The 60,948-nt window shown below is 43.6% G+C and overlaps 3 protein-coding genes and 1 non-coding gene across 8 annotated transcripts; 2 read left to right on the top strand and 2 right to left on the bottom strand.

The window, feature by feature from the left end:
- Positions 1-2,768: 2,768 nt before the first annotated feature.
- rprma (reprimo, TP53 dependent G2 arrest mediator candidate a) lies at positions 2,769-3,634 on the bottom strand. Its single transcript, XM_003961942.3, has one exon. The coding sequence runs from the start codon at positions 3,146-3,148 to the stop codon at positions 2,840-2,842; it is 309 nt and encodes a 102-aa protein (XP_003961991.1). The 5' UTR covers positions 3,149-3,634; the 3' UTR covers positions 2,769-2,839.
- Positions 3,635-4,875: 1,241 nt separating this feature from the next.
- On the top strand, positions 4,876-26,381 carry galnt13 (polypeptide N-acetylgalactosaminyltransferase 13). 5 transcript variants are annotated; one of them, XM_029846359.1, is made up of 15 exons: positions 4,983-5,050; positions 5,234-5,312; positions 8,148-8,272; positions 8,362-8,417; positions 12,218-12,386; positions 13,565-13,731; positions 14,033-14,240; positions 14,423-14,593; positions 14,988-15,105; positions 15,878-16,058; positions 17,327-17,466; positions 18,274-18,372; positions 18,468-18,602; positions 20,330-20,540; positions 23,236-23,366. In XM_029846359.1, exons 5-14 carry the CDS (start codon positions 12,253-12,255, stop codon positions 20,513-20,515), a joined length of 1,539 nt encoding a protein of 512 aa, XP_029702219.1. In that variant the 5' UTR covers positions 4,983-5,050; positions 5,234-5,312; positions 8,148-8,272; positions 8,362-8,417; positions 12,218-12,252; the 3' UTR covers positions 20,516-20,540; positions 23,236-23,366. The 5 variants fall into 5 exon arrangements, with proteins under 5 accessions (XP_029702210.1, XP_029702202.1, XP_029702215.1 ...); XM_029846365.1 differs by lacking the exon at positions 4,983-5,050 and adding an exon at positions 5,144-5,162; XM_029846350.1 differs by having other exon boundaries at positions 4,876-5,050; positions 8,148-8,417.
- A 5,085-nt stretch (positions 26,382-31,466) lies between these two features.
- On the top strand, positions 31,467-47,352 carry kcnj3a (potassium inwardly rectifying channel subfamily J member 3a). Its single transcript, XM_003961941.2, has 3 exons — positions 31,467-32,974; positions 33,794-34,010; positions 46,371-47,352. The coding sequence occupies exons 1-3, from the start codon at positions 32,297-32,299 to the stop codon at positions 46,961-46,963; spliced, it is 1,488 nt and encodes a 495-aa protein (XP_003961990.1). The 5' UTR covers positions 31,467-32,296; the 3' UTR covers positions 46,964-47,352.
- A 7,386-nt stretch (positions 47,353-54,738) lies between these two features.
- trnae-uuc (transfer RNA glutamic acid (anticodon UUC)) lies at positions 54,739-54,810 on the bottom strand. Its single transcript has one exon. It is a non-coding gene; the product is annotated as a tRNA-Glu (tRNA).
- Between the last annotated feature and the right edge of the window lie 6,138 nt (positions 54,811-60,948).

The raw sequence follows: 60,948 nt of genomic DNA, 5'->3' as shown, positions 1-60,948 counted from the left end.
ACATTGCAATGGTCTAAATCCGACTTTGTAATTTGCTTTATTTAACATGTAACAAATGTCTATATAAATACGCACAAAAGGAAAAATATGTTAGGCACACTGAATAACGTAGTGATGTTTATCTATTGTTTCAATTGTATAACTTGAATAGACAAGAATTCTTTCTCTTTTTGTCATATTAAAGAAATCTGATGAGAAGAAATGGGTTTTTAAAGTTCAGTGAAACCTGAATTAGTGCTAAATTGAGTGTATTAGAGCTTCGGTTGAAAGCAACACTTTTCCTGTAGACATTAGAGCAAAAAAAGCTACATATTCCCGAAGATTTGATGCTGTATTTTTTCTTAGAAGTAGCGTCCTTGATGTTACTTCGCACACAAGCTCACACACACACACACACACACGCTCACACACACACACACACACACACACGCTCATACATTTAAGCACAGAAAATGGATTACAGTGGAGTGCTAATGGCCGGACTCTTCAGATGTTAAGCCCCTGTGGTGTCTGAGTGTGAAACAGTCAAAACGACAGCTGAGTGATGACTCATCACACAACTGGAATCTTGGATTTCAATCACTGGATTATGTTCTTCAGGACCAGTCTGGATGGCTTGGCCACAGCTTGACTCCCGTGGCGACGGATTCTGTACAATCCCAGTGACGTCAGCTCAGCTCAGACTGGTTTCCTGACGTTGAAATATGACATCTGTCCTGTATTCCGCCTAGAGACGATCAATAACGGGGCTATTGACCACAGAACCATGCTGAAAAGGTTTAGAGACATGTGCAGTATCAACCCCACAGAGTTCTGGAGAACAGAAGGCAACGGGAGAGCCGAGAACGTGGATGCTAAGATGTTATTTAAAGCTATGCGATGCTGTTCAGTTCATCAACTGGACCACAAGTCACGGAGAGCAGACGGGGGTCAGGAGCCTCTTTGGCTCTGTAATCAACACCCCGCAGATGCTGCTGCCAGCGGCTCGTGAACAATATGGACAAGCACTCCGATGCTGATTAGACTTGTGCAATACACCAGTTACATAAACTAGGAATCTTTTTTAGGAGGGGGGAGGAATTTTTTTAAATTTGCAAGTTAACGTTGCAGGAGGCCGCGTCACAAGCAGGCCGAGTCTCCGCAGCAACTTTAGCCGCCAACTTTGTCGCCGACATTCTATCTGTGCAAAAATGGATAAGAATCTATATCAAGTCATCTGGATAGCTGTGGCACACCGACACTGGTTCAGCTGCAGACAGAAGATTGGTCTCTGCTGGATATTAAACACATCCCTGGAAGCTATTCCAGACCCTCCGTAATGAAAGCAATCACCTGAAGCCAAGCAAAGCGCACGGGCTGACGTGTACAGTGGAATGCAATTTGCATTGTCTTAAAATTGTTGGTCTTTCTGCGCCCCCGTCAGACCAACGCTCGTCCATTTCTAACCGGGGATCAAACAGCATCACAGGCCCTGTAAACCACAAAATGTGGCTGCGCAGCTCCCAAAGTCCTGCTTGTTGCCATTTAAAAAAAAAACAACAACCTAATCTGGAGTCTGGATCATTCTAATGGCTTGAGAAACAACAAAGGTCTCCAATGTCCAATTGTCAACATGTCACATTTAAAGAGTTGGTAAAAACATAAATTCACCTTCATTTGAAATTTTTGCTCTGCACTTTAAGTTTTACTGATTATGTGGCTGTGCCTGCTCAAAACTACATTCCAGTCTGTTACTGGCTCCTTACAGTGTCTTCAAATGGATATAAAACGCATTTATCTGATGGAAAGGAAGCATGTTCTGCAGCTGCACGTGAGCGTCAGAGAAACCAGGGCTTTAGCAGACGGAGCGCTGGGGTGAAGGGCGTCTTTTAAAAGGCAGGAGTGTTTAAGTCTGTGACACGGCCGGTCAGACAGCAAGAGATTGCCCGCGTGACTCCATCCTCCCCGGCCTGATGTGATATGTCATTTCTGATGCTGCTGCTTCTGCCCCAGGGAGGCGGCGTCCAGGTGAGCCGGGAGGAGAGCACAACAGATGCTTCGACAGGGGTGGGGGGAGGGGTAGGAAGGACGTCAGCCCGCTGCACAGAACAGAATTTGACCCAGACACAACAGGCAGATTTTGTCTTTTCCTCTGTCCCTGCTGCAGGACCACACACACACACACTTGTGCAGGGTGTTTTTTTTTCAGCTGAGTCAAGTCGATTAATGGTTAGGTTTGCAAGAATATTTCCATCTGGCCTCCACACTTTTTCGCCCGAGAAAACTCACCTCTTTGTGTCAGTTCAACCTGAATGTGCGAGTGAACCGGCTTTTTGTAGCCCTTGAACACCTCAGATCTGGGAAGATCTGACTGGGATAGTCATTGTAGAGAAATCGACCTTAATTAAGAGGAAAGCTTTAATTACAGAATCCATTTATTCCACTTAACAAGATACAGGATGTGTGTGAGGTGCGGTGCACCTCTCATCACCCACACCCGGAGGAATACACTCATTACTGTGCTGCAAATTGTATGCAAAAAACACATACAACATACGTTACACGTCACATTGTCCATCACACCAGCGACATGAGAGGGTGTTTTCAGGGAGCATCCGGGAAGATTTTCATGTTCGAGGACGCTGCTACGGAAACGTGCACCAACTACTGAGATTACGACAGAGAATAGTTTAGAAAGACAGGCTCTAAAAAGCTCTGTACCTGAATGTGTCTTTGATGGCATCGAGCCTCATCCGCCAGCAGGCACCGATCACCAAGGTGAACAAATCTTTTTTTTTTTTTTTTTAATTTCAGGATTTCGAATGCCAACGCGGAAAACAAAGGCAGTTTGATCAGTGCATCAGTAGGCTCCAACAATCACAGCCTCCGTCTCTTTGGACGGCCTCCGGTCCGTCACCAAAAAGTTGATCATCCCCTCGGACTTTATGAGCAGGTTGCAGCCCAGGAAGAATATACCAAAGACCACGGTGAGGGACAGGACGCACATGACGGCTATCTGGACCACCCTCATGATGAAAAGGCTCCGCTCGTCCGGAGCCGCGGCCACGAAGCCGTTATCGGTCACCACCGAGGAGAAGTTGCAGCAGAAGAACTCCGCGGTCTTGTTGAGCAGCCCGCCGTCCGTCTGGTTGAAGCCCGTGTTGTTCATTTCCACTTCCCCCCCCTAAACTTTCAGTCGCGAAAGGAAGAGAGGAGGCTGGAAGGAGCCCCGGAGAGAGGAGGACGAGGGCGGGAGGTGGAGATGATGAAGAGGCGCAGTGAGCAAGTTCCGTCAGATCTCTTCTGGAGTTTATCAAGCTGCTTTTGGTGTCGCATCACTGGAGGTGTCGTGTGTTTCTCAGCCGCTTCCAGAGACGAATGACTCCACCAAATCGCGGTTGGGCAGACTGATTGCACCTGCCTCCTCTCAACCGCTGGAGGAGCAAAATTACGGAGGGGCGCCACCACGCGGCAGGGTTTATACATGCATGTGTCTTGCTTCGTGGCTCTGGCCCTTTGGAAAACACGTTCGGTGGTTTTGTTTTCTCAGGGGGGTTGATTCAAAACTGCCCTCTGGGCTTCTGCAAATATACATTTTCTGTAGAAAAAAGTCCAAATTTATCAATGTGTTTTGGTTTGTGGAATTTAAATTTACCTGGCCTATGTGGTCTCAAAAAGAGTCGAAATAGATTTTTTTAAAAAAAGAAATTCCATGTGCTTGACTGCGTGGCCACTACATGTCATTATCATCAATTTGATATGATTAAATTCTACAAATGACGAAAATAGAGGAATTAACTTAAGGTTTGTTTAAAATAGACTAAAAAACAAGAAATACATGAAATGTAGAAAAAATCAAGGTAAAATGTTTTTTTTTTAAAAGCAACTACATATAATCTATCTATTTGTCTGTCTGTCTGTCTGCCTGCCTGTCTGTCTGTCGAGTTTAAGCTATGCAGAGACTACCATCCAAACATAACCTTGAAATTATGACAATATCTCAAATTAGATTGTCTTCAATTATTTAATCTCAGTCTATTTGATTTAAAAATAACCTTTCTGATAAATTGATCGATCGGGTTCTGTATTACATTTAACAAGTTGGAGTACAAATAGAAGCCTGTTGCATTCTGCAAAACAAAAGGGACAGACACTGACATCTGCTGGACAGATGGAATATGGCAGCGAGGCGCCATTTATCTGCAGTTGCACTTAAGGATTATTTTGCCTGCATTTCTTCTACATTACGCAGATGGCAACACTGGGAGCTTCTCATCTTCAGCAGGCAGCAGCAGCGTTGTTCAGCATGTCTGACTCAAGATTTTAACAATATCAGTTATATACTGTCACTTAATATGCATCAACGGGGACCTAGTGAAAGCACGCAAACAGAAGTTCCTGATTTTGTTTCACATTCATTCAGCAACAAACTCATTCATTCAGTCCAAATTACCGTAGGTTAAGTAAAAACTAAGTAGGCGTGAAATCCCAACATTAGCTCCCTTTTAGCACAAAATAAAAACAAGTAAGGCTTTAGATAGATAGATAGATAGATAGATAGATAGATAGATAGATAGATAGATAGATAGATAGATAGATAGATAGATAGATAGATAGATAGATAGATAGATAGATAGATAGATAGATAGATAGATAGATAGATAGATTAAATATTTGCGGAAATTGAGACTTTGTCCACCACAAATTTGAGAACAGCTTTTCCTTCTATTTGGCCTGCGCGCTCTGCACGCGGCTCGCTACCGGACTCTCGCGACCATGCTCGCGTCGCAACTCTGTCAGAGGGGTTCCTGAATGACGTCGCTTTCAGCCAATCAGAGAAGAGAGTCGGCCCGGCCACGCCCACAGGTCGGTCTGAGCGGAGGTTAGATTGCACCGTCCGTCCCCGCCGTCTCCTCATACCGCTGTAATATAGGAGAACAGGTGCGTGTGGAGCGTCGTTGTGACCCGATCAACATGTAAACGGACTGAGAAAATTCACGGATGCCGACGTCCATGTTCGCAGGTTTGACGAACATCAGCTGGCCACGAACCATATCAGGATTCTGCACAGGTACCATGACAGGGACATTACTGGAAGGAATCTGTCACACTGGATCGAGGACTTGTGTTCATTAAAATGGACCGAATAACTTAATCATCGTCCTAAAGGCGCGTCTGCACTTGTACGGAAAACCACAATTAGACACGACAGCAGCCCCCGACTGCTTTTATTTCTGGTTGTGATTTGAATCAGGTCATGTTTGGATGCGTTCAACACGTTGTCGGAGAGCGAGACTGCAAAGGGTCACTGGCTGAGCCCGTCCACAGTTCAGGTACGTTTCACGAAGCATTTGCACCTCGATTAGATCCATGTAAATAATGCTGAATATCAGAACGACCTTGCCTGTACATTCAGAGTTGTAGTTAATGAAGGTTTCCATATTTATTGACATTAGTTGCCCCAGTTTCCATCTCTTCAGTTCAGAGAAAAGCAGGAATTAGAATGTAATAAATGAAAGATGGTCAGTGTGCGTGTGTGCCACACCTTTAAACTCACCACAATAATAAGTGTGATTCTGTCTTCTTTGGGTTATAAAATAAGCCGTTGTCATTGGCCTAATGGGTTTATTGGGATCAGCTCTATAATCACCTTCTGCTCCTGATATGGCCTGCTAGAGTTTATTCTTTTTCAGCTTCATTGATACCAATGCTTAATCCATCTTATTTTCATGCACAAATATTCAACATTCAAGCCCCTTGAAACAAGTCAGAGACATTTATCAACCACACATTCTATTTCTTGTCTGTGATTTTAAAAAATAACTACCTAGCTGCATGACTGGGAAATTGCTGGCTTTAAAACCTGCCCTGGACGGGTTTGATCCCTCTGATCTGCCGCTTTAGTGCCTCTGAGTAGATCACCTCAGCCTCAAGGAAATCTTTTTCTCTTGTCCCCACCAGAAACCTGCCCACATGTCAGTAGCCTTAGAACTGAAAAGCATTTTTATTTCCTTCATCTGCCAGTTGCACGCAGTGGAAGTGCTCCCTTTAAATGGATGAAGAACACACGCTTGTAAGTGTGTCACCAGCCATCACTGCGGCGCTTAATAATTGCTAGTTGGTTTACTCTCGTCTTCATGGGGTGGAGCGTCTTATGAACACGGTGGGACCCGTTTTTAGAAAATATGCGTGCAGATGGTGATTGACTCAGGCTTCACCGGTTGTGTTTGTAGTGCTGGTGGTATGAAACCCACGGTGGTATGAAACACGCCTTTGCCTGTGACACACCAAAACAAATGGTCAGGGGTGCAAATAGGCAGGATCACCGTTCATTAGTCTGACGTGTGTGGAGGTGATAGCTGACGCAGACGCTTGGATGTGTGCAGAATGTGACTGAAACCATGTTGTTGACACCACAGTCATCATCTGGGTGTCAGCGTGCTCTGCTGAGTTGTAAAAAGTGCTTAATCAGGACTGAGGCTCATGATCTAGCCGGAAGGATGCTGTCATGGGTGTAAATGAGATAAAAAGTAGCTCAGTGAGGCAGTATCAGACCTTCAGATGGTCTACATAGTTTTCCCTGTTTTTGTGTGTTTGTTTGTGTGTTTTAGGGTTAAAATTTGCTTGGTAAGAGTAGAGTAGGGTAGGGTTACTGTTAGGGGATGTGGAATGCATTATATCAATAAAATTCCTCACAGAGATAGAAGCACATGTGTTTGTGTGTGTGTGTGAGAAATTATGACAGATGAAATGAAAGATAAGAGCGTATTCCACCTGTTGTTAAAATAAAGTCTCGGTGAGGTTATCATACAAATGGAATACGTGTTTGCAATTAGATGCACAATCATGTGCACACCTTCAATTATGTTTATGCAGTCAGGATAATTAGTACATTTGCATATGTGATGATTTAACCTTGAATGAATGAATGAATGAATGAAGGCCTACGTCTGAGTCTAGGAGAGAAAATGTTTAACTAGTTTGAGACACATGAACATCAAACATCCACAGATTGCCTGCGGTATAAAAGCTTCCCAGATGGCCCTTACAGCATGTAGGAAGAGGGGGATGTTTGAAGAGAAAATTAAGCACCCATTCATTCTTTCAGATGGAGAAATATGGAGGGACTGGGGTCACTCCTGTGTGGGAGTAACGAAATCGGAAATCTATTCAGAAAAAGGCTTAAAATGGAGCAAATGACTGACACCTGTGCAAAAAAACTGAAGGTAACACTTAGATTGCTTGTTCCAAATCCCAAATGGTAATCGATTAAATGTTCCAGTTGAAAATCTTCAAGTGCGATTTGAACTGGTGTTCAATCGCTGGAAACCCAAATAATTAACCCACAGAGGACTGGATTTAGAATCAAGCTCCAAATCAAAGGAGAAGATTACAGATCATGCGGCAGCACGTTCTCCCCTGCATCTCCAGATTCTCTCACATCTGTCAGGAATGGTTAGTAAGAACCTGCTCCTATCTGTAAAGAGAACAGGGTGCCTCTGGCAAATCTGCCAGTTCTGGTGTTCTCTGGCACAGACCAGTCGAGCTGGTCTTGGTCAGGAACTGTACTCACAGAGTCAGATAGTGGCCAGTTTCCACCTCTCCTCTGTACTGGCCTGTCTCCTGCTGTCCCTTCACCTCTCCTGACGGCTCGGAGCTACAATCAACGTTCTGATTGTGGCTCACGTGGATGTGCTGTTCTTCTGTGGCTGTAACCACCACCTTGTTCCACTTGATTAAAATAGTGTTGAGGAGAGGAAAATTCTCTGAAATAAAACCGTTCCTTCATGAGGTTGTCTTTCTAATTTCCCCTTCGTTCCTCGCGCTGCCTGTCCCATTTGCACAGCAGCAGGTGAAGTGTGTTCGTGTGCACGTGTCTCTTGTAGAAGTGACTCATTTGCAGATTTTTGCAACCATACACTTCAACTGAGGAGTCAGTTGTTATTGTTTACATCCAACTGTTGGACAGATGCACGCTTCGGCATGATATTAAAGAAAATGGCCCTGTGTCACAATCAGGAACACTTGTTTCATTTGTTGTTGGGTTGAGCTCCACTGGCTGTACAGGCAAACTGGTTATCGCTCTGTCATCTGTTGAGCTGTTGTAGCTCAAGCTCCATTTTGAGGAGCTGGAAGGAATTTTCACTGTGTTTTGGTCTTTTCCGTAGGATGATGCCTCCTTGTCAGACCCGAGCAGTCTCCCCCCACTTTCTGCACCTCGTCTCCAGGCTCCAGACGCTTCAGCGACAGACCGCGCGCTCCCCAGTCACAGTTTGACCGACTTCGTGGAGAGGTGATGCGACGGTTTGTCTACTGCAAGGTGGTGCTGACCACCTCTCTAGTGTGGGTGCTGGTCGATGTGTTCTTGCTTCTCTACTTCAGTGAGTGCAACAAATGTGATGACAAGAAGGACGGCTCTCTGCTCCCTGCCCTCCGAGGTGAGTCCACACCGCCGCCGCCGCCGTTGCACTTTCCATAGTACTGAAGTGAGTCTGCCAACTGCTGTATTTCACTTCACCTGATATTACCGGAAAATTCTAATAAAACAATGTATGGCCTGTTTTGTTATTGGTGCGCACTTTTATTGAAGTATGAACGTGACATAAAGGAGACATTCATTACATCACGTGCACATTACTGAGTACCGGTATTTGTCTAAACAGCCTGCTAAGCTGCTTTTGAGGTTAGAATAAAGCAGAGCTGCTGGGAGTATTTACCACACACACGAGTTACATCGCAGCTCTTTTGCTTCCGATTGGCTTGGAAAGTATGATCGGCTACACATCTGAACCAAGTGTTAACTGCTCCTTATTGGCTTCCTGAGGTCCTTCATGCCTTTATTGTCATGCTTACAGGCACGTAAGTAATGTTGGAGGTCGTGCTGGGAATATATGTGAAGAAAATGTTGTTGCTGTTGCTGTTTGGGAATAGGAGACAGATAATCATAGTATCTGTCCCTAGTGACTACTTGGCGATGTGATGGCTTTCAGAGCAGGGAGGTTTATGTATCGCACTTCATCACGGTTAGATATAACCTACGACACCCCTATTTTTATCTTTCCCTTAAGAGTAACAGAAGTGGAGGGTTATGTTGCATACAGGTCTAAATAACTGGTTTGTTCAGAACCGCGTCAACGTGTCACTGCAAATATATCTGACCAGACGTGTGCTGCCTTGTGTTTGACCAAAGTCTGTCAGGAAGAAAACATTTCCATGTTCCTCTCTTCAAACAGAGCTGTCTGTGCAGTTTCTAAAAATATGAGTCTCAAATATAGAGCGGGTAAAGCTAGATTTGGCACATCAAGGATGCAAAAGCCAATTGCTTGACTCTCATTTGCGAGTACTATGCAGCAGATGAGGCATCCGTCATCAGCTACCAACTTGTAAACACGTTCTAATAGCAGAGCACACAGGAATATACGTATCGAGTCCGATAACAGTAAGTCTTATCTATATGGCAACATTGCTATTTCCCCAGCTATTCTCAGTAAACAGTCGCGATCAGGAGCTTCCACCCGTTCACGCTGAACACCCACAAATATCACATCAAATACTGATACTTGCAAGCCGTGCCAGTGAGACTACCATCACTGGCTGGAGTGCAGACAACAATCAGCCTGCTGCTGCACATCAACACAAGCACAGAGCTGATTATTTGACTTCAAAATGAAGGATTTTAGATGCCGACCGCTGTCAAGTTTTGGGCTAATACTGCAAACTTAAAATTCCAAATACCACAAGGGCCAGTCAAAGGGATCCTTCCTGAAAAACATCCCAAAGGATCTAAAACATTCTGTTCTTGGCCAGATAAAATACCACTTCAAATATGTATACTTTCCTATTAATGTCATCAAATGTTACACTTAAGATTAGCGACCAGATATTCACCATCAACAACCATGCAAAAAAGATCACAAGAGCTTTGTTACAAGTGTAACACGCGTTACCATCAAAGCACAATGAGATCATAATTCACGTACAACAAATACCTTATGTCCAGCCAATCAGCAGTAATTAGGAGGCTGTGGCTGGTGAACTCTTCTGATCAAACGTTTTGTAAATCGTCACTTGGCTGGCTTTTTATTCAGAGAAAGCGGTGACAGTGGATGAGGACAGGGTAACATTCTGCAGGCGTGGTTCCTCAGAGGTGGTTCCTCTGATACACTATAGGATGCAGCAGCAGCAGCCGGGCCAGAGTCACAGGCTGGAGGCAGTGCAGCACATGGAAGAGGTGGAGGTAAACTGTAGAGGAAAGAAAACCTATCAAGGTTGTGATAAAGCCTCCATCTGTGCCGCTGCTACAGCACAGTACAGATGCAAATGAAAAGGGCTGGGGGACAATCTGCATGCAGATTAATGTGTACCTCGACTGTCTTCTCAAGAGGGTTCAATGGGTCCAGCTCTATGTTTTTACAATGAAACTGTTTAAACACATGGATTACATAAGAGAAATGGAAGACTAGTTTAGCTTGGTACCAGTAAAGTGTTGCCCGATGGTGTCTTAGAAGACTTGTGAGACTTGGATTGTGAAGGAACCATGGTGACTGTTGAAACCCCGAGTCAGATTGTCTGAGATTGCAGCGACAACAGAGTCTCTTTCTGTTTCTTCTACTGCAACAGTTGCTGTGCGTTGATCAGGGAAACAGTCTTTAAACAGAAAGATCCATGTTTTTTTTTTAGCCCAAATGACTGAGAGAGCAGAAGTTTAGTGCAGGCTAAAATCAGCCAAGATAAAGAGACGTAGAGCAGCAAAAAAGAGTGAGAGAATTTCTTAAATAAAGTTCCACGAAGATCTTTAATCTGTATTTATTTCCACAAGATCTGGGATAAATGCATCCATGTGTATGAGGAATTTATCCACACGTCTCTGATTGTTGTTGCAGAGGTGCAATGTGATTTTGCCAGACGGCCCAAATATTTTGCAAAGGTGTGACAGCTGCTTTGTTCTTTCAAGGCTGGAGAATGTTTGGAATTGCTCGATTCACAAAGCCTTCTGCCCTCTGCAGCGGTTTACATCTGGCTCCACACAGGCAGTTTAACTCTGTTATGTTGTATTATTTTCAATGTTTAACTTCCCTGGTAGAGCTGACCAGTATGGCTTTAAAAATAAATAAATAAAATAAACCAACAAAACATAAGGTTGTGGTATTCTTTCTCTCTATAATGGCTCATACTTGATTTGGATGTTAACTGTTATGACTATTTCCACAAAATATTAACACAATTTGGGTTTTAATGATGATGACGGTTGAACACACTGACAACTTCAGCAAACATAGTTTTCCTGTAACATTTCTTTATGTGCCATATACTGTTTGTTGTTTATGGAGCTCAGATTCTGCGGGTTTGCCTGTGTTTCAGAGAAAAATGATAATCTGTGTTAATCCTAACCTACTGATGGATTATAGCAGCGTTTTTAGGTGAACACGGTGTGCAGTCAGGCGGTTCTGCTCTTAAAGTGTGGAGATCAGATTTTTAAGCCAGCGTTCAGGCTAACCATGTAGCAGTGGCTAACCTGCCTCTCGGAGGGAATCCTCTTAACCTGAACTGTGTCCAACCTTCATGGAGACATCACTGCCTCTGCTCGAGGAGATTATTTCAAGAACTACACAGGCCGAGGAACAGCGGTGATTAATCCGTGAGAGGTTATTTACCTTTGGGTGAGGAGAGCTGCCCCAGTGCTGCAGCGCTGTAGGAACATACACAAAATGACTCCAGACCAGTTCTGCCATCCTCCTGCATTTTCATCTGTTAACCCACTCGTTCAAATCCCGCTGTGCATGTGAAATCTCCTAATAGATTAAATTAAAATTAAATGCTCAGTGCTTATTATGCTCTCAGCACAGACTCAGCACCCAGGAGAGAGCTTAAGCAGAGCGTATTAAATGACTTTTTACGTATACTGTGGTGGCCAAGTGTGTTTTTTTTTCTTTAAATGACACTTTTAGAGTGCTTGAAATGGTTAATAATAATGTTATGAAGTTTAAATGGTTGAAGCACATTTGAAATAATGGTAATAAATGATGCAGCTTCATGCAGTTTTTATTTAGAACAAAATGAATTTTATCTAGTGCAAAATGAAGCTTTGCCATCAATTACAATTTGAGGCAAATACAAAATTTGCTGTCCATATTGCAGCAGTTCTGGTTCATACTTGCTGTAGCTTTATTTGATGTGGGAGAGGCGCAACAGGGCTGGATCCACATCACGCTTCTCTCTTGTCTCGCCTCTGTTGCAGCTGTAATATCTCGGCGCCACGAGGGTCCAGGCGAGATGGGCAAGGCGGTGGTCATCCCCAAGGACGAGCAGGAGAAAATGAAGGAGCTGTTTAAAATTAACCAGTTTAATCTGATGGCCAGCGACATGATTGCCCTCAACAGGAGTCTGCCCGACGTGAGGTTGGATGGGTGCGTAAGCTCGGTTCTTTCTTTGGTATTTCACTGCTTTCAAAGGTGCCTTTATGCTTAGTTTGTAAAAGCTAACATTTTTATTCTTTAATATCACAGGCGTGATGTTTAGTTTTTGAAAGCGTTCCACAATTCAGAACAAAATGACTGGCCATCGGGGCAGCGGGGGTCCTTCTCTCATCAAATGAGCCTCAGCAGGGCTGCAGATACTGACTGTGCCTGCAGATGAAATGAGCTAAACTATCACAGCAATATTGCTGCTATGATTAAATTAGTTTGTCTGTCCATTATGTCATATTGGCATCAATAATGTTTAATAATATCAGAAGGTTTTCTAATTGCGGACACGGTTTCAGCGGAGGATCCAGCGCAGCACATTAGGCCCGACATTTGCACGGGAGCAGGTTTTGTTTACTGTCACTCAAGATGAGCTCAAACACTTAATGAAGATCCAAAGAGCAATTTGTCTGAAATGAGAGCACATCCATCTCGGGCGGTTGATACGCAGCAGCGACCGCAGACATATTCCAATAAATTTGAATCTTGCGGCTGAACGCAGGTTTCCACAGTACTTTAATTAAATGAAAAGCATTCAGATATACGATGAGAAATAGACACAGAGGAGTCAGTTCCACAGCTGCCTTTCAAACATTTTAAAGGATGTTCAAGAATATGGTGAATGTGATATAAATGCAAATCTAAGTATCCTGGTGGAAAAGGAAAACCATATTATTGAGAAAGCTGGATGTTCAGCTGAGCTCCATGAGTCTTTCAGTATAAATATTACAGCACTGTTATTACAGCACGCATGATATCATTGCAGATTTTTTTTCCAACTGTGTGGTATATTTTATCCAAAGCGGTGCAGGATTGCCACTTTCTACCACTGAGTAGCAATAACATTTGGTCTTGAAGGCAACCTCCTGGCCCAGTTGTGTCAGTTAGAGCTGTCGATTTGAATAGGCTGAACCCACAGTGTTGTCTCTTTTGATGGCTTTTGTTACGCTCTCATGCCTCCCACCGACCTTCCTCTTCCTTCTCTTCCTAAACTGCTGGAACTCCTTCTTTATTCAACATCACCTCCTTATTCTCTTCCCATACAGACATCATCGAGGCTATTTCTTTTGGTCATTTTTGCTTCGAATTTGATTGAATTAGTCTCCGTTCTGCTTCATCAGCTGTAAAACAAAGGTGTATCCCGACGATGTGCCCAACACCAGCATTGTGATTGTCTTTCACAATGAGGCCTGGAGCACCCTGCTGCGGACCGTCCACAGCGTCATTAACCGCTCTCCCAGACACCTGCTCGTGGAGATCGTGCTCGTGGACGATGCCAGTGAGAGAGGTGAGTAGCCTGTGCTCAAGCTACCTGCTGGCTTACGTATTGATGAGTACTCAGAGGTGATGAACAGTGAACATTGAAGAACAATGTAGCGGTTTGATGTCATTCTGGAGAAAAATATGAGAAAACTGGGGTGTAAAATTTGCATTTTTATGTTGATTAGGCTGCTAATTATGGCGAACAAGTTATCTAAAAACAATAATACCGGTAGGTTCAGAGGTAAACATAGAAAATGATTTTCTGTTGTTGATTATTTGTTTTCTGGCGCATTGAGATCGACATTCTTTGTGTTGCTCTGCCGCAGATTTCCTGAAGAAGAAGCTGGAGAACTATGTACGGACCCTGGAGGTGCCTGTGAGGATCCTCAGGATGGAGCAGCGTTCGGGGCTCATCAGAGCCAGGCTGAGGGGGGCGGCTGCCACCAAAGGTCAGGTCATCACCTTCTTGGATGCTCACTGTGAGTGTACCGTCGGATGGCTCGAGCCCTTGCTGGCACGCATCAAAGAGGACAGGTGGGACCACCACTCAGCCTTGTGTATTTTTCAACTTTTTTTTTTCAACTTTTCATCGATTTATAATCAATAAAAACGTGCAGGTGATGCAGTCGCACTTTTTCCTGTTTGTATTATTTCGAATAAATCTCCCATTTCTTATACAATTTATCCTGTGGTCTTTCCATTTGCTACCTGAGCAGGACAGCAGTGGTGTGCCCCATCATCGATGTCATCAGCGATGAGACGTTTGAGTACATGGCAGGCTCAGATATGACCTACGGGGGATTCAACTGGAAGCTGAATTTCCGCTGGTACCCTGTCCCCCAGAGAGAGATGGATCGACGGAAGGGCGATCGAACACTTCCCGTCAGGTATCGAAACATCCACACCCAACCTTGCATGTAATGACAGAAGGCTCAAGAAGAGATCTGCTGTCGTCTTTATCTGCAAATAGAAACACACAATTTTTCCACTCTGTATTTTTGATGAAAAACAGTTTCCCCAAGAGCATAGGGCCTAAGTGTGCTCAACTGCAGTCTAAATATACACTCCTTTAATTAAAATAAAAAAAGATTTTGTCACACTTGCTTTTTTTTCAACCAGATGCAAATGATTCCCAGCAACACAGGATTCATTTGCATCAACACGGACTGGATTAAAGGATAAAAGTAATTACCACTTTGTTTTAAAATTGCCGCTCCCCTCTGTGGATAAAGAACAAGATGGTTTTTGGCTCTGTGGACTATTTTGTCTCATCTCTTGCAGAACTCCCACGATGGCAGGAGGGTTATTCTCTATAGATAAAACATACTTTGAAGAAATTGGAAGCTATGACCCAGGGATGGATATCTGGGGGGGAGAGAACCTCGAAATGTCTTTTAGAGTGAGTGGCCCGACCTGCTATTACCGATGTCACTGGTAACAGCCAATTTTCCCTTCAATGTATCACCTTTGTGCAGAAACTTGGTCGCTTTGAGGAAAAGGTTAAATAAGGAAAAAAAGATAAATACATGTTTGGTCAGGTTAAACGTAGCTTCACGTCCTTTTGACGTTTTAGTGTCATAACGTTGCACATTGCTTTAACACTATAGAGAGTTTTATGTGTGAATGTGAGCTTCTTTTAATTAATTACACACAAACTTGAGCGTAAAGGATCTGAGTTCAACATCAAGCTTTCTAAGAGCAGTCTCCATCTGTGAGATGAAACAATAACTGTGTTTAGTTATTTCTTTATCTTAATTTCAGTGTTTTCGATGATCTGGTTTTAGTTTCTCTTATAAGTGGGGACTGTAACACTCTCTATAACCTCTCTAGATGCAGTCAAAGTTGCCTTTCCCAGCTGCAGACAAACAACCTACAACCTGTATTTGTTTGTGCAAGCATTGCTGCTGTGCATTCCAGGTGCAACCCTGAGGTTCTCGGCACCTCGCTCCACAGAGAACGCAGGATGAATCAGAATCGGTTGCAGAAAGCAAATAGAACCAGATAAAATTTAGAAACCTCATGTTTTTAAAAGTCTGTTAGAAGAACACAAAAGATGCCGAGGCACTCTTGCTAAATGGTAATAGTGGCCAGCATTAAGATTTAAGATAAACATATCAACAAGTGTCAGCCACGGTCTGTTGCTTACCTTCTGTTACCGCGTGTGTCGGCAGATCTGGCAGTGTGGGGGCTCGCTGGAGATTGTAACGTGCTCCCACGTGGGGCACGTTTTCCGCAAGGCCACCCCGTACAGCTTCCCTGGAGGAACGGGCCAAGTTATCAACAAAAACAACAGGCGTCTGGCTGAAGTCTGGATGGATGACTTCAAAGATTTCTTCTATATCATTTCACCAGGTACAGAGATGTTACAGGGAACACAAAGTTGTTGATGATACAGTTCAGTGTGGCTTCGAATAAGATTGTCGATGTGGGTGAATATTTTAAACTTTTCTTGGTCTTATCCTTCTGTTCTCCCCCATACCTCATTTAGGAATTTCCCCCTTTGCTCTCTCTTGCATTTGATTTATACCACTTTAGTCATCTCCAAACTGGGATGAACTATTTCCCACTTGGAGAAGGTTTTCTTCCTCCTTTACGCTGGCGTTCATGAATGTTTTCCGATTGATCCCCTGTGTGACTTAAATGCACCCAGACAATGTGTTTGGTGCAGATTGAGAGATGAGTGCCCCTCCATCTGTCCACCCGGTAATGTGATTACCCCCGCAGCAGAAATCAGCGTTCCGGAAATCTCCGGGTAAGTGCTTTAGATACCAGCAAACCAATAAGGGATGATCCGTAATCTGCTGGTCTTCCGGTGCAACCCGCTCCTCTGCTCCGCCAGGCAGGACCCCGCTTGTGCAGGTGCGGAGACGGAACTGCGGGGGGGGCGGGTTGTGATGGATGAGCCTCTCTGCATATTGTGGCCCGACAATGACTGTCTGTTCCTGCAGGACATTAGGCGGAATGATCTGGGCCATGCTGCTGCCAGACCTCACTTATTGGCTCTGAGGAGCACATCTTTCTCAGGCCGGGTTTGGAAGTGTCATCCTGATGATCTTATTACAAGCGCGTCTCGCTGCTCATCGTCTCCTCTGCGCAGGCGATTTCAGCATCAAAGGGGTTATTCATCATCTGTAACGTGGCGATCAGGCCTGAGCGCGCGCGCGAGAGAAAATAAAGCAGCCTTCAGCCCGCTGCATTGTATCCTCCATCCAGAGATTTCTGTTTAGCACAAATGCTTCGATTAGATGCGGTACCATTTGTAACCTCTGACTTGTCTTTGATGGGTAATTAACCCTGTGAGTGTCTCATATTGGCTGGTTTTGGAAAACACCATCATTGGTGATAAACGATCCCAGTGGAGCTATCGAAACAAACGGGGAGAAACCAGCACTTGTTTGTAAGTGTGCGTGCCCGTTCGCTGTCTGAACCAAAGCTAGTCAATCTCACAAACGTGATGGAGCTGCCGTGCACGTCTGAAAACCTTTCACTTACATACGTTTGTAGTAAAAATTGGATCCTGTTCTCCGCACTTGTCTTCCTCCCATATTTATTTTAAATTGGCAGTGAAAGAGATTCTGTGCTGATTAATGGTAAACACTGCGTTGGGATTGTGTCTGCAGGTGTGATGCGGGTGGACTACGGGGACGTTTCCTCCCGCAAAGGCCTCCGCGACGCCCTGCGCTGCAAGCCCTTCTCTTGGTATTTGGAGAACATTTATCCTGACTCCCAGATCCCAAGACGATACTACTCACTTGGTGAAGTATGAGCTCTCTCCTATCTCCTGCTGTGCGTCAGACGCTTCCTCCATATCCTCTCTGACGTGTCCTTGTCTGTTTGCTGGAGGAATGTGTTTACCGAATGACGATATCTCGGTGAGAGAAAATCTCAATGTCCAAAGGCAGAGGCTGAACACGGACAGATAAAAACCAAACCGGCTGCAGTGCCTTTGTAAAACCAAATCAAAATGCGAAGCAAAATTAAAGCATTTTACTAATTCTTGTACAACAAAGCCAGTGTGACCTTAATTCCTCTTTTCTTTGTCATGGCTGTTCTGACAGCAGCCTCGGCATGCGATGTGCTGACGTGACCGCAGACGGCTTAACTAAGAGCTGAAAAAAGCCTGCATTCCTCCAGCGTTCATACAGCGACTGATGGGAGGACCGTCGGTGTCGTCATGCTGCTCTGCTGGGATGTTTTATTTCTACCATTTGTCTCAGCTCTTTAAATCTAAAGTATATTTAATGTGAGTTTATTTAATAATCACTTGCTTGATTCTAGAAGCAGGCTGCTTCCAACAAAACGGCAGCTTAAAAATCCCCCAAAGAGTTCATTTACACTCATATCATGGAAAAATTGATGATATCAGTAATGAACATGCTGGTTGATACAATCTTAATCTAATTATGTTTCACTTCCCATTTTCATAATCAGAAAGGGCTTTGTGAGACCGTGGACAGTAAAGAGGCCTCTCCCCAGGTTCATATCAAAGGTCTGGTGGATCCATTTTTGCAGTTGTTTGAAATGTTGCCTACCCCCCCCCCCCCCCCCCCCCCCCCCCCCCCCCCAGATCAGAAATGTGGAGACCAACCAGTGTGTGGACAACATGGGGAGGAAGGAAAATGAGAAAGTTGGCTTTTTCAACTGCCACGGCATGGGTGGAAACCAGGTGAAAGATTATTAAGACTCCCATGGTTTCCATTCCAGGAATGAGACGATGATGAATAATCACAATCTCCTTCTATTTCATTTGCTGTTTTCCAGGTGTTCTCATACACTGCCGATAAAGAAATAAGAACAGATGACCTCTGTCTGGACGTCTCCCGCCTTAACGGACCCGTCCTCATGCTCAAGTGCCACCACATGAAGGGCAATCAGATGTTTGAGTACGATGCAGAGGTAGGGTCCAGGTCTCAAATCAGCCTCCATGTGGCCAATGCCTCCATGATGGCAGCCGATTGATTGAAATGTGTGCATTTGCTCTGCATCGTGAGTTGGTGGATTTACATATTGATCGTAGCTGAAGGCCTGCTTTTCGCCACCTGATGGCGCTGTATGACAGTTTGTTGAACGGAAGCAGTTTCTTCTACCCAGTGTGTTTTCCCTCCTGTGTCCTCTTGTTTTCTCATAGTATGTTGGAAAATGGGAATATGATTTTGAGGTAAGCCTTCCCAGTTATTGATCTGAGAACAGGCCCAGTAGATATTTGATTTCCTCCGTTTGTCTCGTGATATGCTGTAACACTGCGTGGATCGTGTGGATTTTAGATTCTTCTAGATTCTAATTCGTGATGTTTTGGTAATTTTCTTCCAGTAGAATGAAACAGGTGCTTTGTGAGTCTTTGTGATGTGAAATGTGATTAATTTAACAGATTTTGTTATAGTATTATTACTGAAGGAAAAATAAAATCTCACAATCGGCATAAGATTTTAAAATGGCTGTAGGGCAGCACCAGTACAAAAATGATTCCAACCAAAGAGAATAAATGGGTAAAAAGCATGCAGACCCATAACTTTTTTTTTTTCTTTTTTTTAAAAGTACATTTGCATTCGACTTTAATGTGCTTTTATTTTTTCAATTGAACGGTTCTGTGGTGGCTTCAGTTTTACCTGGTGGAGATAGAGATGTTCAGTATCTGTCTGTGTAGATGTGACAAGGTAAAGAAGCCTGCAGGCCCTCCCATCAGGCCCTGAACAAACCCAAGGAGAGATGCTTTTATTACTCTCTGGGTGCATTCTTAATATGGAAAAAGTTTGAATAATTCATAAATGGAGGAGAATGGTCTCTGTTGTAAACAGCACTGGGGCTTCACCGCTGTCAGTGGCCCCGGGGTATTTTTAGCTTATGTGACAGGATTACTGGGAACATTTCATCTGGTCATCTGGTTTCATCAGTTTCCCTGTCATGGAAATATCTGACTTTTCCATATTCCCGCTCTGTTCACCGGCGACAGATGGCTCTGCTCACCTGTTCTGCTCTTTCAGACACCATGTGTGTTCACTGTGTTGTGTAAATTTACCAGCTTTACGCCTCATGGTGTGTTTATGGTAATTCCACTGATGGTTTCTCACAGAGAGAGCACCAGTAGATATAGTCAGCCGGGATAGACGGGGCTCCTAAGTGCAATTACAAACGTTGGAATTACTTTCTAACATCCTTTTTCAGGTGAGAGTGGGTTCGCTGTACTTAAAATGGGACATCAAGCCATTTTTGTTGCCCAATTCACACTGCGAGGAAAGCTGCACTTGTGAAAATAAGTCTGTTTCCTCATCTTAGGTACCTGGCAGATCAGGCAGTCAAGTGGAAAATGGGAGAAATATAGATATTGTTAACAAAAGCTACGTTAAAATGAATCAGTCAGGATCGATCAAAGTGATTCCCTCAAATTACTGATGTAGTGTAAAAGTCCCAGCAACAAGACTTGAAAAAATAGGGAAATAATGAAAAACTAAAAGGATTTTTTGTCTGTAGTCTAAACAACTGAACCTTAGCTTATTTTAATATTTAAGATCAGAAACATTCTGATTATAGATAAACTGGAGAAATATAACAAAGTGTGAATCTGCAGTGTACTTTCATCACCATGTCTCCCTTTTCGCCCCACCCCCTTCCTCGGCTCGCCGCAGAAGCGCACCTTCCTCCACATCATCACCCAATCATGTCTGACCCTCAGCCGTCTGGAGGACGGCAGCTACGGTCCGACGGTGGAGTACTGTAACAGCAGCCCCAAACAGCGCTGGATCCTCCACAACTACACTCGTCTGGAGGTTGCCAGACACCTCTACTTCAGCCCCACTGATTATTTTATCTGAGCCGCCATCTGCGGTGGGGCCTGAGGTGAGCCGGGTGGTGTAAATTAGGCTTAGTGTTGAGCGTAGGTGGATCTGTGTATCGCTAGATCTTGGAGTAGATGTAGCAGACACCTTTAGTTGGACTGTGCTGTCGTCAAATATTCTGTATGTTTCTCGTTGGACTGTGCATAGACATCATTCTGAGAGAGCTCCAAATAGCTCTTATCGGTGACCTTACAGCTGGAATATACATGCTGACTGCAACCTAATTTGCAGTTCGTTTCCAACAATCTCGTTTGATGTGAAAATTCTCCGGCTGCCTCAGGAACTGCCAACGCTGGGTAAATGATGCAGGGATGGAGGAGGACAGGTTTATTTTTAGCCCATCTCCATGCAGGCCTGATTGAGATCGGGCTCGCCATTGTTTACAAGTTCTTTTGATGTGATCCTTCGCCGTGAACCCACCTTTCATGGCCCTGGCCTCTTGTGACACTCTCCTATTGGCCTCGGGCAGCTGCGCACACTGTGCCCCACTCACACACACATGAACAGACACACACACACAGGTGCAGTGGGTCTTAATTCAGAGCAGACCTTTTCAGCGCTGCGCATTTCCATATTTATTTCACTAATGTTTGCGGGGCTCATTTCACTCTCTTTTTTTTTTCTTGTGGTTTTGGCCATTTCCTCCACTCAGCCGCGCTCGGTTGTAAGCATCTCTCCAGTGAGCAGGATTTGGTGTTGAAATTGGGTGAGAGGCTCTCAGAGTTGCTGGTTAGTGTCACAGTCATGGCAGAGAAGTGACCTGCTGTTATTTGGCCTGATTTGTTGTTTGTGCTTTGGCGAGCACAAAAAGAGGCACAGACAAAAGACCACCATTACAGCAAATGAAACTGTCGGCTGACTGTCTTGAGACAAAAAGAAAGCTGCTGATTTTATATTTCTCGTTAAAAAAAAAAGGCCCTGCCCTCAAGGTCTCCTCCAGCTGTTAACACCACAATAGCAAAATCAAATCCACCCTTTTGCTTCTCAACAGGTCCATTTTGCTGCTGGTGAACAAAGAGGATGATGTTAAAAAACTGCTGCGTTTGGTTCCAAATATCCTTGTTTCATTAGCTGGTCTCAGCTGTGCGCACCCCCATTGACTCGCATCGTAAACAGCGGCTGGATCGCTTGTGAGCTGCGGTGGGAGTTTTTCTCCTCGAAGCAAAGGAGGCGTAAAACAATTATGAGTGAAGGACAGAACCTCCAAATGTCTGGCAGTGTCATTAAATGCGAAATCATTGTTCGCCCCGGCTGCGTGCTCCTCCAAATACTCAAGATCTGTAGAGTTTTATGGTAAATGAATATAATATCTCTGGTCCAAGAGAGCTGTTTTATTTTGATGCATTTTATTCCCTTCGAGGTCTTTGTCAGAGGTCACTATCTCGCTGTCAAAGACAAAGAACAAATGTCACGACTCAACTACTTTCCTTTGGATTTTTGACATGTGCAAGGTCAGATGCCATCTGCTCCATTTGTTCTTTCTCTGCTTGAACAAATGTAGTGAGCGGCGTGAACGGTGTACTTCAGTGTGTGTGCGCGCGCGTGCGTGTGCACCTTGATGTTTCCAGGCGCAGCTTGTCAGGCCCTTGTGTTTTATAGCTGACGATCAAACATGAACTGTGTGCTCATTAGTCTGAATATCCCCTGTCAACAGACGAAGTACAATCTTGTTTTGATGAAGAATTAAGACTGGAGTGCAGGATAAACCGCGTCTGTGTACGTGTGTAAATGTCACATTCATATGCAGACTGTGGCTGTTTTCCGGCATTGACTGCACACCATTGCTGTGTCTTTTCTTCCTCAGAGTGTGAGGGAGATGATGCGAGTGAGCTCATTTATGTGTAACCGTGCAGACGATGTGATGTTGTTCTGTATAAGGTAATATTAATGGAGTAATAGGTGCAATTACTAAGAGCAGCAGCAAATTATAAATGCAATTAAAGATTAATCATAACATGATTGCCAGTGTCACGTGCCCACCTGCTTATGACAGGTTTTTTTCTAAATACTGTAACAGGCACCTGGAAAACAGATCCACCACCACATCAAACTGTTCAGTCAATCAGCAGTTGAACAGAAACAACCGTGAATGATGGATTCCTCCGTGTTTTTGTTTGTGTGTAGATTTTCTGACTTTAAAATACGAGTGTTTCAGCTAAATGTGCTCGTTGTAAATTGATAGGATGTCATACAGCCTGAATTTAACATAAAAAAGAGCTAACAGCAGCTGCTTACATCAAGGTGCTCTCGCTCATAGTAGCCCAGCAACCTGGCGTCTGTGCACATGGCAACTAGTCAGGAAGTAGATCTGCTCAAACGCAGCGTTGCAAAAGTGTTGCTTCCTCACTTGGGGCTTATCCTCTCATTAGACGTGGAAGAAAATGGTCGCCACGCATAGAGGGTGTAACCACAACTCATAGTTTACCATCCTCCGCCAAGTGTTAACTATTACTAATTATAGTTAATTTTTACTGCAGCGACCACGTCCAGAACAAAGCAATGTTCTACTGTGGAAGCGCCACAACTGACTTTTCCCTGAACACCCACTTCTGCTGTTATTATATTTGTTCTCACTCTGCAGCTATGGAGTGGATTTCTGTGAGCTGTGGGAAATCAAGCAAGTGCGTCTACGAAGGTTCACCTTCATATTTCCATTAAATTTTACATGATTTTTTCCCATTTGTTCTCCTCTTTAGCGGCTCACCTTGCTGCACGTGAACAGCAACCAGTGTTTGGACATGCCGTCAGAAGAAGACAAGCTGGTTCCCACCCTCAGAGAGTGCAACAACAGCCGCTCCCAGCAGTGGCTGCTCCGTAACATGACCCTGAGCGTCTGATCCTCCCTCGGCCCCACTGCCGGTGCTCCGGTCCTTCACGACCCTGGATCTCCACACCATCACCAGGTGGACGTGACCGCGTGCGACATACGTCTGTTTCTGCATCAGCCTGAACAGGATACAGGCATCGACGGCACAGTCGGTTACGCTCCATCGTGTGGTTGTTTCCGTTTATAGCTGCAGCGTCCGTCCGAGTGGCTGCGGTCTCTGAGACGACTTTTCCATGAAAAATGTGTGCACAGAGAAAAAACCATTACAGTTCGCCAGTGTTGCTCAGGCTGCTGTTTAGCTGCAGGAAAAACAACTCAACAGAGAAGAATGAGTAAAGAAAATCTTAGAAGGTGTGCATCTGGGATGGTTCCCCACAGTGAACAACTATTGTGCTAAGCACAAGGAGTACACCTTTTTTACCTGGAAGGTGCAATCCTATAAGTTGTAACTATTTCCATATCAGTGTTACATTCACGTAACAAGGACGTCTTGTTTAAACTGGGAACACATCGCACCTGATCACTGCTGCCCCTTAAGGCAAATGTTGGTATCACAACACAGAGCCCTTTGTATCAACTGTGTCTACCTTGTGATTCATAATGAACAAACATGTGGATAAATCTCTTTTTTTACAATCTTAAAAAGTATTTTAATAGATTTGAAATCGTGCACTCCTAAGCGCCACCTGCTGGAGAAGCTGTGTCATGCACCGAAGATGACATTTCTGATGAAAAACTGACAGTGATACTGTATATTGTGCAGATGTTAGTATTTATTGTTCAGGTTCTGCAACTGTTTTTGATAAATGCTCATGACTGTGTTTTAAAATAGGATAAACAACACTGTGTTTCAGCCACCTTAGGGTGTCATTGCAAATCCGCTTCCCATTAATTAGATTCCTGCTTCTAAGACACATCCCAAATTTTCCATTACATTGAAAATACCTTAAGGGTACTTTCACAAAGCTGAACTGTAACATGTGCCTTTAGAAGGTTTGCTTGATTCTCATTAGATTTATTTTGTCAAAGGATATAAAATTCTGATGTGAAATAACTGCCATGTTTTCAGTATTACTCACCTGACATAAATGTGACTTTATAGTGACACTTTTGTGTTGTTGTTGTTGTTGATGATGCTATTGTCTGATGCACATACAAACCCAATTATTTTTCTAAGAATCTGTAAAACTTGAACACTCCCGAGAGTCATTAGAAAACAAAAAAAGAGCCGTTTATTTGGAATAGTGGTAATAAAACAAAATGATGCTTCCTCAAATTACACTGTGTTGGAAATCATCACTAGCCCAAAAGAACCATTTCTCAGTGACTAGGAATACACGTGGGAGCAACACATGCAGTCATACAGTTTTTCTCAATCACTTTGGTACATTTTTCCAATCATTCTTGCAATTTGCAGAAGATCAAGTGCATTTCTCAAAACAGTTTGAACAAATAGCAAAACACCGTGGATCACCTGCAAAAGCCAGTCTCTTGCTCAAAATCCTTAGTCCATCCCTCAAAAGCAAGTTTTTGTGTCAATATACTTGTCAGTGCCATCAGAATGTTTAATCATTGTGTCATTGTGTACGGATAAGACAGTCAAATTCATTAGTCATGTTGGCAATTGAATAGTGCACTTTGAAGCGACATGTTGATGTAAAATGTGGTTTAGGTGTGATGACAAGTGTTGTACATTTGACCTCATATAATGTATATGTGTAAGATTGATTGGAAAAGACAAGATTCACATTTACAGAATGACTTCTTTATTGGCAAACATTGACCAATAAGAAAAAAAAAAGACAGCACTGCACATAACAAAGGTGAAATACAATACGTAAGTAAACATAGGTCAAAAATATAAACATAGGTAGGTAAACAAAAAAATATGAACAACTCCCCAAATTCTAATCTCAATCCTGATCTTCAGCTTCTTCCCGTTCCTGTCTGTTGGGCCACAAATTCTCATCCACGTCACACCTACTTGTAACTTTCTATTGTGCTCTGGTTACCTATATACTCCCCAGTAGATTGTTCATGAGATGCTCCCTTGAGCTCATTCAGAAAACTGTAGATCATTGGTGAAAGTCTAGATTCACCTGGGAGGAATTTACCAATTTAGATCATATTTACAGACAAATGTCTTATGGAAATGTATATATGCTTGACATGTTATGATGGCTTGGTAAATCATTTTGCATGTGAAGACTTATATGATGAACTATAGCCTAAATGTTTTGGGGAAAGAGACTATTTGATAGATTCCTATAACAAAGCATTTTGATTAGCATGACAAAAGCAATTGATAATGTACAAAAAAACTGAGAATTGTACACAATCATTTGCATGGATGGACAAAAGCTTTTGCAATTTGTTTAATGCAATGAGAAACTGCCTTTTTCATCTGCACAAATGGCATGATGATGTGACAATTGAACAAGAACTTTTGAGAATTTCAATTCTGATGTGAGAAATGTACCAAACCAATTGAGAAAAACTGTAATATCACTGCTGCTGAGTTTTTGTGCCTGCTTGGCGTTGAGACTGGGATTCACTCACCTCTTATGTTACACACACATCGTCTCTGTTGCGTTCAAGTGCATTGTAATAAAATAGGAATATAATATTTGTGGTGGCAAAGTGATGTTACCTGTTTGTACATTTCTGCTCTTTTTTATGTATTGAAAGTCGAATTCTGACAGTTTCAGCAGAAATATCATTGTCAAGTGTTGAGAAAAGTTGAACACATCATACCACATATCAATTGTTGAATAAAACATTGTTATTGGAGCTTTTAAGAAACTCGTACCTCTCTGTTGCAGGGTTCAGCATGTGGGCTTTTAAAGGTAGTCCGCCTCTCTTCTCTATTAACCAGAGGACCTTCTGCTTTTGCTCAGCGTCTGCATAAACTGGTCGGAGCAGGTTCGGCTCACATAGATACCTTGATGCTTATTATTGTTCTACAACCAAGCAGGGACAGTTTGCTCTTTCAGGTGACTCTTGGTTCCTGGTAATCTGACACAGCCAGAGGGTCGATAGAGTGCAACACTAAGGAGGGTGGGGAATATCTAACAGGCAGTTAGGAAACACAAGGCTTTATTTTCACTAGATTTTGAAGTGTCCCCCCCCCCCCCAATTTAAAAAATAATAATAATACTGGTTCCTCAGAGCATGATAAGAGACCAGGATATGTTCAAAATATATAAATACAACAGATATGGACTAAACTAAGGGCGGTCTCATTGGCATCATATTTTACCGCGTCCAAACATTTCTATATAGTGAATTTGACCTCTGCCCGGCCTGTCTGGCAACCCTCCGGTTACAAGGGCAATACCTTTCCTCCTCTTCCATTAATATCTATTGATTCCTTCCGCTCATTTACTCTTTTTACTAAATGTTTCTAATGTTGCCCCTGCAGAGTTGTTGCCGTCAACACGCTCTCAGCAGGAGCCCCAGCAGCACTTTCAGACAGTCTCACATCTGTTGTAAGCACAGCCTGGGCTGGTACACTGGGATAAGATAGAGGGTCTGCAGCTGGGCCACGGGAGTCCATTAAGGGGTGCGATGCTTTAAAATAACAGCTCTAATGGGGTCTTATCGGTGCCTCGCTGTGGCTCTCAGGAGCACTGCTGCACATGATCAGAGCTTCTTGGTGTCAAGAATTCACAGTTGCCCACAAAGCTCAGAAAATGTCTAAATGATACCACATAGCCCCGAGAGCCATGAAAAACTTCTTGATTCAGGCTGTATATTAAACCAATGTATTTTTCTTTGTTTGTTGTTGCTATAGTGATTCTATTAAAAGCATTAAAATAGTATTTTCCACCAGTGCACCTTCTGTTACTGTCTTACATCAGATGAAGGTGCAGCAGGAGTTTGCCAGGAGATTCATCAGGCAACTCTGTCTGTGATACAGGTCTGTCCTGACAGAAACTCCGTGAATCAGCCAGAAGCAGCTGATGATGATATTTCTGTTTCTCTGAGCCAAGTGATGAACGGATCAGTGAAAAGCAGAGCTTTAGCTCAGGAATGGAGCTGGGCGTTCAGCCATGCTGCGGCGAACAAAAGGCAGTTTCTGTGATTTTTGTAGTCATTTATGTGAATGCTAGTCAGTTAGCAGTAAAGCTCAATGTTAAAGTGCGTTGACAAGCTTGTTTTTATCAGTTAAAAACACAGGAACAGTACTTTATTTTTATTTTTTGCCTTTTTAATCTCTGCATGAATCAAAGCACCTTTTGAGGATGCAGAGGGATCTGTAGAGCTAACCTCCTGATTATGTCATTGTTTCTCTACCCTTTTCCCCCAAAAGCTATTTAACACAACCTGCGACTCCATTTAAAATACAATGTAACACACTGATTATACGACTGTCTCTCCCTGCTCAATATACAGGGTTCCGTCAGCTAAGTGAATCCAATAATAGGCTGAAGCGGAGTGGGGGAACAGGGTGAGCGTGTCTGTGCGTGTTTAATCAGCCTCCTGGATGTTCTTTTTTTATTTCTTTCTTTATTGGAGACCAGTGGAAAAATCCAGCACTTAATTGTTAAGGGGGACCTTAAGTTCCAGAGCGCCTGAATCGAAAAACAGCTTTAATTAGACACGGTTTGAGACCAATATCTCTGTGGGGGTCAGAACTGCAGCCTCTAGAGGTGTCCGCCCACTCAAATAGACACAAACACGCAGCAATATGCAGCACCTGTCTGCAAATGTGAAGAGCATAGCGAGGGACAAGACATTTCAGATGTGTGACCTGCAATCCCTCGAGTCATTTTTTTATTGATTCGCAGGCTGGAAGTGGTTCTTACACGCCTTTTCGATGTGATAATCTCCTTTTAGGGACAAAAGCAGTGATTAGGGGGAGGAGGGGCTGTGTTGCTTTCAGCAGTAATTGCAGACTAATCAATCGCCAATCTCAAGGAGCTCCAAAACTGCGGTTCAGATACTGCGGTCCTGACCGCAGCAGTTTCTAATCAAGTTCTGTTATTTTGCAATTGCCCAAAAAAGAAATATCCTTTGATCCCTGTACAACGCAGATGATATGACCTACTTGCGGTACCTCGTGGAATGATTATATTAGAAGCTGTTGGTCTGCCTCATGTTAAACGACATGCACGGAAGGAGCCAGTTAGCGCTACGGTATCCATTCAGATGGCATTTAAAGGTTTATGAAATGTCTTTCATGAGGCATGTGTTGCCACTGTGGAGAGCAAAATAAAATCAATATTATAGCAAAATGTCATCAAAGAAACTTTTGAGACATGTGGTGATCCATTTGAGGGAAATGAAAGGGGACAAACAGCCCATCAAAGCATCAAAGCTGTGGTGATTTTCCCTGCTCCTTCTTTGATTGGAGAGATTATAGGGCAATAGGATATTAGCCATGATTGTTGAAGTGATTGGCTGATCTTCTCCAAAGAATGACCTCGAGTGTTTCCCCAGCTGATTCTGAGAGGAGGACAAATGCCTCTCATGTCTTCCATTCATCTGATTAGATTAATAAATCAATCCCATCTCCACCAGCCCATCAGCTTCTGCCTGGGCTATTTTTATGAAATGGGCTGCAGAAGATCAGTAGTCTTTCCCATCATGGCTTGAGGAGACTTTGACATTCGGCCAGATGGGCTGACTATATATATATACAGTATATATATATATAGAACTCTGGTCAATAGGGGCAGCAGACAGTGTTTTTTCCTGTTAAGAGCAGCCAGCATTTCCTGGAAGTGTTGCTGTGAAACCTTTTTATTTCAAATGTGCAGCCTTATTGAAGATAAGAACTCATCTCCATATATTTCTATTCGGAGTGCTTTTACACATCAGCTGCCTCCTGGTGTGTGACTAGACCAGGCTCAGACCTTCACCCCTTTCTTGTATTTAACTGAGTGTTCAACAGAATTAAAATCACTTCTCAGTGGAGCTGTGAATGTTAAAATATTCTTTCCACTTCACATGCGCCCTTATTTTATTACGCTTCCAGCTGTAATGCAATGTGACTAAGTATATTTACTTAAGTGCAGTTTAAGGTACTTGTACTTTGGTGGTGCACGACCATCTTTCTGCTAATTTAAACCACTTCTCCACCACATTAAAGAGCCAAAAGCTCGAATTATACCCAACTACATTTGGCATGTTTTTCCTTTTTTGTTCTTGGATTTTTTCCTTTCAATTATATTAAAATAACTCTATATATAAAGATTGATTGATTAATTGTTACAATACTAGTAGAAATGTGGGTTTAATAGATACTGAAGTCCTCTTTGTGACCTGTTTGTGACATGAGCAACTTTAACCACGACTGCTGTTTTATTAATTCTAGAATGAAGCAACACCAAAAGAAGCATAAAAAGCACTTTTACTGGACAGCACAGTAAACTGATGAATGTTCACTTACCCCGATGTCTCATTTAAAGACTTGAGACAGAAAAAAAAGACATAAGAAAAAAGCAAAGCAAAACCATGATAGATGACCTCATCCAGTGGGTGGAACTTTGAATGGAAAAGGTGATGTCATATATTAACTGTGAACCAATCAGAATTCAGCAACATTGGAATTGTTGGATCATCTGGGCACAGTCATTCAATCCTGACAGGTTGTCTTGCTGCGTATGTGAAGGGAGATTTAACCAGGTAGATTGTGCTGCTGCATCAGAAAGCTTAAAAGTTGCTTACGGGAGTCACATTTATTCTATAAAACCTTTTCTTTCAGTGTCTTCTAAATTCAGCAATTAAAGCCCTTCAAGCTTTAATGCTGTTTGACTGTTGGCCCAGTCCAACTAATAACCTTATCTCTGCTCTGCAAATATGTGAATAGCCTTTTGCTCCTAATGAGGGCTGGAATACATGCTAGATGACATGTGCTCCCCTGCACTCATTATAAAAGCACAGGCTCCTGTGGAGGCTCCAGCTCATGTCCACCTTGCAATTATGATGAACTGGTGGCCGACGGGGAAATCTTCTCCTGTCTGTCTGCCTCGAGAGGACGGAATCAAAAAGCCTCAGACAACACTCGTAGGCGCATCAACGCTGTGCTGAGCTGCCATGTAATCATTCATTTGGAAACGGTTATGTCAGCCCTTAGTGCTGTTTTTAGACACTACAGTAGGGCATCCAGGTCTCTGAGTGGACTTGGAATATCACGCAGCAAACCAAAGGGAGCTGCAGGATAATAGTAGCGGTAGATTTTGCCTGGAACCAGACTGACTCGACAACATATTGATCCCAGTGAGTTCAGACAATGGATCCGAAAATGGCTTAAGAAGGCCGCCATCAACATGTACAGCATTTCCTCTGGTGCGTAAAAGATCAACAGCATGCCGTGACAGCAGAGCAACGAGCCTGGTTCAGTAGACAAGAGAACCAAGTGTGTGTCTGAGAAATTTGCTGCGAGAGCTTCACATGATCCATCTCTTTCTGATGAAGTGATTAAAATGGAACCGAACAGACCACTTCCTCCAGTTTTTCTGATTTTATATGTGAAATACTGCAAAGCAGGAGGAGATAAAGGGACTCACAGAGGCACCTATGGGATTCACATCCCGTGTGTCTGACTGCAGGTCTCCTCTTCAACCACAACCTCAGTCATAGAATCACTGAATTATGTGTATTTGCATAGTTGCAGCGTCGTAGTATTGTCCTCCTGAGCTGTGTAATGTTCCAAAGCCAGTGTCTGCAGAATTTGTCTTTGCTCTGCTAACATCTCCCATGTGCAGCATTCACGGCTTAAAGCGGCTGCAGTGGGATAAAGGGGGATCCGCCAGGTTCTTATAGGACAGGTGACCCAGAAAAACAAGAAGCAAAAAGGCTGGATTTGTAAATGCAGCAGACGGAGTGACTTGCCCTTCGATTGTGTAGGCTCACATATTGTATTTGTATTCTTTATTTTGCTTTTTGATCCAACGTGGAAACCTTCATGTTGATAGTAGTATGTGGAAGCTGTGATTATTTGAAAGTTGCCCTGGCCGCTTGTCCGCAGTTTCGCATCCTTGATCACTTAAAATAAATAAATAAATAAAACAAAAAAACGCGTTAAACCAGGCAAACCCTCTTTCCTCCTCCTCCAAACGTTGCTCTTTGCAGTACCACTAGGCAACAGCGAGCGCATCGTTGAGGACGGAGTGCGCAGGAGCCACGCAGGGAAATCGAAGGCAAAGAATGATCTAAGCTGCCAAAGGGGCATCTGACGACTCCCCGAAGCTCGACGATGAGAGCCCAGCCGACGTGCGCGTATGAGAGCGGAGTGTAGGTGCGCAAAAAGAGCTCCGACAATCAGCGTCGATGCGCGCAGCCAAAAGGGACAATTTTGGGACTGATTCTTCGCCACTTCGACAGTTTTTGCCACCATCTGCTCGGATGCAGTTCTTCTATGCACAGAGACCGCAGGGGAAAGATTGGGAACCGAAGAGTCTCCAACCCAGAGATACATTTCCTTCCCAAAATAGTTTCTAGCGACTAATTACGCATAGATCTTAATCTTTCGTAGGTCGTTGAAGGACCGCGAACTTTCCATTGAAAACTTACTCTGTGAGTAAATCTTTATTTTCGAGAGGTCGAAAAAGCCCCCAACCTTCACGGGCGATGAGTAATTCACGACGCAGCAATTGATAAACCTGTAAAAACCTGGGCTGCGGCTGGCGCGTCTGGATACCTTGTGCGTTTCTTCTGTTTTCATATGGCTTCTGTCGCGGGGGTTCGTAAACTACTGGTCCATTATTGATATTTCATGGCTTTAGACTGTAGCGACAGCGGTGCGTGGCGAAGAAGGACGGTGCAGGACTAACTGGAGCGAAAACAGCGCACTTTTGTCGCCTTATTTCCAAAGACTAGACACTGCGCACGGGCATTAGACAACTGCAGCAAGTACAAGCCGGACTTTTTCTTTCCCCGCGATCATTAAATCCTGTGATTTCTTTCGCTGCTGTCATCGTAGTATGTCTGCACTTCGAAAGAAATTTGGGGACGATTATCAGGTAGTGACCACCTCATCCAGCGGGTCCGGCTTCAATCAGCCTCCGCCTGAGAAAAAGAAGAAGAGGCAGCGCTTCGTGGACAAGAACGGCCGATGTAACGTTCAGCATGGGAACCTGGGTGGTGAGACCAGCAGATACCTCTCAGACTTGTTCACCACGCTCGTAGATTTGAAATGGCGCTGGAATCTATTTATTTTCATCCTCACCTACACGGTGGCTTGGCTCTTCATGGCCTCTATGTGGTGGTTCATCGCGTACATCAGAGGAGACCTCAACAAAGCGCACAATGACAAGTACACGCCATGCGTGGCCAACGTCTACAACTTTCCCTCAGCCTTTCTGTTCTTCATAGAGACCGAGGCCACTATAGGATACGGCTACAGATACATCACAGACAAATGTCCCGAGGGGATCATTCTATTTCTTTTCCAGTCGATCCTCGGATCGATCGTCGATGCCTTTCTGATCGGCTGCATGTTTATCAAGATGTCTCAACCCAAAAAAAGGGCCGAGACGCTGATGTTTAGCGAACATGCCGCAATTTCAATGAGGGACGGAAAACTAACTCTCATGTTCAGGGTGGGCAACCTGCGTAACAGCCATATGGTCTCTGCACAAATCCGCTGCAAATTGTTGAAAGTAAGTGACGCCACTTCTGTGAGAGATGATCCGTCTTTGACACTTTTGCTCCCTTTTCAATCTGCTGAATAGTGTAAAGGCTGCAGCACGGTGCCAAAGCCAAGGTCTCTACAAACTCTCTACACTTGAGATGTTAATGGAAAATATATCCAATGGTCATTTTACAGCACACAGAATTCAATCTATCATCCATTTACACAAGGCTAGAAATAAAATGACCAACCCAATCAATTTCGCTTAAAACCAAACTTTTCTCACACTTGTGAGTGTGAGATTTCAACTTTACAGGCCCTGATTATGAAGTAAGCCAGGCTAAATAGTCAGATCAGCATCAATCACTCAAGAACTCAAATTCTGCCAATAGTCCAACATGTCTGGTACCAGACACGATGCAAATTCATTACCGTGCCAAACAGACAAGCTCCTCACCAGGAGAGAGATGATCTGGGCTTTCATGCCGCCGACTGCAGGCTTCAGTGAAATAAACAATGGATCTACAGTATTAGTATTCTATTGTTCCAGAGGAAAGTCTAAAAAGAGTGACAGAAATTATTGGTAAATTGAAGCGAAGTGTTTTTTGTTTTGCCTTTTAGCGCTCTTTTGCCTTTTAACTAGAAGAGTCAAATGTTGAGGTGTGTATTTCAGCAGTGAGCACGGGTATCAAACACATTTCATGTGATTTTCCTGATTGATGGTTAAATGTGATTACGCAGAAAGAACAAAAATAAAACAAAGGCTCTTAACTCTGTCTTTGCTCTCTCCCCCCCCCCCCCCCCCCCCCCCACCAAACATTCCTGCCTGTGTCTCCTCTTGATGTAGTCGCGCCAGACACCCGAGGGTGAGTTTCTTCCACTGGATCAGTTGGAATTGGATGTGGGCTTCAGTACCGGAGCTGACCAGCTCTTTCTCGTCTCGCCACTCACCATCTGCCATGTGATTGACACCAAAAGCCCCTTCTACGACCTCTCCCAGAGGTCCATGCAAACAGAGCAGTTTGAAATCGTGGTGATACTAGAAGGGATAGTAGAAACCACAGGTAAGCAAGTCTAAAACTGACTTTGAGCAGCTTGTTTTACCACATGGAGCACAGCGCACATATAGATGCTCACAGTATACATGCCTGGAGAGCCTCTACCTTGTGGCAACTGTTCTCAGGAGGAATGATAATTTGCTTTCTAAGGTCCCCTTGGAATTAGGGAATTCCATTTCTTTGAGATGAGTAATGCCTCGAGTGAAATTTTGCCTCTGTGGCCATTTTAAATTTAACCGTTTATCCGACACAGCTGATGGAGATTGAGGAGAGCAGCTCCGGGCCTGTAAGGGAGCACCTTAAAGAAGGGGTTTTGGAGAGAGAAAGGAGAATACAGAGAGCTGATGTGGAGACTGACGCTGGCAGCAAACATCGAGATTAACAAACACGTTTAACTGCAAATTTGTACCGGGGATGCTTTTTTAGTGCGGTTTCATTTGGCCGAGACATGTTTTTATGGGATTTGTGGATACAAGTGTCGATGCTCCAATGCCCCAAGGCTTTTTAAACGATTAAATCAGCTCATAACTAGTAAATATATGAAAAAAAAATGCACTTCAGGTTTGAGCATCAGTCCAATATTGAATATTGAGTTTAAAGCTGCTGAAAAATATTTAGATTGGCTTTTGTTCTTGTGTGTGGTGTCTGAAAATGAACCTCAATGCTCCACTCAGCGTGGTTGTTAATGTCAAATTTTATTCCTCCAAAATCTGCATCAATGAGTCTTTGTGCTGACGTGAAGTTGGCAGAATGGCTGATGTAGAAACAATCTATGGTTAAAAATTCATGTACAGTGAAAGTCTAAGTCCTCAGACGCGTTCATTTCTGGCCAATGTAACTCTGTTTCCATGGCAACCTCTCCTTGAGTATTCAGGATTGCAACACTGCACCTAAACTTTTTCCCCCCTATAGTATAGGAATTAGTAATAAACCAAGAAAACATGGCGTATATAAAATCAGCGATGTTCCGCGATCAGTGCCGTGCTGACAGATTCATTTACTTCCTGAAATATGAAAAGACGGAGACGTGTTAGTGTACTGAGATGTGCCTGCTAGAACAGGTGATACAGCAGAGAAACAAGATAAAATAGTAATGAAGCTTGTTGTTTACTAGTGAGGGAGATGTTCAATTTTCTTGGGCTATTTTTTGTTGTTGCGTGCTGTCTGGATTTATTAAATAGTCTGTGGTGCATGTTAAAAGCTGCCTCGCTGGCACAATAGTGCATCCTTTTTGCCCTTGTTGCCTTTTTGAAAACAAAGTTCTCAGTAGAATATATTTTGGTGCAATCTCCGACAACCTCTACATTCTATAAAAAGCTGTGAGCTGCACAGCCGATCCTCTGGATGCAGGATCCCAAAGCACTTTTGATTGATTTGGTGTGATACATCCTCGGACTGAGACCTGTAGGATGTCTGCTAACAACACGTTTTCTACTCGAGCACCTTCAATGGTTGTTTGTTCTACCGGGCTCTTTTTTTTTAAACAAGCTCGAATCGTTGGTAATAAAATAGATCATGTGTAGCACCTGCATAATAGAAAGACCGTTAGATATAACAGGGTCCAAGTGTGATGAGCACATAGAGTCTCAAGACGTGGGCATGGAGAAACAGGACCTGATTAACTTTGGCCTTCGATGAGCTCAGACAAAGCCTCTGAAAGGATCTGTGTGGTTTTACCAGCAAACATTTGAAGAAGCCACAGCTCAAAAGTTTTACCTCCATTAATAATGTTCCTGATGTGAAACTATACAAAAGTATATTTCTGGTTGAGTGTGGCAACTCGTTACTGTCGGTGAGTTTGCCTGCTGAAGCAGGTAATTAAATTTAATAATCAGTAGTTTTAGATTTATTTTGTTTTCCTTACTGTCAAATGTCAAATGTCTTAAAGGAAGGACTTCCGAACTGCTGTGCGCCTCGGTGTTGGAGAAGAGTCCCATTAAAACCAACAATGTTCAACAGTGCAACGGCTTAAATTTCAAGCCAGAGGCAATCTGTTCATTAGTGGAGCTTATTCTCGAGAACCCAAAATAAACTGTAGCAGCCAGCAGCAGATGCCTAGGTTCCTCCATCCATGACCATAATCAGTGCATTGCAACTAAATTCATGACATCATTCTGTGTATTAGATTTGCGCAGGATGCCGTTATAGCGCCGAACTCCTGCGTGCTCCTCTCTGCAGAAAACTTTTTTTTTCTCCTTAATGTAATTTAGGTTGAGGCGTGTTTTTAAGACAGCAAAATCAATGAGCAACAAAGATAAATGAGATGATTAATGTCAGGGAGAAAAGTCGTTTTCATCACTAAAATAAAGGCTGTCAGCTCATTACTCTGTCCCTGACATTTTGTATGTTTTTGGTACAACATGCTGGAAGTTTTAAAAGCTATTTTTAAAAAAAAAAGAAAAATACATTCATCAGTTATGGAACTCAAGCATTTGTCTATATTATATAATTTTCTTCTGCTGAGAACAATGGGATTTTAATGCAAATGCATGATGTATGATCATTACCCTTTCCATGAAAACCATGAGGAAGAAATCTGTCTTTTACACTTGACTCAAATCCAGGACATTTGTGTCATAAATCTCCCCTCATTGCCCTGATCGATGATGCCTTAATACCCAGTGTGAAGCACAGTGTCACTCTTGATTGAGTCAAAATGGTTACAAACATCACATACGGATTGTTTTGGTCTGCCTTTATCATAAAGCTGCAAGGTTTTCCTGTGATTCACTGGTAAGGGATGAAAAAATAGAATATCCCCGCTATGTGCTCATTTTAAAGTGAGTGTGGGCGGCAGGCACAGAAGCTGGAGCAACTGGTGATGTTTATTCATGTGCTTTTTTTGTGTGCAATGGTATGGAACATTTCAGAACAAAGCATAAAACTCTACCATCTAAACCTGTGGGGGGAAAACAGTTTTAACCTGTAAAAACACAATATTTAACTTATTAAGGTGTATTGTATCCATTAAATGTGCAGTTTAATATTATTATAGCTTCAGTTAATTTAGAGCTTTTGCAAGGCAAATCTACATAAAATAGTTAGAATATGAAATGAAGATTAATAACTGCTTGGATGCGGTCTCCGTTAACACCAGTAGTATAATTAATTTCAAACATCCATTGCCACTGATTAGCAGGGGAGCCGATGTTGTGGCCCGAGCTTGTGTTTTATCATCAGCAGTGCTAATTGAAAGAGCTTTCTCTTGTGCCAGAGGCCAAAGGGTTCCAGTGATATGAGTAAGATGCCCAGAGCTCCTGCTCGAGTCGGGAGCTTCATTGCATAGGTAAGCACAGGCAGGAGTGGACTCTATTATGGGCTGCATGTGACAGTGTTTCGCTTTAGATGAATTTAAAATGACTCATTTTATATCATTTTGCTCCTAGTTAATGATGGGCACGTGCTGATGTGGGTGCCGCCATGTCTGCGGGGTTAAACACTACGGTGGTCAAGCACAGTAGTAGATCAGCATGGTTTTCCAATTAACTGGAACAGACTGACAGCGAAACCCCAGGAGATATGCGGCTGTACCTGTTGCGCTCATATTTCACATGCCGTGATAGGCTCCATTGTTAACTGTGGATCTAGCTGGCTGTGGGACTAATCAAGGACTATCGTAGGCTCGTCAGGTTTGTATGTTACCGTCTTCAAGGCTGCATATAAAGAGGAAAAATTAGGAATCCTATTAGAGACGCCCGTGCTGCATAATGCTGTTTATGATAGTCTTACAGGGGCCTTTAAGGAATTTCAAGCTGGAAAAGTGGCAGCAGGGTGAGAGAAACACTGCCCAACTGACAAGACAATATGCAATCTCTTATCTGATTCTTATTTTATGTGCTGTAAATTAAAGCAATAATGGAGATAGGAAAACTTACTGAAAATCCCAAAGCTGAACCTATGCTGCTCTGGCTCTGTTGGCACTTTGATGGTGGACTATACAATGATGATGGGGGGGTGGGGGGATGGGGGACGCAGTGGAGGCATTAGCCCTAATGATGTCATAATAACCCCATAATACTGGAATTATCAAACTCAACTTGATTGTCAAGTGCTTTGTAATAACCAAGTAGTTCTTTCTTGCGAGCCCCCTGGGAAGCACCTGGCACAACTTCCATGAAAGGTTGGATGCACCTTAGTGGCAGTAAATGATACTAACTCTTAATGAAGAGCATTGCCCCTCACCTTTGGCCGCAGGTCATAAATTACCCCCCCCCCCCCACACCCACACACACGTTGGATTTCATTTGTTAATGAATGCAGACTTTGGCATTGGTCCATCTATTACTATTGTACGGTAATAATATTTTAAAGTCGTAGAGCACCTTTGAGGCTCCCTAAGTGGAAGCGTAGACCTTATAAAGGTAAAGAGTTACAAGGGGGAGACGTTATAGGCTGAATGGGGAAGATGATGTTTCAGACATCTCTGGAACATGTCCAGAGTTAGACCGGTAGTGAGGTCAGGATGCTGACAGCTCCTTCTCCAAATGTTCTCAGACAGATGTGAGGGATGAGAGCGGGCCCAGGAGTCTGGGATAAGGTGGGTAGTTTGAGGAGATCTATGACACGACAAGGAGCAAGTAGATGAAGACATTTGTAGGGGAGGAGTTTGCAGGAGATGCAGGACTAGGCTGGGAGCAAGTGAAGGTTGATGAGGGTGGGGGTGATGTGCTGTCAGGGTTTACCGTGGAGCCCGTGTTGGAGCCCATCTCTGGAAACCCCAGATGGGATTCCGTTGCAGTAGTCCAGGTGGGAGACTAGGAAGGCCTGGTGATGGGTTCCATCATATGACCTGAGATAGGCGATCAGAGTCTGCAGATGTTCTTGAGGTGAGAGAAGGCCTGACATGAGACAATTTGTCTTTATTTTCACGAGTATAAAGTGGGACTTTATGCGTTTGCCCAGCCAATGTAGAGATCCATCACGGCTACTTCCTGTTTTGACCGTTTAGTCCCTACTGGGATTTAAGCGTTAAATTAGTTCCTGAAAAAGGTGTTCTTATAACAAAGAATGGAGTCGTTCCTTTGATGGAAATCCAAACAAGTTTCACAATGACCGTGTCTTGCAGATGTTCCTTGTGAACCTACTGTACATACAGTAATTGCACTGGGGCTGAACTTCACATTACGGGCATTGCAGAAAACCAGCTATGACATCCTGGATTCATTATCCCGTTTAGATGAACTGTGCCGGCTTCCCGAGGGGGAGCACGGTAATTGTGTCTTTAGGGATTTGTCAGGTCCCTGTTGGATGGCAATAAATCACTGGTAGTGGAGGCGTGGCAGCAGACCTGGGATGAACTCACATGATGAAAGAACCATAAACGTATTCTCCAGCAACGTCTGGCTTTTCTCATCCTGCCGAGAATGGAATGATTCTATTTGTCGTGGGCCGCGTGCATGCCCCAGTCATTAACGGCATGGACAGATAGATAAATGATAGCGTCCCCCCACTTGTTTAAGAGATTATGCGGAAGGCTGTAATCAATTTGCTGTGCTGGTCACCGTCAGGATTGACCGGTGGTGCAGCAGCCATCCCTGAAGCACAGGTGAATCATCTGTGCGGTCCAAACACAATGGCCATTGAACACACAGTCTTCTCCTCGGGGACGTCTCTTAATGTTTTTGTCAAAGTTCTGACAAGCCCCCAGTTTGCTGCTGAAATCTGCTCACAAGTGCAAGTAAAAACACAAAAATGCAACAGGGACCATACCTGAACAGCAAGCTGTCTATTTTGATGTCATCTTGGTCCGAGATTGTTTTTTATTTTCACTTTGGTCCCCGGATCCCTCTTCAACTCTAAATCCCCTTCATGGTTTAAGTAGATGTAATAGCTGAGATCAATATGAGATTAGAGCTCACACACTCGGCGTGTCTCATAAGGAAAATGGGTTTCTGATCATTTCTGGACGCTGTGTTTAATGAGGAGAAAATCATTCACAGTCCAGTTGGTTTGGGCACATACATCCCATCCAGGGTGATTTTTTTCTATATGGCCAGTAGTGATTGCTTGGCCTAAAGGAAATCCATTTATTGCCAATTTGTTCAGCTGGTTCCCTCTAGCCCCCCATTCCAAACGGCTCTCCCTCAGTAATATACGGTCTCCCGGGCTGAGATAATGCCCTATAGCCATATGTTTCTCTAGCCTGCCTGACATCCCACTTTGTGAGAAGATTATATGGAGATGGTTGGCAGCCCCTGTCCTATTGCGGTCTCTTCCTTCCTCTCTCCATCAGCCTCCACACTCGAGTCTCAGCAGCCAGGCTCTCCCCTCCCCCACAGCGTTGCATCGTCTTCCCTTCGCTCTGTCAGCTCCCTCCTTGTTCTCATTGCTCAGCTGACGCCGCACAGCTGAAATAAATCTCTAAGCCACAAACAACTGGAAGCCACCTTTGTCGAATGGATAACATGCTGAAACAGTATTTAAAGGAGGGAGGGGGGTTGTTTTTTTGTGGGAAAATTCAAATTGTGAAAAGAGGTCACTGAATGCTTGTGCATTTTTACACACTTCCCCACTTGATGGTCACCATAGAAACAGATGATCAGACGGGACTTGTGGCCACAAAAGCAGTGTCTGATCAAAATCAGAATTGGAAAATAAAAAAGATTTCATTTGTTCGGCCGAAACGGAAAGAAATACACAGCAGTTGGTTTTAGCCAACCCGGGAACCCAAAGTATTATTCGGACTTATGAATATGAACTTTCATTTTGTCAGTGAACACACCATCGTCAGCCATCGTTATGTCCTCCTTAGCTTCATCGGTCACCATATTCAACACAGCAGCCTTTAGGGCACAGACCCTAAAGACAGGGGAGTGTTTTATTTTTTCTTGCAAAGTCTGCGGGAATCTAACCATTAATTGAATTAATTCTCCACATATCCTGCAATGTAGCAAAGGCGTTCCAAGGCCAGCCTTGGCCAGAGCGAGCAGATGAATCTTGGATGCCGTTGCACTGTGTATTCGCTGTCCAGAGTCTCGTGCGTGTTTTTGCCAGCATTTAAAAAAAAAAAATAACACTTGAACTGCTCCCACTGCTGTGATAGACTGTCAGGGGACTTTGCTGACAGCATTACACCGAGTGAATGTGTGTGTGGTCGTTTGAGTGAAAGAGCGAGACAGCGAGAAAGAAAGAGGCTGTTTGCTACTTTGTCACTAAATATGAGGTCTGTGAGGGCGTCTTTGACACCCGCCGTGGAGCCTTCAGGGTTCATCCTCAGTGGTTTGATTTTTCATTAATCAATTTCCAGCATCATTTGATTAGATCTGGGCTGCTGAGTCACATCATGCCATTTTCACCGAGGCAAAAATCTAAACAAAGCCTGGGCAAAAACGTTGGCAAGAGCTGGAGCTCGGCTCTCAGGCCTCGCCTTTACTCTCTCGCCAGGTTCTGATTGCAAATGTGCCGCTCAGACTGAAAAGTAGCGAACAGATATGATCCCCTGACTCCTACAACCTGCATGAGCTTCTTTTACATGACAGACTCGGAGGTTACCACTTAGTTCTTTTTTTTCTGGTATCAAAAAAAAAAAACACTGGCAGGCTGAGTTTATAGTGCTTTTCTATTTCAGCCCCAAAGAAGCGATTTTATCTTTTGCTGTCACTGCGCTGAGGCTGCGGCTGCAGCTCTCGGCTCCTCGGCTCCGACAAAGTGAAGCAGCCAGCTCCGTGTTATCAAGGAAAAGGACATTTATTTAAGGTCTCGGGTTTGGATGGCTTTTGGGCATCCAAATCTTGAAGTTTATTCTCCACGTATCAGTTTTACAGGACTGGAAGGAAATCTGACATACAAATACTGCAGAGAGAGACCGAGCAGCAGCGATCGCCATTCAGACATCCCTGCACTGCTGCTCGGCCATTTCTGAAATCCATCCCCTTGTTTGTGTGCTTCAATTGATTATGCTGGAGGTTTAATTTAAAAACAAATTGTTTGCTCATTTGGAACTATTTGAATTTGTCTCTGGAATGACCTTTTAATGAGAAACATTATTTGATATTGATGCTGAATTTTGTCGGTAAGGATTACTGTAAATCTCATCTCATATTTAACACAATTAAATCTTGTGTAAAGTGAGTGTTCCAAACTGTTGATGCATGCAAATCCAATTCTATTTCCTCTTTGTTAAACAGTAAATACAATTATAGCCTAATTAATTAATTAGCAATGCAGTATTGTTTTCTATTGTCAAATTCATCCAGTAAACAACCACAACAGTGATCTTCTGACAATATTGTTACATTTCTTTGAGAGTAATTTATTGGTGTTGGCTAGCACAGTCACCCTGGCAGAGAGTCATTAATTATCTTTAATTGATCTACAGAGTTACATACAGTTTGGATCAGGGATTAATGGGCTGAATGAGATATTAACGTCTCATCAATCCCCCATGAGTTCTCCTCCTGGACAGTGAAACCTGGTTAAATATTCCATCTATCAGGGGAGAAAAGTATTAATTAATAAATTAATTATTCAGTGCTACTAAAAGTGTTGGTTTTATTGATCAGTGAAGTTCCTTTAAAAAGTCATTCATAGTGTTCTTTAAGGCAGCAGCAGATTTCCCTTTCTTCAGTCACAGGATGAAAAACATCTAGTCCTGAAGGAGGCCAACATGTTTCCTACTGGAGTCGGTGCAGAATTGGTTCCCAGAAAAGACTTCTTTGTGCAGGTTGATGTCAAAAAATAGGCTTTTTGTTTTGGTGCTTCGGTGATGTAACCGTGATGCAAAGCAACATTTGGGAGCAGGGTCCTGACCTGCAGTGATGCAGGTATCAGGACGCAGCACGCCAGCCTGCAGCAAGGCTGCGCTGTCCTGGGCAGGGGGTCTGAAAATCAGGCTGCAGTTCCTGGAACACAGGAACTACAAATAGGTGTGTCCCTCTGTGAATGCTACTGCTCCTGACAGATTGATACAACACGAACCTCCGCCTCTGACAGTCAGACGCAGAGATGAGTGTGTGAAAAGGCTCTTAGATTGGTTCGCTCCATTTTGACAGAATTAAACTGAGCACTCACAGCGTAGAGATGAGTAAATATTAATGGCATAAACATCCACCACTCGGTGGTGTTACTACTGGGAAACCAGAGGAATCAAGCGGGTGACTCCGGAGATTAAGGAGTTGGCTAATTAAAAGGATCGGTTCAGCAGAAAAGTAATATTTGTTTTTAAAGTTCGAGTGGCCACCCAGCGACACACCAAACAGATATTGTAAAAGCCACCGAACAGATATTGTAAAAAGGCAGGCAGGCAGGCAGGCAGGCAGGCAGGCAGGCAGGCAGGCAGGCAGGCAGGCAGGCAGGCAGGCAGGCAGACAGGCAGGCAGGCAGGAAGACAGGAAGGCAGGCAGGCAGGCAGGCAGGCAGGCAGACAGGCAGGCAGGCAGGAAGACAGGCAGGCAGACAGGCAGGAAGACAGGCAGGCAGACATACAGACAGACAGGCAGGCAGGCAGGCAGGCAGACAGACAGACAGACAGGCAGGCAGGCAGGCAGGCAGGCAGGCAGGCAGGCAGGCAGGCAGACATACAGACAGACAGGCAGGCAGGCAGGCAGGCAGGCAGGAAGACAGGCAGGCAGGCAGGCAGGCAGACATACAGACAGACAGGCAGGCAGGCAGGAAGACAGGCAGGAAGACAGGCAGGCAGGCAGGCAGGCAGACATACAGACAGACAGGCAGGCAGGCAGGAAGACAGGCAGGAAGACAGGCAGGCAGGCAGGCAGACAGACAGGCAGGCAGGCAGGCAGGCAGGCAGAGAAGTCGGACAACTAAAGACAAATCCTTTTCCACAAAAGAAAAAGCAGTTATTGAATCTGACCCATTGTGACAGCTAAACAAAATAATGTTAAGGACGGCAGGGGTCTGAAATAATAGGAAAATGTCCCGGGCAGGAAGATTTCATCCACAGAGACTTCTGCCTTAAAGGGTCTATAACTGACATTAGTTGTTCATTCAGAAGGAAACACAACACGTTGGTTCCTTGGCCTTTAAAATGGAGTAAAACTATAAAAAACAACAACTTTGATGTGTTTTCTTGTGGGTGTATTTAGACCTTAGACAAAGACAATCCCAGCTTTCATTATTAATGGTTATTTTACATGGCTTTTATTTTGAAATCAGAAGGCTCTAATGTTTTTTGGACTTTTCATTTAATGATAAGTTGCTTTCATCATAATAAAACTGACCTTTATCAGTAAGCAGCCATCAAATGAATAAATCAGTTGCTGAAACAAACCCAAACTGGCCTCTTATGTTTTAGAGACTCTGAAGCCAGAGAAGATGTGACTGATGGGGAAAATTTATTTAGAGATGGGATTTAAGACTTTTGTTTCATCGCTGTTACTTATGACCAAACTCAGCGGTGAAAAGGTTTATGGCTGTCACATACACACATTCGTACAGTTTGGTTTCCATAGAAACACTGAATCCTGTGCGGGCTCATATTTTAGTGTTACATAAGCCTCCACCAGTAATAGGAAATATACATCATCACGCTTTTTTCATTTGACTGGAGTTCTATTTTTAGGAAAGAGGTTCAACAATAGATTACTATAAAATGATGACTAATTATTAATTTGAAGCAGTATCAGTGTCTAATCACATTTGGTCCCCAAACACAACATAACATTTGTGAATTTCCATATGTAACTCAGCTGCATTAAAAGTGAGAGCACGTCTATTAGCACCATTCCCGTGTCGGTTAATAGCATGTGCCTCATGAACGTGGGTGGTGCAGAACAGCTGGTCTTTAGCGCATACACTATGTAAACTGTGTCTATAATTATGGATGGCTCAGTCATAAATCAGTGAATAATGCATGGGAATAATGACCAATTAATACAGGATCATTTGGTTTCCAATCTATTGCACAGATGATTAGACCATTTACACGTGTGTTGCTTGCGTGTTGTTTGAGGGCAAAAGAGTTTAGTGTCGGGTTGGTGGGTCTGCAGGGGGAGAGGTGCGACTGTCACTCGACCACCGTGCACAGAAACAAAGGAGCATTATTAACAGATGTTTGGGCTTCTGTGAAAACAGCAGATACCATTCATTCCACTTGTTCCAGGCTTTTTTTTTTTCATGCTCATAAAGTTATTATTGATGTTTCAACCCCGTGGTTATGGCATGAATGTCCAGTTAACGCCACAGCATTGATTGCGCCATTCAATAAAGCATGTACTGCTGACTTCTGCTGGTTTTATGTGGTTATAAAACAGAAAAGCATTTGCCTTCTCCCCCGCCTCTTTTTTCTCAGATTCAGCATGTGTGAGCCTTCTGCTGATCAAATGGTGACTATATATTTTGCCCGAGGCAGCTTAAAAGCTTCACATTACAATAGGATTTCACACTTTTCACTCGCTTTGGCCCTAAAGTTCTCATTAGCTCTGCTTTATTCACTGCGGCTCACTTCCAACTGCCCGAAGGCTCGGCGCTCCGAAGCGATAGCGCAGAAGTAATAGTTTGAATGGCCCAAACGGACTTGATGTTCAGCCCCTTGCACATCTGCGATTGTGTGCCGAGCGGTTATCAGTGAGTTATTTAATGACCCAGAGAATCAGTCACGAACGCCCGTAGTTGTAGTGTCGGCATCCCGGAGAGCTTCACGTGAGCATGGACCCAACTGTTGATGAACAGTATGAAGTTGGAATGTTTGAAAGCGTTGGAAAGTGTCGGAAGCTGCATATTTCCGGATACCTTTGTTCAAACTGCTCCACTTATTTTGTATGAACAAATTTAGTTTGTGGGTTATTTTAACTCATCAGGGTCAGAAGTCATCATGCGCAGAGCTGCTATATAATGCTGATGTCTGTTCTGTGCTTATTCCCCCCCCACCAAATTTGTGGCAGCACAATGTGCCAATTAAGAACTTTTGTTTGAATTTGCCATTTCTAATTTCAAGACATTATTCTGCATTATTCTAGCTGATGATAGAGGAGAGGTTATGGATGGATTATTGTTTGGTTGCTTTTTCACCATAATTAGAAGCTCCAGATTACGCATGAGTGGAGTTTTAATTACTATCCAAGACTGAAAATTAGTACAAACACAAAATTAAAAAGAGGAAATCATTTATTTAGCCAGCTGTCCCTGTTATAACACGCTTATTGAGGCTTTTTGTTAGCCTTCACTGTGAACTAAAAATGCCAAGAGTCCTGATGAATACTGTATTGTTGATTCATAAGGATCTGTGCCAAGAATATAATTAAATCAGACGCTGTTGTTCACCACAAGAGCCATGAAACATTGCAGCTTTGAATGTTTTCTGTTTTTTTGGAATTCCAGTGACTTATAATTTGTCATACTTTCTGAAGCAACAATGATTGATACAACAACGGGTCCTGTTTTCATTGTGTTTCTTCCCCCCTCGTTCTACAGGGATGACCTGCCAAGCGAGGACGTCTTACACAGAGGATGAAGTTCTGTGGGGACACCGTTTCTTCCCAGTCATCTCCTTGGAGGAGGGCTTCTTTAAGGTGGACTACTCCCAGTTCCACGCCACGTTTGAGGTGCCCACCCCTCCGTACAGTGTGAAGGAACAGGAGGAGGCGCTCCTCCTCTCGTCGCCCCTCATGGCGCCCTCTCTGTGCAACAGCGGGGAGAAAAACAGCTCCTTGGACTGTCTGGAGACGCTTGAGGACAATGACAGCACCACCAAGCTGCCCACCAAGCTCCAGAAGATCACAGGGCGGGACGGCCTGCCCAAGAAGCTGCTGAGGATGAGCTCCACCACTTCAGAGATGACTTATAGCTTTGGAGACCTGCCCATGAAGCTGCAGCGAATCAGCTCGGTGCCTGGCGTCTCTGATGATAAGCAGGTTGGGAAAGCCTCAAAGATCAACACAGAGCCCATGAGCAAGTCAGTGGCAGACTTACCACCCAAGCTGCAACGACTGGCAGGAGGAGGGGGGAGGATGGATGGACACCTGCCCCCCAAACTCAGAAAGATGAATTCAGATCGCTTCACATAAACCCTCTGGAGACCACCCACCTTTATTACCTTACCTGAGATCCTTGTTCTATATCTAATTTATTAACTGACATTATTCTTATACATAAAGAAATGTAGAATAAGTGCACAAATACCTTATATAAAGTAGGGCCATGGAAATGAGCACATTTGTCCCTGGATGTAAATGTACATACTATGACAAAAGACCTCCGATGGTTTTTCTTTCCTTCGTCTTTTCTTCTTTTTTTAGGATGATGTACAATTAGCACAATCTGGCATGTAACAAAACAGCGCATGTAGAACAGAATTTCAGTCATTTCTGGCATGACTTTTATCAATATATTATTTTACAAAAAAAAAAAAAGGAAATGATTTCGACGATCGAATAAATCTGAAGTGAAAATTGCACAAAGCCATACGATATACTACAAGTCCCATAATACATGGTTCTGATTTGTGGCGAAGAAAGGCGCACTCATTTGTTCTGAGTTTACTGCTTCTGTTGTTTCCTGTAAATTTGTGGCGACGTTACGTTGATTGCATGCTCCTCTTATTGACTTAGCTATACAAAGGTAATAGACAAAGATGCTAAGCCTTAACTATATTACCTTGTTTCCATTTTCACATCCATTCATGGGTTTTTGGTATATTTCATATATAAAATCTTTTAACATCTGCAATTTTATGAATTTAGTTTGACACGCGATGCATTCTAGGTTCAACAAATGCTGGTGTCGTCCCACCCATCTGAACCAGGCACGCTCCTCGTCCCTGTTGATTAAAGTAACACTTAAGTTGAAACACTTTGTTCTTGATAAGCACAAAACCATCATTGTATAGTAGCCTACAGCATTGGACAGCATTTTGATATTTCCACTGACGGTTGAGTTACAACATAGATGAAAATCAAGTTAGCCTAGAGATGGTCTAAACAGAATTTCAACTTAGGTGTTACTGGTTCCACATAGAAGGCCTGTGTGGTAAAGCAGAGCCGTTGTCTTAAGGGCCAAGAAACCTCTGTGATGAAAGCAATAATATTTGACTGGAATCTTTATATAACCACAGGGTCTACCACAGCCCCATTGTCATCCTGTTTCTGAATCCATCCCATGATATCTGCTTTCTCTAAATGCATCTAAGCTATTGTATGATACCCAATCTCTTCAGGAATAAAGATCTGGCGTAACTGTTTACATCTTGCTACTTTGATGACATGAGTAATGCATGCTATAAATAGTCTTGGGGAGATGGAAGGTCAACATAGCCTAAAGAGCTAGTTCAAATGCGTTTAACGCTCAAATGACATGTATTTGAAAGCAACAAAGACTTGAATTAACTGTTTGACACTTGGGAATCTATATTTGCATTATTTCTGAGAGTCGCATTGGGCATGGTTTTAGCTTAATTTAACATAACTGCACAAACTGGCCAGCACAGGCTCGAGCACAGATTAAAGCTAATTAACACAATATTTGAATCTGGCTCTCTGCTTAATTAGTTGTTACTATCCTACACAAACGAAAGTGGCGCATGCACTTAAAGCACTAGAATTCCATAATCCTTTACAAACACTGGATGTTTCGACGGAGAAATAGGTTTTAGAATTGTTTGTGCCACATTTGCTGGAACACAATTTGATCATGCTGATCCTGATGACAATATAATGCCCAAATCTAAACTTTCAGGCAGGAACAAAAACATTTTACACCAGACATATAATGTAACTTTCTGAAATTCCTCTTTCACAGTCTGTAGATCCGTACAGTAGAATTCTCAGATGATTCTACACATTATATCCCTCCTGGTGACAAAAGCCCATTTGCATTTATTTAATCAAGATAAACGTTATGAATTATTTGTTATAAACAGGCTTTCAAAGCAAATTTCTCTCTCCCCTCCTCTCCTCTCCTCTCCTCTCCTCTCCTCTCCTCTCCTCTCCTCTCCTCTCCCCTCCCCTCCCCTCCCCTCCCCTCCCCTCTCCTCTCGTCTCCTCTCCTCTCCTCTCCTCTCCTCTCCTCTCCTCTCCTCTCCTCTCCTCTCCTCTCCTCTCCTCTCCTCCCCTCCCCTCCCCTCCCCTCCCCTCCCCTCTCCTCTCCTCTCCTCTCCTCTCCTCTCCTCTCCTCTCCTCTCCTCTCCTCTCTATGCTGGTGTTGTCAGTTCCTGAGTTAACCTCTGACCTCACTGAATTACATCTTCACTAAAACATTATATGATGCTACAACTACCATGAACTTAAGCCTATAAATGGTATTTGCATGCATGATATATGCATTTATTCGTCTCCTGTTGCCCTCTGCCCTGTTTCTCAGTCCTTATGCCCCAGCCATCAGTAGGAACCCCCATATATAAGCCTGGCCCTGCACAAGGCCTGTTAAAACAGAGATTTTCCTGGCTTCTTCAAGGTCAGGCTCTTGGTTTCTGTTAAGCGCCTCCAGACAAGCCTGCCTGTAACATAGACTGTAACTAAAATAAATTGATCTGAAGAGAATGGAGATTCCGCATCGCTCACAAATCTCTGTGCCGGCTTCTGGAACGTGTGCTCCAGTAGATCACTGAACCAAAACCCTGTCAAACGTCTCAGGACAGACACGCAGGCTTATACTTGATGGTGCTGTCCGAAGACCTCTTTCTGAAACGCATGCTTTACGGGTCGCCTGCACTGTGTTCGTGTGGTTGTCTTGCATTATTGACGACAGATGGAGAGCTGCAAATTGAGGTGATCTATTTCTAAATCTGGAGCAAAGGCATGGCCAATAAAGGGTCCCACGTCAACACAGAACAACATCACAGCCAGAATTCATCTCTTCGGGGACTTTTCGCTGTTTCGATTGCCGCTACTGCAAAGCTGGATGTATTCTGAACCTTAACTTGAAAGAAGTGTGGTGAAACCAGGGCAGAACCGTGGGTAAGACAGGCAGCTGGGTTAATTCTGCTTGTATCACAGATATCCCTTTTCTTCTTGATCGTTTGAATGAACCCATCGGATGGATCAGAGTTCTAAATCTGTGGATGGTATTATCTGCTGCTAATCCTTTAGGCCACCTTAGAGCACCACTTTCTTAATCACCCGTTACAAGTCCATTGCCACATGAGGTCTCCCGACAAGTTATTAGTACTGACGACAATATTTAAATATTGGAATGATTGACTAAAATGCCTGCGAAGGGTGTGGGAGGATTACATTAGAAGGAACACATTTTTATAATTCAGTCTGTAAAATTTTGTCAGTCATTCAGGAAAATATTATTCTTTATTTGATTACTGCTATCAGGTTTCTTGGGACACAATAGCTGCAATAAACGGCCTTTGGGCGTGAAAAGAGCTGGCTGTTTGCTGATTACACACCAAACTAGACCCAGTCAGAGAGTTACAGAGTCATCTTTCAGATGTATGCACCAGAATAATCCCCAGATCGTCCCAGAGAGGTCATGAAATCTAAAATTCTGATGGGATTCTGATGGGATCAAATGATGCATCATCACTCAGGACCAGTTAATAACATTACCTGAAGCAAAATGCCTCTCGCCAATAAAATCTCCACCCATTACGTTGCACAAATGTGATTCTAAGAGCTGCTGTTAGATTTGCAGGTTTCACTTCAAAAGACAAACACTCGAGAAAATAATCAAGAGTTGTCAAGCTGTCCGTCAGCATAGTGACGATATAGCAAAAATATGAGTTATGTACCGGTAGTAGGTTTGTGCTAAAATGTTATTTTTCTTCTCAGACAGGGTAAATAACATTTTTCTGAACCTCTTCCCAGGGTCAGACCGAAATCAGCTTGTGCACTGCAATTTTGTAAATGTAAGAAAAGCAAATGGCAGGTTTCATTTTATTTGAAGCATAGCATACTGAGTGTATTGACTCATCCAAAACGAGATGGTACTCGATGGAAGGAGACAGCAGAAGGCACAATTGTTGTTGCCTGTGAGCTGAGTGGATCAGCGCAAAAGGGGGAAAAAAAGCACGTCCTTGTACCGCCACATTTCCCCCGTGTTTTATGACTACAAGGGCTGCCGGTTCTCATGCGCTATATTAATGTGTCTGTAATTCTAACAGGGCCTGCGCACGCTGAGGGGAGACCGAGGAAAATCCAGGCACTCGAGTGGATGGTTTAGGAGCCAAACTGATCCTACTCCATTTTTCAGGATGCCAAGTGTGCCAATCGCCCGTAGATATTATTAGCTTCGCCACCAGAACTCAATTGTAGCTGCACACTTTGGGTTTTATTTTCAGCTCTTTCAAACACTGCTGCATTCTGCATGTTTACGATTACATGTGACAACCATTTCATATGTATTATACAACATATGCTGTATGATAAAACGCATTGCTGTTTTCTTTCTATCCTCCTCTTCTCTTCTCCTCCTTAACCCAATTTTCGTCCAGTTATAAGGGAATTTTTGTTCCTTCCGCTGTTTGGAGTCAGGCTCTGGGTTTCAGGATGCTACTGTTGGTATTAACCTGTCTGACAATGTGTAGTTTTAATCCTCAATTTGTCAAGCTTTCATTGGACCGTCACAGCTTTGAAGCCTCTGAAATTGTGATAATAGCCCATCTGTACTGCCATTACATAGAAACCAGCAACCAGAAGCTTCTGCTTCCATCACAAGTGCTCATTTTTATATTGAGCTGGGTAAACTCTGCCATGAGGTCATGCTAAGATAGATAGATAGATAGATAGATAGATAGATAGATAGATAGATAGATAGATAGATAGATAGATAGATAGATAGATAGATAGATAGATAGATAGATAGATAGATAGATAGATAGATAGATAGATAGATAGATAGATAGATAGATAGATAGATAGATAGATAGATAGATAGATAGATAGATAGGCACATTAGTTTTTAGTGTTGAGACAGTGAATCAGCTCCTCAAGGCCTTTGTAATGATTTCCAATCCATTTTTATCGCTGGAGCTTCTGGCTCATAAACCCTGGCTGGGATTTACAGGAGTGCAGGTCAGGTTCTCAGTGCAGGTTCTGCTTAACGAAACAAAATATATGGAAAATTAATGCTGAATACATGTAGGTACCAAATAGGTTTGTTTATTTACAACAGACCTACAAACAATAAAATGTAGCAATGTTTGCTGATTCAGTCATTTTCCATTCCATACCACTGAGCACAATGTTACAAATTATTAATGTTTTTTTCTATTTAAATAATAAAAGATGCTAAAAGAGCAGTGCTGGTGAGCAAAGTGAACAAAAGAGTGGGCTGACAGGGAGATAAGTGCAGTGCATTACAGGCAGCAAAGGAGACCCAAATTGGTGTGTGGAATGAATAATGTATTTGTCTCAATCCTTCCAATCCTGTAAGTTTGCAGCGTGACAGTGATCACAGTTGAGTCTGGAAGGGTTGGTATTAAGAGGGAGATTAAAACGGTTGAGAGTGTAGAGGGAGAGACCACAGGAAGAGGGGATATATCTGCCCATTGTCACATCCTGTCATGGCTTGTTTTACATTTACACTTTCCCTCTTTATCCCCTTCGCAGCTCTCCTGGCATCACAAATAGGTTGGATAATTTGGTGTGGAAACAGCTGTTGAGGTAATTCAGCTGTTATTGAGACTGTACGCCGGCTGTGTTTTATACTCTGACATTTCAGCGGGATCAATAATGCCTTTTTTCCTGCTGTGATTACACTGTAAGACCAGAAAGGTCAGAATTGCTTAAAAATCCCTGCTTTGTTTGTCTTACATCATTTTAGACTTCCGCATCAACTCACAGACAAACAGATGCATCGCTGCATCCTCACACCCACACACGCGCACACACACACACACACACGCAAGCACGCGCGCAGCCACAAACAGATGCCTTGTCTCTGGTGTATTGTGTTTGTGAGATAACGGGCCAGTGTGGGCGTCTGCAAAACAGCTCAGCTTGCACCTGAGTCAAAATCTATCGCCAAAAGCTCAGAGGAAGACTCGTTACTCTCAGTCCACATTCTCTGTGGAGCCCAGCCTGTTTGTCTGTCTGACGTGACATGTTGTTATTTATTCCTTTTACAAAGTCTGAGGTTTAAAAAGACCAGTGCATAGCTTTAAGGGGTGTGAAAAGATCTGTATTTATATATATATATTTCTTCTAGCTGCAAGGAGTTACTGCATGTCATCCAGTGTGGAGACTGCATGGAACAGTTTGAAAGTCATTAGAGTAATCTGCCTCTGAGGAAGGATTTATGCTTTCCCTGTTTGTTTGCACGACAGTGAAGCAGCATTTAAAACGGTGTTTTGGACATTAGCCACACTGTAGTTGCAGGGAGGGGAAAAAAGCTGCCTATTGACTTGCTGAGGTGACATTGTGGAGCGAGGAGGCTGAACATTTCTGCGAGCTGCAGTGAACCATCATAAATCCCGTCACCTTTTGTGCATCCATGTGTTGGATGCACGCTCCAGGAAAATGACTCTGCATACTCAGAGGACGCTACATAATTGTGGTGCTTCAAGCGGAGCCAGTCGGACTGAAATAAAACAAGTGCTCCATCCAAGCCTGCTAAAAATAAGCCTGTTCAGACGAGGATGGTGGATTCTAGACGGCATGTGCGGAGGCAACTGTTTTGTGAGTGCGAGAGCTTGTATGAAACGGTGTGTTCTATTACAAATGGGACACACGAGAGCAGTGTCCCATCCAGCTGTTGTACACATCCCATGAGAGGGAAAAAATATGTGTTCATGCACGCAATTAGCGAGCAAAGCTTTTATTAGCAAACTTAAATGATCAACTACGGTGCACACATATTAAAATGAGTGCTGAAAAACATCCATGTGCAAAGTAGCAATTATTGGCATGTTAAAAATAGTTCATAATGAGGACTTCCCCAGAACCACTTGTTACCTAGCAACTGCACTTGCGTGCTGTCAGGCCTCAACACATTTTAGTTTAAGATGCAGTTGTCTGATCTGCGTGTTTCCCATCAGAGGGAGGCTTTCGGTTTGTCTCCGCTGCCTGTTGTTTGAACAGCTGGAGTGAAATCTACATACAATTCAATGGCGGTTTTATTTTGCCTGAGCGGCGTCTCTGTCCTGCTGCTCGAAGGTCACTTCATCATTGTCTGCTACGCCGCTGGGGAGGAACATTTCACAGGTCTGCCGTGCGCTCCATTGTTTCTTGACGCTGGATATAAACGGTGTTGGACCTTTGCCTGGATATTCCGTGTCTGCCTGTCTGGTTCTGTCTCGTTTCAGGGACAACAGCGAGAAAGGAAACAGTCTTGGGCGCATGTGCATTAACATCATAGAAGATGTTAACACAGATGAAACCACTCTGTAGCGTAAACTACAATGAACAATCAGCTCGGAATCACTGTATTGGCAGAACTTCCTGATCTGGGACTAAAACATGATTTAAGGATTTTCATTTAGCAGATTCACCAGTTTTTACCGTAGATGCCAGAGTGTACGTGTCTTGATGAATGTCTATGAAGCTTGTAGCAGACTCTTCTCTAACGGCTGTCCTGTTCTTCGTCAGAAACATTGCCCAGCTGTGTCTGGCTGCAGTGATATCACACCACTTCCTTTGCTCGCAAAACTGTCATCATCTGTCTGACATGAAAAGTCAGGTCAGGTCGAAGTCGGCCCACAAGGAAGAAAGACCTTATTAGTACACAGAGAGGAGGAGTTGTGTATTTACACACATTACTAGACATGAATATACAAAGAGGACATTAGGTCATGGAGATATTAGAGGGAGTACGCTGTCATATTTGAGGGTTCCTTGATCAAGGGAACCATGGGTTTCTGTCCTGGCACCTCTCCTGCTAACCAGTCTTAAAAGTTAGATTCCCATACCGGGAGTTGAACCCGGGCCACCTGGGTGAAAACCAGGGATCCTCACCGCTAGACCATATGGGAGTGCCGTAGGGGCACGTTCAGCACCCTCAGCTCAAGACTGTGATCATTCAGGCAGTCAGTAAACCCATGTTGAGCTGCCATGCACCTATAGATTTTATGAGTTCCTCCACTGTAGCTCTGTGTATAATTCCTGCCGCATTTCATCCGTATGCGTTTTTGATGCTATAGACAACCAGAGCAAGCTCCCAGCCTTCACTTTCACCGCAGGAGCCAACCTCCCATTGGTGTTCAGCCTCAGGGAGCTGATTGGACTAAATGTCGCAGAAAGAGCGGCTGTTTTCTTCCTCTCACCACCTTCTTCTGACAGTCAAACATGCAAGAGCTCGATGGTCTGATGGGTTTTGTTTGCTGGAGGTTTGCTGGGATCAATAAGGGACAGGCACAAGGACAATCAAGACATAGATAAGATGAGAACCTCCAGGTCGTCCTTGACAGTGGGAAACTTGTTGTAGATAAACCACAAGTAATCCACTTTAATTTAAACACTGGGATCACTTCACTGCATCAATATCACCCTGGTAATTGGCAGCTGGTGTCTACTGCAGAGCCAGAGTCTCCACATGACTCAAAACTCAAAAGATGGCAGAAAACCAAACAAAGACACATCCCAGTTATTTTATACAAATCAGATGAACATGCTGGCCAATTGATATGCTCAAACTGTACATTTGACCCCTCTCTCTGTCTTCCATGTCCTGAATTAGGAGATGAGAGAAGCAGCACGTGCAAATAAAAACCATTCCTAATTGCTGCAGAATGGGGAGTGGGCTCCCTGCAGGCAACGGTGTCGGATGTGGGTGAAGGCGGGCCTCCATCGCGCCATGTTTGAAGGCTCCATTCAATTATGGGCTACCTGTCAGGCTGGATAAATCATTCAGCAACTGTAATGCATAATGCAGCCCAACAAAGCTTAACAGAGTACGATATTTCCACACTGGTGAAATAATGACCAAGGCACACTTAGTGTGGGTGTGTCATCAAGAAAACGTTGATGTCCATCGTCTTTGAAAAAGAGAAAAAAATCCGCTCACAGCACAAGACATGAAGGAGCCGGACTGATTGACAGTACAGCGTCTCACCTATGGGGCGTTCTGTGACCCACAACATATTGACTGCCTGGTTAACAGACTCGGCAAAGGTGTCATTTGTCAGAGCAGATAAATGCATCAGAAAATGAATAATTTAGCTGAAACATGCTGTGGGAAAGAAAGATTCTATTAAAGCTCAGTTCTCTACATCCATAGTTACCTCTTGGAAATGTAGCATAAAAATGCTCTGCCAGCTCTTATTTAAACTGACAGGTAGGTCTGAGTGCAACTGTCCCCTCAAGGACAAAGCACCCGGAACCCGAAACTGGAAAACTAAGCTGCTGTAACAACAAAATGTCATACACGGCAACAGCCTGTTTACAGAGGTAAACCACAGATCATCTCAGCTACAGCGGGGAAATTTACAGCCCGGCTCCGGGTTTTTTGCCTCATTTTTTTTCTCCCCCTCGTTGTTCTGTCGAAAAGCATTCATTCCGATTCCCCAACCGCAAATAAAAGATGATTTGACGTTCTGTAAACTTGCTTATAGAAAAGTCGTGAGCTTCCAGAGCCGTTGCTGTGTCATCAGTTGGGGGAATTATTCACTCTGGCTCAGCTCAAAATATGCTTACCATCTGTTCCATTTTATTCCAGTGCTGAGCTCATGTTTAATGTATCTGTGCTAATGGCATCATACAGCACAATGGCCATCCCTGCATCAGGAAATCAGCGAGAGCGGCGAAGGAGGGAGACCTTGGCTGCGTGAATGGCTTCAAAACGGGCTTTTATCTGAATCGGTCGCTCCGTTGCCTCCAAACACGACACTGACCACGATAATCTGCTAAAATATTTGACATAAATTAAAGACCATTACTCATCCAAATGGTGCACTATTAAAATTCATGTTGCTGTAGTAACATATCAGGGTGACACCGCTGCAGCATTTATGTTCTATTTAAATCCTCTACCGAGGAGGTCAAGTGTGACTCGCTCTAATATGATTATCCCCCTGAGAAATTTAGGAGGGACATATAGAAATAAAAGCCTGTCAGGCAAATTTGCTCCTGCACTCATGTGATGTGAAACACGCCTATCAGCATGTTAGAGTTTACGCCCTCACACATATGGTTTACTGCGTTTAGGGTAAAACACATCCCAGTTTAGTGAGTGGCTGTTCAGCCACTGCATGGTAGCTAATTTCTGTTTTTAAACATTGATGAAATGTCTGATTAAATGAAGTAAGGGGGTGAGGATCATACTGATGGGGTAAACGATGAGGATAAACGCATTAACTGCATCTTTATTACATCAACATCACCGCTGCGTCATTTCATTCCGCGTTTACATTTCTGGGACCACTGATACTGTTGTTATTGCATTTCTGTGCCTCCTCACAACCAGGCCACTTCCTGGCTGGGATTAGCACAAACTATACATGACTTTACATGTTTTCACTGGATAGCCCCAGATGTGCCCAGATGTGCATGTTTTTTTTTGCAGAAATGTCGCAAAAACAGTCTTGACTGCAGCAACTTTTTAAAAGAGTTGATTGTTTTATGGGGGCAACGGCATCAAAGGAGGTGCGCTAGATTACTTACAAACATTTGGACCTGGACAGATGGTCCGTTCTGTTGCCGGGGGCATCAGAGGGACAGATTTCAAACGTGCACGGTGGTGTGCCAGTCATATCTGTCCCTTCATCATCTGATGATACTCACTCTCATCAACACACATTTGAATATGTGCCTTTCGATTTTGCGACGTGCAGCCGAGGGACGGGAGGGGCCCACATCAAATGGCTCCAGAGGCGTGAACGTGGCAGCTTCCTAATCTTGTGCTCCCAGAAAGGGTCACCACTACTACATTTAATCACTGCAGAGTCTCGCTGCTGATGCTGATGATGCTCCGTTCTATTTCATCCCTGCCCGAGCACGCCCTTGAAGGTGGACAGCTGAGGTGGCTCATTAACAGCAGACTTGCTTAGGTCCAGGAAATGTGCTTCCTAATGGCCTAATCAAGACATTCTGCTGGATTATGGCAGTGCGAACAGTTCTGCTGACACTTAAATGTCTGATTTAAAAAATATATTTTGGCAAAACCCCCAAGAAAAGTCTGCCCTGGTACCAACGGTACCATTGCCCTGATCAGATCACACGTGTGCTTTGAGGCTCGGCTGATCGCCACAGGGTGACACAGGCACTTGTTAACAGTGGGTCTGAATTTTGATTAGAACTGTAGGCAGAGATTTCAGAAGAATCATATCTCGGCAGGGTAATATCAGTGTCACATTTCTCCCCTGCAGTCGCTGACACTAAAAAGTTATTACGCATGCAAGATGACAATTCAAAGGGGAAGAAAAGAAAGTTCACTACATTATTATTCCTAACACCTACGGAAAACAGGCAGCTGCCAAAAACACTGCAAGAACTGTATATTTTAAGCATTAACCTAGACTGGATTAAGAGCTGACTCTTTCTTTCTCTTTATGCAACAGTTCTGAATTTATCACTTGCGTGATGCGTGGTTGCATTAAAATAGGATGGGTTAATACTCTTCTGATGGGAGGGGGTGGGGGTGTGTGTGTGTGTGTGTGGGGGGGGGGGGGTTGTGCTGCAGGGAGTCACAAGAGGGCTGCAACCAACTGTCAGTCTGCTGTGAAGTCAGCCAGATGGGAGAAAACATCTTCTTTACCTCAGGGAAAAGCTCAGGACAGAAACTAGTGAAGAGGGAGGAAGAGAGGGGGAGTAGGAGGGAAAGAAAGAGAATTAGAGGTTGCTGCAGTCAAGCGGCAATCACAGGTATATGTTAGTTATGGATGGCAGGGGAGGAACTTAAATACGAGCCTGCATGTGCTGGGAGGCTGTGCAGCCCGATGCAGAGGACAACAGACGATAGGGAAATAAAATGAAAATGGGAGGGCGCGGCGTGCATCTGGAGAGAAGGGTCAGGGCAGTTTAAATAAATGTGGTGGGGGGTTCCAAATATACATCACCCAGGAATAAGAGTAAGATGATGGAGGTGAGGGGTGGAACATAAAAGCACAAAAGTACACAGGCATACATCTTGCTATTCCGGGCCAGGCTGGGAGGTCTGTCAGCCCACACACACACACACACATACACACACACACACACACACAGTCCCTACATGGTGATTCAGAGAGAGAGATCTTAGTTGCAATTTCACGAGGCATCAGGAGTCATGATCTCCTGTCCTGGAGAAAATATACTGTCTGTCAGCAGCATGATGAGGAGCCTTTACGCGGGCCATAAATTTCGCAGCCGGACTCTGGCAACAGCAGTACTTGCATTCTGCAAACAGATAGCTTTTTCAGGTGCTTCCAGGCTATACTGCCCACAGCCTGCGGCTCGGGAAAGTCACCTCACCGCTCCTTCTATAGCCCACCTCCATTCAGACTGTTGCATTTAGCTGTTCAGTGGAATGAGAGCTGTTTTTCTACTACACTCAGCCTTGCATGGTCTAACAGCTCGCATGTATTCAGCCAATTTGACCATGACAAGGAGCACGCTCTGTGGAATTATCTGCACCTATTAAAACTGTCCGTCAGGAGTGTGGTACAGTTAATGAAATCGTCCGGGTCAACACCTCTCTCACCGCTTGCAATTCATCCAGAGATGGAAACTCAGTCAGCATCCACCCCCCACCCCTCACCCCCCGTGTGTAAGCTGAAATCCTGACATCACGTCAACTCTCTTGTCACAGAAAATCATGCGTGAAGGAAGAGCGACCCTTATTTTACCTCACAATTTACCTTAGATACATTTAGTATAGTCAGTGCTTTAAAATGGTGGTACAGTTTCAGATGCACCATAAATCTTTTAGCACAGCTTTCATGGAAATAGCAAAGCAGATTATTAAAGGCACCCATGAGATGGGGCAGTGTACAGTAGATTCAAGAGGCGTTGCTAGGAAACGCTACTGCTGGGTGAGTCAATGAGCAATCCACAGGCTCAGAGAGGAGCTACAATAAAATAGACAGCTGAGCAGCAACACAATAATCTCAGTCCACACGGTCATTGCAATTATGCTAATTAATACCATCCTTTCAGCTCTTCCAGTGAAATCCAGGCTCACATGCTCACGTCAATCACCCAAGTGAGAGAGGCGAGGGCTCACGAGAAAGTCACCAACACAACCGATAAAGTTATACACCTAAATACATCAGGAGGAGGAGGAATAAAGGAGACAGATATGCTTAATTAGACATGCTTGCGTTTAACAGAAAGCATCATTCAGTGAATGCAACGATTGTCACTTCTCGTGTTGCTACTTGTGTAACTTGCGATCATAATTACTGTTACGTAGGGATTGATGTGCCCACAGACCATGCAGATGAGTTGCCGTGTCACGCACAGAGAGCTCCTGCCACTCAAGCTCTGCAGGTGTGGGAAATATTCTGCTCTGATGTGGAGCTGAACCGTAGGGGCTGTGATTGAGCATTTCCCACTTCCTGCAAGATACCCCCTGCTGTTTGCACTCTACACCTGGAGCCCAATTCAAATCCATACAGAAGACATTGCAAGTCAATTTGCAAATAATTTCCATTCTTGTTTATATTATAGACAATGCGGTCCCTACGTAAGGCTGCTGTTATGTCATAAGAAGGAGACACTGTACAATATTGACTGCAAATCTATACCAGATACTTTTAACAAAATCACCAGGAGATATTACTGAACAAAATATATATGTAGTGAAAACAAAAAGGGTTGTCTCTTTATACTATGACCATGCTACTTTTAAGTTATTTTTTGAAACAGTAACTTAAATTTAAAGAGCATGTTAATAAATAAATGAATGAATAAATAAATAAATAAATAAATAAATAAATAAATAAATAAATCTTGCACACAGCACCTTCACGTCTACTGTCGCTCAACCAGTTTTGGTTGGTTTGGTGCAGGATAAAAATGATAATACTCCCATCTAGTGGTCAGAAGAGGCATCGCAGCATAACGTCGTGCAGGGTTGCAGAGGGTGGAATACAATCGCACAATTGAAAATCATCTATTCATAATAGCAGCCTCAAACCTAATATCGGTTTTCAAGACTGAAATCAAAGTGAGCACAAAGAGTTTGATCACAATTA

The sequence above is a fragment of the Takifugu rubripes genome, chromosome 1, assembly GCF_901000725.2.
Source record: "Takifugu rubripes chromosome 1, fTakRub1.2, whole genome shotgun sequence".
NCBI classification, from domain to species: domain Eukaryota; kingdom Metazoa; phylum Chordata; class Actinopteri; order Tetraodontiformes; family Tetraodontidae; genus Takifugu; species Takifugu rubripes.
Note: the sequence above shows the minus strand (reverse complement) of the source record. Positions and strands in the feature narration are given on the sequence as shown.

Coding starts and splice junctions, on each gene's coding strand:
- kcnj3a (XM_003961941.2), top strand. CDS start 32,297: ATGTCTGCACTTCGAAAGAAATTTGGGGACGATTATCAGGTAGTGACC. Junction 32,975..33,793: donor TCCGCTGCAAATTGTTGAAA/GTAAGTGACGCC, acceptor CTCTTGATGTAG/TCGCGCCAGACACCCGAGGG. Junction 34,011..46,370: donor AGGGATAGTAGAAACCACAG/GTAAGCAAGTCT, acceptor CTCGTTCTACAG/GGATGACCTGCCAAGCGAGG.
- galnt13 (XM_029846350.1), top strand. CDS start 8,276: ATGCGACGGTTTGTCTACTGCAAGGTGGTGCTGACCACCTCTCTAGTG. Junction 13,732..14,032: donor GGACGATGCCAGTGAGAGAG/GTGAGTAGCCTG, acceptor GCTCTGCCGCAG/ATTTCCTGAAGAAGAAGCTG. Junction 18,373..18,467: donor ACGGCATGGGTGGAAACCAG/GTGAAAGATTAT, acceptor GCTGTTTTCCAG/GTGTTCTCATACACTGCCGA.
- rprma (XM_003961942.3), bottom strand. CDS start 3,148: ATGAACAACACGGGCTTCAACCAGACGGACGGCGGGCTGCTCAACAAG.